The sequence below is a fragment of the Engraulis encrasicolus genome, chromosome 10 (assembly GCF_034702125.1).
Source record: "Engraulis encrasicolus isolate BLACKSEA-1 chromosome 10, IST_EnEncr_1.0, whole genome shotgun sequence".
In the NCBI taxonomy this organism is placed as follows: Eukaryota; Metazoa; Chordata; class Actinopteri; order Clupeiformes; family Engraulidae; genus Engraulis; species Engraulis encrasicolus.
The window spans coordinates 52,766,130-52,831,129 of record NC_085866.1 but is presented as its reverse complement, the minus strand read 5'-3'; the positions used below and the strand labels follow the sequence as shown (position 1 = coordinate 52,831,129).

General features: G+C 45.5%; 3 protein-coding genes and 3 non-coding genes across 9 annotated transcripts; 5 read left to right on the top strand and 1 right to left on the bottom strand.

Annotated features, from left to right (window-relative positions):
* The first annotated feature begins 15,210 nt into the window (after positions 1 to 15,210).
* prim1 (DNA primase subunit 1) lies at positions 15,211 to 21,443 on the top strand. Its single transcript, XM_063207708.1, has 13 exons — positions 15,211 to 15,470; positions 15,785 to 15,942; positions 16,255 to 16,361; positions 16,497 to 16,570; positions 16,741 to 16,877; positions 17,073 to 17,131; positions 17,359 to 17,469; positions 18,442 to 18,532; positions 18,866 to 19,001; positions 19,243 to 19,312; positions 19,831 to 19,937; positions 20,900 to 20,998; positions 21,113 to 21,443. Exons 1-13 carry the CDS (start codon positions 15,362 to 15,364, stop codon positions 21,130 to 21,132), a joined length of 1,278 nt encoding a protein of 425 aa, XP_063063778.1. The 5' UTR covers positions 15,211 to 15,361; the 3' UTR covers positions 21,133 to 21,443.
* A 1,262-nt stretch (positions 21,444 to 22,705) lies between these two features.
* On the bottom strand, positions 22,706 to 34,963 carry tfip11 (tuftelin interacting protein 11). The gene is made up of 15 exons (XM_063209313.1): positions 34,916 to 34,963; positions 33,345 to 33,557; positions 32,858 to 33,017; positions 31,331 to 31,490; positions 30,508 to 30,635; positions 29,741 to 29,896; positions 28,883 to 29,074; positions 28,097 to 28,210; positions 27,438 to 27,647; positions 26,867 to 26,973; positions 26,236 to 26,404; positions 25,645 to 25,888; positions 24,509 to 24,651; positions 23,788 to 23,953; positions 22,706 to 23,441 (listed from the first exon to the last, which is right to left on the bottom strand). The coding sequence occupies exons 2-15, from the start codon at positions 33,551 to 33,553 to the stop codon at positions 23,041 to 23,043; spliced, it is 2,559 nt and encodes an 852-aa protein (XP_063065383.1). The 5' UTR covers positions 33,554 to 33,557; positions 34,916 to 34,963; the 3' UTR covers positions 22,706 to 23,040.
* Positions 34,944 to 46,879, top strand: naca (nascent polypeptide associated complex subunit alpha). 4 transcript variants are annotated; one of them, XM_063209310.1, is made up of 10 exons: positions 34,944 to 35,058; positions 36,190 to 36,265; positions 40,572 to 41,773; positions 41,804 to 42,488; positions 43,335 to 43,420; positions 43,663 to 43,740; positions 44,345 to 44,491; positions 44,827 to 44,955; positions 45,649 to 45,771; positions 46,514 to 46,879. In XM_063209310.1, exons 2-10 carry the CDS (start codon positions 36,196 to 36,198, stop codon positions 46,526 to 46,528), a joined length of 2,535 nt encoding a protein of 844 aa, XP_063065380.1. In that variant the 5' UTR covers positions 34,944 to 35,058; positions 36,190 to 36,195; the 3' UTR covers positions 46,529 to 46,879. The 4 variants fall into 4 exon arrangements, with proteins under 4 accessions (XP_063065380.1, XP_063065379.1, XP_063065381.1 ...); XM_063209309.1 differs by having other exon boundaries at positions 40,572 to 42,488; XM_063209311.1 differs by lacking the exons at positions 40,572 to 41,773; positions 41,804 to 42,488 and adding an exon at positions 38,073 to 39,203 and having other exon boundaries at positions 34,946 to 35,058.
* Positions 44,155 to 44,229, top strand: LOC134457685 (small nucleolar RNA SNORD59). Its single transcript, XR_010036480.1, has one exon. It is a non-coding gene; the product is annotated as a small nucleolar RNA SNORD59 (small nucleolar RNA).
* Positions 44,603 to 44,675, top strand: LOC134457686 (small nucleolar RNA SNORD59). The gene has a single exon (XR_010036481.1). It is a non-coding gene; the product is annotated as a small nucleolar RNA SNORD59 (small nucleolar RNA).
* Positions 46,025 to 46,099, top strand: LOC134457684 (small nucleolar RNA SNORD59). Its single transcript, XR_010036479.1, has one exon. It is a non-coding gene; the product is annotated as a small nucleolar RNA SNORD59 (small nucleolar RNA).
* Positions 46,880 to 65,000: the final 18,121 nt, after the last annotated feature.

The window sequence follows — 65,000 nt, the reverse complement described above, 5'->3', positions numbered from 1 at the left end:
GTGTGAGAGAGACTGTGTGCGTGTATATGTGTGTGTGTCCGTGTGCGTGTGTGTGTGAGTGCACGTGTGTGTGTGTGTGTGTGTGTGTGTGTGTGTGTGTGTGTGTGTGTGTGTGTGTGTGTGTGTGTGTGTGTGTGTGTGTGTGTGTGTGCGTGCGTGCATGTGTGTGTGTGTGTGTGCGTGTGCGTGTGTGCTCTGATGGTGAATGTATGTAGGTACTGTAGATGTATCACTAATGATGTTCTTCAGGTCACCCTGCACCTGCTCATCAAAGGAGAACATGGATGTGTGTAAGTAGGGCAGTATGCAATAAGGAGACAGGATTCAGTCTATGCATCTTCCTCCCATCAAAGTGCCATAGCGGTAAATGACTTGTCCACTGTGACAAAGCAAAAAAATGTGATATAAAGTACAAAAGCTCTTATGCAGTTGCATCGTAACGGATTGTCATAAGACTGTCTGCTAGATGTAATGTAACACAGTGTGATGTAAATGTAAAATAAAAGCTTGGGGTTAATTGAATGCTATATATTCAATCCAGACCTTGCACTCATGTAGGCCTAGGATGTAGGCCTATTGGTTTACATTTGAACAGTTCTCTTTTTTAGGGGTGAAATGCGAAAACCAAATACCTTTCGTCTGAATCTCTAACCGCAGAGATACACCAGCGGCGACGCTATTCAAGCGACAGAGTGTAGCAGCAAGCGATACGAGAGATTGAGGAGACTAGAGTATGTCCGTACAGGCAGAAGGCAAAGCATTCAAGCATTCCCATTGGCTGTGGTCACTGACCTCTATACAGTCATTGGCTGTCGCGGCTTGTCGCCGAACCGCGTCATAGAAAGTTGAAAAGATTTCAACTTCAAATTGTCGCGCTCGTCGCGCAAATCGCTCTAGTCTCCAGAATCGCTTTTGTCTCTCGACTCAATGCAAAGTCAATTACTTCCGTCGCTCGACTCGCTCAGATCGCCGCTGGTGTATCCGCAGAGATACACCAGCGGCGACGCGACTCAAGCGACAGAGTGTAGCAGCAAGCGATACGAGAGATTGAGGAGACTAGAGTATGTCCGTACAGGCAGAAGGCAAAGCATTCAAGCATTCCCATTGGCTGTGGTCACTGACCTCTATACGGTCATTGGCTGTCGCGGCTTGTCGCCGAACCGCGTCATAGAAAGTTGAAAAGATTTCAACTTCAAATTGTCGCGCTCGTCGCGCAAATCGCTCTAGTCTCCAGAATCGCTTTTGTCTATCGACTCAATACAAAGTCAATTACTTCCGTCGCTCGACTCGCTCAGATCGCCGCTGGTGTATCTCTGCGGTAACTCTGCGGTTAGATGTTCCACATAGGACTTGGACTTTGGACATTCAATTACCAATTCGATATTTTGTCTTGCGATACAGAAATGGTTATATTGAGATGTAACTTCCAGCCATCCCATTCACCAAACCCATGCAGAAACTAGAGATGCTTTTCACTCAAAATGGCTTCCCGATTCATATCCACTTTATTCCATCCTCCCCTTTATCCTGACCAATGCTTCATTCTCACCCCTCATTCTCAGGGGGTGTTTATACTGTGGTATTTTGATAAATGAAGATAGACCTTTTCCTTTGTTTGTGCCATTCATTTATACTCAAACTGAGGTTTTTCCTCTAAAAACGTTTTTTTTTTTTTTTTAAATAAAAACTCGGAGCGGAGATTTTTTTTTAAAAAAACCCTTCATTTAGAGTTTGTGCGTACACAGAGAAAAACAGAAACTTAACCCCTTAGCACCGCACTATCAATGGCTCTCTGTAATGTCATAGCAATGTTGTTATGATGTGAAGCATTTTCAGCAAGTGAATAGGGTCGCCGGCAACCCCTGCTGCAGTAAGAGGCTACATGGCATTCTCCTGACCGTGCGCAGGCTTAACGTATTTATGACAGCTCTCAGCAGCATATTTATGTGGATTTTGCCAATGGAGTGAACGAAGACATTTTGGTAGGGAATAAACGTAGGGAAGAATGTGGGGAAGAAAAATGTCTGTTTATCAAAATACCCGGTTATGTATAAAGAGCGCCTCAATCCATGCATCTCAACCCCTCCCTCTCTATCACAGGAGATTTCCCCATAGCTTCCTTTGACCACTCTTGTTCTTCATGGAATGGTAATTGTGTTCCCATGGCGATGGTCTACAAGCCCGCTTTGCTTTCTTCTCCACCACCGGTGGCCACAAGGGGAATAGTCGCTACACACAACACAGTTCAATCTTCACTTCTCTAGGATTTTGAGGATTTTGGTGGAGTCTCTCTCTCTCTCTCTCTCTCTCTCTCTCTCTCTCTCTCCCTCCACCTGAGAGCTGTTTTTTAAGCAGTTTTAGTCCCTATGGGCCCTCCTGCGTCTCTCAGTGAGGAATGGCCACCATACAAGCACTCCTGTAAAGGCCTAATTGGTATCTGTGTGTGTGTGTGTGTGTGTGTGTGTGTGTGTGTGTGTGTGTGTGTGTGTGTGTGTGTGTGTGTGTGTGTGTGTGTGCGTGCATGGGTGTGCGTGCACGTGTGTGTGTGTGTTTGTTGTCCGCGGTCTGAACCCACTATAGAGATGGATGAGAACAGTATGGCACACATATTAAGGTGTGTGTGTGCTTGTGTGAGTGCGTGCGTGCCTGCGTGCGTGTGTGTGTGTGTGCGGCGTGTATTACCTCTCTCCGCCATGGCGTCTGAAACAAGTGTGAAAATAAGGAGAAAGCCGGACACAATTTTAACAGGAGTTGTTCTGACGAATCCTTTAATGATTTCTTTCTTTTTCTTTAACTCATTATCAAGCAGTCTTTCTCCTCAACAGTCCATGTTCAAATACATAGCCTTACAAGGCACAACAATCTTTTTATAATATGCAAATTAGATATTAAACTGAAATCACAAGTTCCTGTGGCTCGTTGTCTGTCTTATTTTCCTTTAACATCTTTCTTCTCTATCTTAGCTTTTACATATGACCAATAGTGTCATCATATCAAACATTAACAAGTAACATTCCACTCATTCAAATAACTGAGCAGTACAAAATACATGAAATACATGAAATAACTCTTCATTAAGAAATGCTTGTGACACTAGGTTTAAGAACACTACAATGGTGTACAAGGCAGCATTTCAACCAGTACACGTAACACGGCACCTCTGAAAGTTCATGGGGAATGCCATTTTAGAACTAAGATGCACTCTTACTTGGCGCCAGAACAGTGCAATAAGAATTTTACCTTTTGACCTTCAGACGCCGATTAAGTTTACAAACTAATCAGTATTCTTACGGATCATAAACACAATGACTCCAACATTTCTCTCTTGGTCAACCTTAGTAAACCTGGTTTTGTACCACGGACTAGCATACAATCGTTTGTGGACATTTGTTAGCATAGTAATAGTCATAAGAATTCAAAATAATGCCTATACAAACGTAATGCTCATTTACTACAGTCTCTACATCTTCCTACATGCTTTAACAGTCACCCTGTATTGTATTTAATGAGATTACCCACCTGAAACAAGTGTGAAAATAAGGAGAAAGCCGGACACAATTTTAACAGGAGTTGTTCTGACGAATCCTTTAATGATTTGATTCTTTCCCCGTCAGAACCAAGGCTTCTCCTCATCATCACTGTTGGCGTAGCGCCCTCTAGTGGTGTGAAAAAGAACTAGCATAGAAAGCTTGAATCTCATTAAAAGGGGTATTTTCTGTTAGTCATATTAGTAAGGAAATAATTCAACATTAAATAATAACAAAAATTGTGTAGGGGTATCTAATAATACCTTGAATTGTTTCTACATGCTGATTTATTACCAGTCCATTACACGTGTCTACAGTCTAGACCATCACGTGGTTTGTGTAGTAGAGCAGACAGTCCAAAACACATACTGTAGTATGTTTACATACTAAATCCTGCCTCCCTGTTTCTAGGGAGAATAGCCCATGTTCAATATTTGGGGTAAAAATAACAAACGCATTATGTGATGTGTGCATTGAAGCCGACGAGGGGAGGAGGGGGACAAACGGATATGTTGTCCCGGGCCCAGTGAGAAAGGAGACCCAGAATTGGGTCCTCATTATATTGTATACATTGCGTTGGGGGCCCTTTCAGATGACTTTGTCCCGGGCCCAGCCAATGCTGTCAGCGGCCCTGGATGTGTGCATTGCCGCTGTGGAGTATGAGTGACGTGTCCTCCCCGTGGTGTTGTTTTAGGGAGGTGAGCGACCTCTTCCTTACGCATGCCTGCCCATGGCATCTGCTGCCTGCCTGCCTACCGGTCTCACCCCCTTTTGTGCCTGACTATAGTACGGCCCCAATGGCACACACACACACACACACGCTCGCACACATGTATGTGTACACACACACTTATACGCTCGCACACATGCACGTGCACACGCATGCACACACACACACTCGCACACATGCATGCACGCACACACATACACGCTCGCACACATGCATGCACACACGCACGCACGCGTCACATACACACACATACACACACTTACACGCTCGCACAGATGCATGCACACACACATTCCTTTGTGGCCCAGTATGTCTCCCCTTGCATGTCAAGCACACACACACGCACGCACACACACAAACACACATACACAAACACACACACACACACCTACACACACACACAAACACACACTCTTGCTTCAGGCAAGCCCCGTCCGTCTCTCAATACATATGGCCCAAGTCCTCCATACTCCCCCTCCTTCACCACACAGCGAACAGCAACTACCCACCCCACCTTATCAAAAAACACAAATACCCCCCTACCCACACACACACACACACACACACACACACACACACACACACACACACACGCACACACACACACACACACCCCCTGGTGTACCATTCTACCCCCCCATGCTCCAAGCGACACCAAGCCCATACATACATACACCTCGCCATCTCCACCTCCACAAGTCACCCTCAACAGATCCGTTTCCTGAATCCCCCTTATCACAGAACATAAACACTCTACCTCCCCGACTACCCACCCCCATAGCATGACAAATAGTCAACCCCCTCCACTGCACAAACATGCACACACACACACACAAACACAAAACACGCACACATCCCACAGTACAGACACACAAACAACACATACCAAACGCCAAGGCAAGGCTGGGCTGTCTGTCTGTCTGTGGTCAGCCCTGGGGGCATGGCCATGATGGATGCCCCTATTTTGCGGTTTAATTAGGCAACCATGGGTACATGCCATGGGGGTGCCCAGACACGGGGACGCGGGCAGGGGGGCACGGTGGAACGGGGTGGTGTGGGGGATGGATAAGGGACTAGGGGTCAGGAGTCTTTTGGGGGCTGTTGGGGGGGCGGGGGGCTGTGTGTATGATCGTGCGTGTGTGTGTGTGTGTGTGTACACGCGTGAGTGTGTTTCAATGTATGTGCCTGACCCGTCCATGTGTGTCTGTATATGATTGCACATGTGTGACCGTGTGTGCATGTGTGTGTCTGCGTGTGTGTGTGTGTGTGTGTGTGTGTGCGCGTGTGTCTATATGTGTGTGTGTGTGTATGTGTGTGTGTGTGTGTGTCTGTGTGTGTGCCTCATTATGCACTGATGTTTTGATTGATGAGGCTGTTTGGTGACAGTTTGTCAAAGCTGTGGCCGCAGTGGTGTTGGTGACAGTGGTGTTGGTGACAATGGCGATGGTGGTGGTGGTGTGATGGTGATGATGGTGGTAGTGGCCGCTGACTGCTTTAGGTGGGCCCAGGACACAACCATCTGAAATGGCCCCCAATACATACAACATGATGGGGACCCAAGTCTGCACTCCTCTCCCTGGGCCCGGGACAACTGATCCCTTTGTACCACCCTGTCAGCTTCCCTGGTGGTGGTGGTGGTGTTTTTGGCTTCATATGTGGTGCTACGCTACGGCGTCATGGTTCCTGGCTGAGCAGGGGACCCCATCAGGAGGGAAGTCATGTGGAGAGCGGTCTGTTCCCTTTGTCTGGCTGTAATGACAACAATTCATACAAGCTTCCCCACCTGACAGTCAAGCATCCATGCAATGCATGAAATGGCGGGCGCGACGATGGATCATGCGGGCAATTGTGTGTTGGTACAATAACACTTTGACTTTGCACAAGTCCGTAAACAGACTTGGAGCACCTGGCCTTGGGAAAATCATATCCGAATACCGCACAAAAATACCACAAAACATACAGGCAAACATGCAGGCAGTTGTATTTTGTTATAATGGCTCAATAGCGCTTGAATTTTGCACCTTATATAAACAGCCCCGGGCTTTGAGAGGACATGCTTTGTGACTCCATTGGATATGTGGCGTATCCAAATATTACTGCCAAACCAAATACATCTCCTCTCCCCTGCGGCTACACACAATCACACACACACACACACACACACACACACACACACACACACACACACACACACACACACACACACACACACACACACACACACACACACACACACACACACACACACACACCACACACACACATACCACACACACAGGAAGACACATTAACAAAGACATCATGCATGCAGACCAACATGAATTCATTGTTTTTTTAAAGGGTATTCTTAATTTACCCTGACCAATTAAAAACCCACTGCACAACAAACACACGGTTCATTTGCAGTGCACAGTACCCAGCACATGTCCCCTCGCATGCATTTACTAACTAGACAATCAAATTGCATTTCCATATTTAAATCTTTTCAGTCTTACAAACATGCAAACATGCACAGAGGCAACAGAGCATGATGTGCCGCACTAGCGATGGTACAGTATAGTGGGCTAGCTACCTTCTCCATCTATCTATCTGTCTCCTAATTGGGTCAGGGTGAGTGCACATACTCCTCTTCAGGTACTCCGGGGGATAACAGAGGGGGCTGCCGCCGGATCACCTTCTGGGAAAGGCATCCGAAATCTATAGCAAAGTGCTAAAAATCTCCCCCTACACACATACTGTACACTTCACTTATCCTACTTTGTCTTACCTCTTGTTTGTCTTTCTTGCTTCTTTCTTTTTTTCTTTCTTTCTTTCTTTCTTTCTTTCTTTCTTTCTTTCTTTCTTTCTTTCTTTCTTTCTTTCTTTCTTTCTTTCTTTCTTTCTTTTCCTTACTGTGGTCTGTCAATGCCTACTCTAGCTTCTCTGCACAAGGAATAAAGCACAATATTACCACACCATCTCTTTCATTTTTTTTACTAACACATTAAAACTTGGTCATTGCCAGTCTTGCAATACGTATATGAAAAACTACACAAAATAGAGGTTGTGTAAGATGCTGAAACACCATTGAAGCTGTCCATGTAGGTACAATTTCACCATACAGTACATGTGAAACAAAACTGGATAGACTCGCTGTAACAGCTTTATAATGGGCGGCGATACAGCAGGCCTTTGGGAGAACATGTTCTGAACACAAGACTTCCTCGACATGTGTTGTGCCAGCGAGATGGAAAATGAGGTAGACAAAGGTAAGCAGATTACACATTAAGAAAACTGTGTGAGTGTTTCTACTCTCGCCCTTCTTACAAGACAAAATAGTTTTTAGGAAAATACATGTAGTCATGGCAACAACGACTCTGTGCACTGTACACGTAGATGGATGAGAACAGTATGGCTGGGACACATAATAAGGTGTTTGTGTGTATGTGTGTGTGTGTGTGTGTGTGTGTGTGTGTGTGTGTGTGTGTGTGTGTGTGTGTGTGTGTGTGTGTGTGTGTGTGTGTGTGTGTGTGTGTGTGTGTGTGTGCGTTTAATGTCTATGTGACGACAAGTGTGTGTTTGTTTGTGCTTATGAATTTGTATACTGTATATTTTTCTTGTAACATTATTTATTTACAATGCTGTGTATGGTGTATGCATGAAAAGGAAAACCATTGATTACCAAGGCCCAAGGATTTTCTCCTTCATTTTTGTTGAACATTTGCACCCTCCAAGAGCACCAGTTGATTTTGAGAGATACTAATAGTGCTCTACCTATGTATGCTTTTTACGAGAATCTTTTAGTTGAGTACGCACAGTGCATAAAATCTCTATTTGCACTACCTGACACCAAAATTACACACACCTTTTAGCACATCTGACCCAAATGCACACATCTTTTAGCAGCACACCCGACTCAAATAATTTATACTAGGTATATTTTAGCACCTCAGACCTTTGCCAATGTTCCCTCTTCCCTTGTATGGGCTCACCGTGATGACCTACTAAAAACACATTTTCCTTTCATGGTTATTTTAACCTTCCTGGCAAGGAAGGGATGTTCGCTATATAGCTCTCTTTTGAAAACACGAATGCATGGAAGAAAAAAAACATGCTCTAAAAATGAGGCCAGCTGAGTTGTTATTGTGGAAATGCAGATGCACGAAAAGGGGCAGGCGGGCACAGGATACGCAGCGCACCAAGGATGGACTGGGGGAGAAATAGGGCCCCGGCACTTTTGGCTTAAAGGGCCCCCTCTCATAATTAGCAATGCAGAACTGACTCACCGGTGAACGGTGGGCCCCGCACCCTCGTGGAACTGTAAAAATGTTTTTAAAAAAATAGGGGCCCGCGAGGGTGCAGGGCCCACCGGGAAATGCCCGCTATGCCAGATGGGCAGTCCAGCCCTGCAGCACACCAAGAGAAGCTAACAACATTGGCACCTATACATCCACAATCCACATCCTGTTACTGAGGAGGTCACAGCCTTCTGATGATCCCCCCAAAGAGCTTTCTAAAAGGCCACAGCGAGTTCAGATCTTCTCTCTCCCACTCAGGCTCTCTCTCTATTAGTCACTCACTCATTCATTCATTTCTGCTTGTTTGAACAAGGTCATTCAATTCAACTTCCGAGCTTGTGCGTGCGTGTGTGTGTGTGCGCGTGTGTCTGCGTGCATGCGTGTGTGTGTGTGTGTGTGTGTGTGTCTTTCAGCCCCTGTTTCTCAAGGAAGGACTTCTTAAACATTAGAAGAGCTCATAAAGAAAGGGACTTGCTTTGAGAGTGTCCAAAAAGGAAGGAAGTTTATTTTCCTCTCGTCTCCTTTCCGCTTTCTTCCTGTCCCTGTCTCTTCCTCTCATCTATTCTACCCCTCCTTCATTCTTCCTCTCCTCTCCCATCTGCTTTTCTCACCTCTCTATCCCTCTCCACTGCCTCCCATCTTCTCTCTATTCCTCTCCCCTTCTCTGCATCCCTTTTTCTTTCCTCTCCTTTTCCCCTTTTCCTTTCCTCTGGCTCTCCCCTCCTTTCCGTCCTACACTATCTCTGCAAAAGTCTGCAAAAGAGCCAGAGGACTCAATCAACACCAGAGCAGGTCTAAATGTGGAACATCAGCTAGTCAGGAGCAGCCCACAGACCAAGAGTCTGGTCAGACGAAGGAGAACTTCAGCCAGGAAGCACCCCACAATGCTGAAGATCTCTCCGCACCTGAGGAGCCTGAACGCCAGAGACCAGTACCGGTGAACTTCCCTCCATCATCCCCATTCCAGGCAGCTAGGAGAGAGAGGATCAAGTGGCCAAAGATGGCAGACAACAACACTTGGGCACAGCTTGACGACGACCTTGAAGGGATCTTGGAAGCAACCTCATCAGGTCCAGTGCACAAGAAGATCGACTCAGCCACAACGATAGTGTACAACCTTGCCAAGGAACGTTTCGGCATAGTGGAGCGGAGAGGCCAGCGCCAACTGAAGCAGCAACCAAACAGGAGGGAGAAGGAGATCCGGCGCCTGAGAGGGGAGATCAAGGCACTCAACAAGAGATTTAAGACCAGCCCACCAGCAGAGAAAGAAGGCATCAAAGACCTAACGAACAAGCTACGAAACCAGCTATGCAAGGTGAGGAGGGCGGAGAACCTCCGGAAGCAGCGGCGGAAGAAAGAGAAGAGGCGAGCCCAATTTGTGAAAGACTCATACCGCTTCACAAAGACACTTCTCGACCAACAGAAGTCTGGTACACTCTCTAGCTCTAAGCCAGAGGTAGAAGAGTTCCAGCCCCCCAACAGGAGTCAGGGTCTAGGCACTAACCGTGACATCTCTAGGCCGGGCACGCCCACAGTTGAACTGAATGCAAAGGAACCTACCTGGCAGGAGGTCCAGGACATTGTACTCAAAGCCAAGTCTTCAGCTGCCCCCGGCCCAAGCGGTATACCCTACAAGGTGTACAAGAAGTGCCCAAAGCTTCTAAAAAGGCTGTGGAAGATCCTTAGGAAGATCTGGGCTAAGGGGACTGTCCCATCAAGCTGGAAACTGGCAGAGGGATGTTTTGTTCCAAAAGAAGAGAAGTCCTCTGCAATCTCCCAGTTCAGGACAATCTCTCTTTTAGGCATGGAATGCAAGATCTTCTTCTCTGTCCTTGCGAAAAGGATAACCTCGTATATGACGCAAAACCATTACATCAACACGTCAATCCAGAAAGGCGGGATCCCAGGATTTTCGGTCTGTCTTGAGCACACCTCAATGATCAGTCAGCTGATCCAAGAAGCGAAGCAGAAAAAGGGTGACCTAACAGTCGTCTGGCTAGACCTCGCTAACACTTACGGGTCAATACCACACGACCTTATTCAGGAGGGACTCGAGCACTACCACATCCCTGCGTCTATACGAGACATGATCACAGGCTACCTTGCTGGATTTAAACTCAGATTCACGTCAGCGCTCTTCACCACCGACTGGCTGGACCTCCAGAAGGGGATACCAACAAGGTGCACCATCTCCCCCATCCTGTTCATCATGGGTATGAACCTGCTGATATCCGCAGCCGAAGGAGTAACCAGGGGCCCGAAACTGGACTCTGGAATTGTCCAACCAGTGCTGCGAGCCTTCATGGACGATATCAAAGTAACAACCGTGACACACATCCAAGCAAGATGGGTCCTGGATAAGTTGGGCTGTGTTGCGTCCTGGGCCGGCATGCTCTTCAAGGCCAGAAAATCAAGGCACATGGTGATCAAGAAGGGTAAAGTTACCAGCAAGTTCACCCTTCAAGTCCAGGGCGAGGTCATTCCATCAATAGAGGACAATCCAATTAAGTGCCTGGGGAAATGGTTTAATTCGTCATTGACAGATGGATCCAGCATCGCAGAAGCCGTGAAGCAGACGGAGGAATGGCTGAGGAAAATTGATCGATCTCTACTCCCGGGCAAGTTCAAAACCTGGCTATACCAACATGGCCTCTTGCCCAGTACTCTGGCTTTTCACCGTCTATGATTTTCCATTGTCCACCGTCGAGATCATAGAAAGGAAAACCAACAAGCATTTGCGGAAGTGGCTTGGCATCCCCCCAAGTTTTTCCTCAGTGGGCCTATATATTAGATCTGGCCAATTACAACTACCCTTGGCATCAGTTGTGGAGGAGTACAAGGTGGCAAGGTGCGATGACCTGGTTAATCAAGCTGCCGTTATCACCAAGTCAGGACGAAAGTGGGCTGCCAACACCGCGGTGGAGCAGGCCGTGAGCTCCCTAAGGCTTGCGATAACCTTCCTGAAGGAAGGAGTGAGGCCCACACTGACCAGAGTGAGGAAGAGACCTAACATCCTTCACACCGCAAGCTCCTGGGAAATGAGGGTGGACCTTGGAAAGAGGCTGCAATTCCCAGACGGCGTCCAAAAAACCCTCCGTCCTGACATAGTGTTGTGGTCGACCAAGGACCAGAAACTAGTGCTGGTTGAGCTCACTGTGCCGTGGGAGGAGGGATGCGAGGAGGCACATGAAAGGAAGGCCACAAAGGACCAGCAGCTAGCCCAAGATTGCAGAGACAAGGGCTGGCAAACGTGGCTGTTCCCCGTGGAAGTCGGGTGTCGGGGCTTTCCATCAAGGTCGGCATGGAAATTCTTGTCAGCTATTGGCCTGGATGAGCGGAGAATGGGGGAAGAGGCAGAACGTGCCTCGTGTTGGTTGTGGAGTAGGAGAGAGGAGGAATGCTGGAGGTCAGGAGCAGATGCGCAGTGAGCTGGCCACTCACTGTTGGGCCCACCAACTGGAGTGGTGTTGCTGTTACGGGCCGAAACACCCAGTGAAGGTTGGACACCACCTGACGATATCTGCTCTTGGTCGAAGGAAACGGCTACCTACTGAGGTAGCTGTGGTAGGCACCCCTAGGTGTATGCAGCAAAAAGCTCTTCTCTTCTCTTCTCTTCTCCTCCCCTCTCTTCTCCTCTCCTCTCCACATCCCTCTCCTCGCCACATCCCTCTCTTCTCCTCCCCTCTCATCTCTTCTCCTCTAGTCCTCCCCACATCCATCTCTTCTCCTCTCCTCTCTTCCCACGTCCCTCTCCTCTCCTCTCCTCTCCTCTCCTCTCCTCTCCTCACCCCTCCTCTCCTCTGCTCTCCTCTCCTCTCCTCCCCACATCCCTCTCCCCTCCTCTACTATCCTCTTCTCCTCTCCTCTCTTCTCCACATCCCTCTCCTCTTCTCTCCTCCCCTCTCCTCTTCTCCTCACTTCTCTTCTCTCCTCCCCTCTCCTCTTCTCCTCACTTCTCTTCTCTCCTCTCCTCCTCCATGCTGCAGTGAGGCCGGAGGAGGATCCATGCAGGATCAGGAAGTAGGTTGAACAATGGGGACACATGCAAAGCTCAGCAAAGAAAAAAAACACACACACACACAACACACACACACTTCCCTCTCCCGTCTCCGTCTCCGTCCTGCCCTCTGAGCTGTGACTATTGTTATTAGCGAAAACAAATCTGGGATATTTTGGGGGCCTCTACTGGGTAAATAGGCTGGTGTGATGGTGTACCCTCTAACCTCACCCTCCATTCATCACACGGCGAGGACGTTACAGAGGGCTGAGGATATTGGAAAAGCTGTGCTGAAAAACATCGTCTTTGTTCCTAAGCAAGTGGCACAGCTGGGACCTGAAAATAGAACCCTCAAAAACACCACATTCTATTCATTCTATTCGAATACTATTCCATTCCACTCTATTCTAACGATGCATTCTACTGTACGTTCTTTCAGCTGTGTGCATGTCACAATATTACAGTAAGTGCGAGTGCACACCTCAGGTTTGACCTCAATTATATCAAGGACACGCTTCATTACACCTGGGTGTTTATTTATTTGCTTATTTTCTGCACTCGCTGCTAGCAGACAGTGAGAGCTTGGCTGAGCTGTGGACTATTCCGTTCCGTCTTGCTTTGAGACTTCACAGCAATGAGATGGGTGTCGATGTACCACAGAGTTGGGTTTTTAAACTTTGAACACTTTTTTCGCTCGACCCTCAGACGCCGTTTTGAGAGTAAAAATACGAAAAGATTGTGAGTTGAAAGCATGTTGAATGTTTATGTTATCCTCTTGAAGTCAATCTCTCAATGAAATTTACACCTTGGTTGGCACACACACACATGCTGCCCATTCTGTCGATCTGAGAGGCACATTTGGAGAGGAACAAGGGGATAGGGGATGAAACTGTGAAGAGGAAGGGGAAGAAGGAAGGAGTGTGTGTGTGTGTGTGTGTGTGTGTGTGTGTGTGTGCGCGCGTGCGCGCGCATGTGTGTGTTAGGGTGTAAGGGGCTGGATGTGTAAATAGGAGGAAGGATATGGCAGATCAGTCGGGGTGATGACAGGGCCAGATGGGCTGGGCTGCCTTGAGGAGCCAACAGATGCCATGAGGTTCACCAGCTCAGTCTGCACCCCACTTTCTCATCACAGCACCCCACGTTCACAGCACCAGAGAGAGTGGATAAGTAAGATATATAATACTCCTAGAATCTCTAATAGCACTATAACCTCTGATAGCATCGATAACTCCCATTGTTATTGTGACACAGCACTCAACAGCACACAGTGCTCAGTGCACATAACAAAATTACATGTATGCCTCACCCGTGCAAGGTGGCAGCCCCAAACTGCACCCCAAGTTAGCATTGCAGTGGCATGGTATCATGCTCAGGGGTACCTCAGTCATGGAGGAGGATGGGGGAGAGCACTGGTTAGTTACTGGCCCCACCACCCTGGTGGGTTGGGAGTTGAAACGGCAACCTTTGAGATACAAGTCTGATGCCTAACCACTTACCGACTGCACACTGTACCCCACTTTCACATCATGGCACCCCACCTCCACAGTTCCGGCAACCTATAACCATCACACTGCACCACACTGTCAACAGAACGACAATCAGTTTTGCGACACATTCACGGCAACAACACTGCACCACACTTACACCAGAGAGCTACACCCTACTCACAGCCCTGCACTTTCAACAGTGAGAATTTACAGATATACTGTAGGCCTATATACATACATCATATAATATAAATAAATGGGTGGCTACAGTCATTTGTTCCAAACACTCACAACTATGCCATGGCTGCCCAACTAAAAGAAATAGCTGTGCAGGACTTCAGACTGGAACCTGTGTCACCTATGAAACTGTTGGACCTCGAGATCAGGCCCTGAGATCCTTTGCTGAGGGAAGAGATGCAGGAAAGGAGCAGTCCTTGGGTTACAGTCCTTGGAGCAGTGTAGGGTTAGATGCCTCATGGTGACCCAGCCCCAAGGGAACAGTGCAGCGAAACGGTACCATGCTCAGGGTACCTCAGTCATGGAGGAAGATGCTATACATGGGAAAATCATTCATTAATCACAAGCCTCTTGGAGTCGTGACTATGACTAAAAAAACAAAAAAAACAAATCTTAGCACGTTTGGCCTACACCACCACCATCAGACCCATTTATAGCCTATTTTCTCAAGCAGGACTTGGCACTGGGAACATTATAAAATCTAAGTGATGTTGGCTGAGAACGAGAGGCTTCTCGGCCTGAATACCAGATGAAGGTGCCTTTGGCACAGTTTAATTCCCTCCCAATGCCGTTTGAGGCCCATGACTCATCTGTGGTGCTGTGTGATAATACATCTCTCTCCTCTCCTCCTCTCACCTCCTCTCCCTTCTTCTCCTCTCCTCTGCGCCATGTGACTGCAGTGCAGGTGGGCATGGGCAGGGGGTGGAGGAGGCAGGGGGAGAGGAGAGGAGTTGGGGTGGAGATGGGTAGTAGTGGAGGCGAGCTGCATGTGCTGCTGAGAGGTTTCATAAGAAAGGGGTGAAGATGCTGAGGTGGATCATGTGCGTTAGTTTGTCACATGGTGACCCCTGGTGGCAGAAAGCTGCAATAAAATAACTAAGAAATTGACTACATCTCCCTTCACTCCTTTCGGTCGGAACTTGACATCATTTCCTATTTACCTTCAGTTTCCCGCGCGCTTTTACTGCGTTTCGGCTGTCATTGAACAGAGTGGGGGAATTACATTGTTATTGACAAGAGATTTCTTTATTTTGTGATCGTTAAGTCATACAGTTAGTGTGTACATATCATTACCACCTAGATTTATTTGTCGTTTAGCTCCAGACATGCCTGCCGCAGATTATGATCCAGCAAGTTTACCAGACTTGTTGCCTCTGTATTATCGCCGACTATTCCCCTTCTCACAATACTATCGGTGGTTAAATTATGGAGGAGGTAAGTCAATTATCAGTTTATCTTCCCCAGAAAACAAACCAGACTGTCTCATGGTCATGGTGAACTCTACATTTTGACAGGTCACCTAGGTGTTAATGAGCTGTACGTATATGGTTAGCCAGCTAACTTGCTCACCCAGCAAGCACTGTCTGTGTCTTGTTGGCGAGCAAGAGCAAGTAAAGCTGGCAGACAAGAATACATTGGTTTACTTTGCAATTCTACTGATAAATCAATGATAACTGATTAAAAGACGATTCAACGAGTAGCTTCTGTGGTGCTGAGTGATTTTCATCTGACCACTCACCTCCTGACAGTGACCAAGGGCTACTTCCAGAACCGCGAGTTCTCCTTCACCCTGAAGGATGACATCTACGTGCGGTACCAGTCATTCAGCACGCAGAGCGAACTGGAGAAGGAGATGCAGAAAATGAACCCCTATAAGATAGACATAGGCGCCGTCTACAGCCACAGGGTAACGTTGTTTTTACTATGTAAAAATATACAAGTATTGTCCTTTTTCTACTGACTGTGAGAGTTGACTTCATAGATAGCCGTGTTGCTGAGCCTGCTGTAGAATTATTTACTCATGTTGCGAGCCTGGGCGCCCCCCCCCCCCCTTATTTCTTTCTCAAATCACCACCCTCTAATCCTTTGTTCTCTATCATTCCTACCTGTCAGACATACTGTATGTAGGCCTATACACCAAATCGCATCAAAACTGCCACCTACACTCTTGTGTGGGACTAAACTCACCTACTTGTCTTGTTTGATACTTCCTCTTCAGCCCAATCAGCACAACACGGTGAAGTCTGGTGCCTTCCAGGCTCTGGAGAAAGAGCTGGTGTTTGATATCGATATGACCGATTATGATGACGTCAGGACCTGCTGCAGGTACAGTATGCCCTCTGTATGCTCCTCTCCTGCCGCTAAACTACAGCCACATTCTGCTGACGAACATTGCAAACGCGCCTCTTTTATACATTAATCAAATGCTTGCTGAATGATGGAAACATTTTACTTTTGCAGTGCTGCTGATATCTGCTCAAAGTGCTGGACCTTGATGACCATTGCCATCAGAATCCTTGATAGAGCTCTGAGAGGTAAATAGATTTGTAAGCATCAACACTACACAGTTTGTTATTGAAGGAAAAATGAGGAGAAGCCCCTCACAAAAACCAATCATTTTTAACTTATTATTTTCAAAACATTTCAGTGGCACCATGTGCCTGCTTATGCCCATTTTGAGCGTTCTTTCCCGTTGTGTTTTCAGAGGACTTTGGCTTCCAGCACCTGTTGTGGGTGTACTCGGGCAGGAGAGGCATCCATTGCTGGGTGTGTGACGAGGCAGCCAGGAAGCTGTCGGTGGCAGCACGCTCAGCTGTGGCAGAGTACCTCAGCCTGGTAAAGGTACGATACAAGCTGCCTTTTATTATAAATAGAAATGTCCACATGCAGAATTTAACAATTGTAATGCATCTTAAAATCCATCCACAGCTGTTATGGTACACAATGTACTCCAGTGTTTGACACTGGCAAAGACTGACTGACTGCATTAGTTCCTTTATGACTGAATATGGTTTTGATTTTGTTTCTGTCTACCAGGGTGGTGAGGAAACCATAAGGAAAGTTCAACTGTCAGACCCTCTTCATCCATTCATCAAGTAGGTTATTGGGTGCTATTGGTGTCCCTTTGTTATTACCTGACATGTTTTGTTTAGCACTTCATGTCAGTTTGAAAGTCTTATGTAGTAATGTAATGCTACATTTTAACATACTGTAACTTGGTTCAGTAGTCAAAATAACTGGCTGTACAGTGATACATTTGCCCTTTTTTGTTAGTTGTTATACAAAAGTGTTAACTGGCCTTACCGGTTCTGATCTTTTCCAGAGAGTCTCTTGTGGTAGTAGAAAAGTACTTCTCTCAGTACGCCATCTCTGACCAGGACATCCTGGGCAACAGCAAGACGTTGGGCAAAGTGCTGGCCCTGGTGCCTGATGATATCCTTTACAACTGGATGAAAATACAGTATATCACTTGTGATTAGATTAACCTTCATCATCTCTTCAGGAGAGAAAACTCTGTGTGGACATGAGACAGCGTGATTCAAAAATAACAACTGAACAACACAACAGACAAGACTTAAAGGTGCACTGTGTAAGATGTGGCCAGAATAGGTATTGCAGCTATGCTTCTCAGTGAAATTGTGCTGCCTATTGCCAAATATTATCTTTTCATGAATATTTACTAAGTAATAAACTACTTAGTTCAAGTAAGTTTTGCTGCTAAAAATGTCTATTTCTGGAAATTCAAAATGGCGTACATGGAGAAGATACCCCTTTTCATGTATGAAAAGTGCAATTTTCCCAGTCATAATGAATACTTAGAATTTGATGGTGGTGGTAAGTATTTGTTAAAAAGGTAACATTTGTGAATGGGCATCACGGATTCTGAAAATTAACTACTAAAAATATTACATGGTGCACCTTTAAGGGCCGCAAAGGAAAAACAAACATAGATATTACTTTGTACCTTGTTTGCATCTGGCCATACTGCCACAAACAGCCTTTGTTGGAACACACCACCTTCCATTTTGTCTCCCTCATCCAAAAGTAATGCAAAACATAGATATTGTACATATTCCTACCTTGAGTTATTGCTCAGAATGTGGGCCCTCTCAAAATGGATTAGAATACTGATGCATGCACTATATTTGCTGTACTGTACCTTATTGAAGCTGGTGAATAGTGAACATCAAAGCTTGGCCTGAGTGGATTGTGGTTTTGGGGGAATTGTGTTCAGGTTGAATGACATTTCTCTCCGTTTCGGATGCACAAATAAGAAGTAAATTTTAATTGGCCCATGTCTCACGCAGCTTGTTTGGGATTGGGATTGGTGCAAAAGGAGATACCGGTACTTCAGGAAGATTCATTCGATGATTGAGTATTTGCTCCTTAACGACATGGTTGTACAGGTGAAAGAGGACTGTCAAACCTTCTTCCAGAGTGAGAAGAACCCTGCTAAGAGGTGGAAACGCCTCACTGCACTGGTTCAGCAGCAGAAGGTGAGAGAGTGAGATACCATTAGAGATGTTTTTCTTTTGTTTCTTTTATTTATCATACTGCCAACTTTCACACTCTTTGTTTTTCCTCCTCCCCTTCTTTCTTCGCCTTAGTTTTGCAGGTTGTTGCATTATATGCTGATGTTGTAAATATATATTTTTTTGCTGTTCCCATATTATGCCCCACACTAGAGCTGCATGTAAAACTGTAGTGTACATTGCATACCATTAACCCCATGCTATGCAACTCTGCATAGCTTTACAGGCACATCTTAATTTCTTCGAGATCAATACAGTATCTCTATTCTCTCCTCACTCCGGTACTCTTTTGTGTAGGTGACCTCTAAGAAAGGTTGCAAGTACATTGACAAGGAGATCATGCTGCAGTACTGCTACCCCAGACTGGACGTCAACGTCAGCAAAGGAGTCAACCATTTACTCAAGAGCCCCTTCAGTGTGCACCCCAAAACAGGTGACAATGACACATGTGACATCACAGTCTCATATCTCACTCATGTTCTCTCTTATGACGTTGTAACGTTTTTCTGATGTTACGGCATAAGGTTTGGTTATTGTGTATTGTGTGTGTTCCATCTAGTAAGGTCACAAACAGTAATTACCGGTAGTCAAAGTTGAGTAAGATTACAAAATAATAATTAGGTGAAATTATCATTTAGTGGTAATGTTTGTTCTTCTTTTGATCATGTATGCAGGACGAATCTCTGTACCAATTAACCTGGAAGAGCTTGATACATTTGATCCGTTTGAAGTTCCAACAATCAGGTAAGCCACTAATACCAATGCTGCGTTTTAGTCTCTTTGATTTGATGCCATTTATTTACAGTTCAGCCACAGAGGGGGCAGGGAGCACTGGTTATTTACTCTCCCCATCCACCTGGTGGCGTTGGAAATCCGAGTAGCCCTGGTGTAATGGTTAAGACCATGGGCTTTTCCAGTATATGAAAGGGTTGTATGTTCAAATCCCATCATTCCGCTCCCTACCGCACGCCATGACTGAGGTACCCTTGAGCAAGGCAGCTAATACCATCCTGCTCCAGGGGGACTGTAACCAATAGCTTGAAAATAACTACCCAGTAAGTCAGTTTGGATAAAAGTGTCAGTGACATGGGCCATTGACTTGAAGAAACGGGTCCCCTACACATGATATTAGGCCCTCTTTTTTCAGGGGCCCATTCTTAGTAGCTTGCAGGGGGACCTGAAGTACTTGTGTTACGCCAGTGTCATGTAGCATAACCATATAAACCAGTAAACATTTGCTGTATTTGTTTGTGGCTGAGCAGCTTGATCTGTGAGGAGCTGGATAAGCCTCTGCAGGGTGAGGAGGAGGAGGAGATGGAGAAGGAGAACGAGAATGAGGTGGACGCGGCTGAACGGCGCAAAATCAGAGGTGAGTCTCAGTCAGATCTTTTGAGATTTCTTAAGCCTTGTGCACACCTAACTGATCCAACCAGACTTTCAACCTTTTTTTGAATGAATGCCCCCCGGACCTCATCATAAGGTGTGGTATTAAGCTCCTGGGGTATTAAGCTCCTGCTCACACTGCACGAGGGAACTCGCGACTCAAGTCCTCACACTAATACGAGCCGACAGTCAGATGCGTGCCCAACGCTCCCACTGTGCGACACGACAGCCATGTTTCCCGGGTCTGCAGAGGTGGGAACATGCGCACCTGAGGTGGAGATGAGGACGTGCTCAACAGCAAATCTCACGGGCCTATTAATTTCTGCATGTGTACTGTCGAATCGGGTCGTAGCACTGCTTTAACTGTGCGATTTACTCACGAGGCACGACCAGGATTTCAAACAGTTTTGATTTTCTTGCGACCCTACGATTGCACGATCGTGAGGTGAAATCGCTTGTCGTTACCCCATGTACACTACACGATGCAAGACTCACGATTGACCTGCGATTGAGCAAGAAATCGTCCCGGCTCCCAAAAACTTGTGCGAGTGCCAAATCGTGGCAAAAGTCGCACAGTGTAAGCCCGGCTTAATGCTTCCCAATGACAATTAAGCACCACCCCCTCTCAGCTGTGTCCTTCCTAATGCCCTCTTGGGGTTGTAGAGCCCCCGTTGAGAAACACTGACCTGTAGCCTACAAAAGGTCACAAGTTCAATTCAAGTGGATGGACTGAGCACTCTTCCCCACCCTCTCCCTATTCTATCTCGTCTTATCATCAGTTAAATGCAGAAGTTGAATTTTGTTGTGTTAACCATACACCACCACCTGTGTGTGCCGCTTGATGACCTGAAAGCTTTCACTTATAACCACGTGTATGGTGTGTTGTCAACTTTAAAGTGTTTACCACAATGACAGATCTGTTCATTTTTTTTACCACCCTCTATCCAGACTACAAGAGGACAAGCCTGGCGAAATATGTGAAGTTGTTGGACAGATTCCTGGATGGCATGGCTCGCTCACGCAAAGGAGAGATGCTGAGGAAAAGTGGTGAGAGATCAGAGTGAAATGTTTCAACTGCTTGTTACAATTTTCAAATATGTATCTCAATGCTGTGCCATGTCTCCTAATTGTTTCTCACCCCTGTGCTTGAATTTGTCATAGATCTCCAGAAGGACTTCTAGACCAGAAGGTCACACTTCAGATTCCATATCAACCCTATGTTGCCTACTGTCTCCCCAACCTCAGACAACCAACATGGACCAATACACACACACACACACACACACTTACCAGAGAGGCAAATGACATTACCTGTACCTTGTACATAGACCAAGACGTATCCTCAGTGTAATTCTTTTCTTTAAAGAGGAGATGCATTTCCTTTTCTTTTACTGAATTGTAAGCAAGATGACATGCTGAATGCCAGCTGTTCCTTTGTAAAGAGCTCTGTTGATCCTTTTATAAAATAAATAAAACTGAATTTAATATCAAATGACCATTTTATTAGAAATCACAATTTTGGTTTCTGATGTGGACCCAGTTACAATCTTCAGTGGTCTACCCCAATCCAAGGAAACCTTTCACACACTTGTACAGTGCGTATTATGGACTTCTCTTTGACAAAATTGTAGTAATATTATTGTAGCCGAATGGGTGGATACGATAAGTGTTTATTCAGTGCAAAATGCACTCATTTCCTTTCAGTAAGTCCAGAATGCTCTGAGCTATCCAGGCTAATGCTAAACAAAGCCACCACACTGGGAGATAGTTCTCATGCTGTCTGGCTGCTACTGTCCTTGGCCAGATGTGTTTTCAAAATGAAAAAAGGGGGGGGGTGGGACCGCAGGATGGGTTCATAAGAGTTCCTCAGCAGTCCTCTCTCCACTCCATGTTGTTATGACTACCACTTGTAGAGTGTTTAGACCTGAGTTTTCTACTTGAACATATCCATAAGACACTTTGATTCAAACAGATATGCTGTACACACACACATTGGGTCCCTCTCATTATTTAAACCTCATCCTCGCCTTGTGCTTGTGGCCTCTATAACGGATGCCAACTAGCAGAGTGTGGCGTGGAACGTTGGTAAACCTCCCTCCCGAAGCCTCAATACAGTGCGGTAGCGTTAGGCTATCGGGCCAGCCCTTTAGCTCAAGCGGTCTCGTTCTGTGCCTCCCATTGCCGAACTGATGCGTTGACGAGGTGGTGAGTTCGCGGACGAATGGCGCGGGAACACCTGTCTCAGTCACACCTATCATACTTTTCTGGCACCCAGCCTCCAAGAAAATTTTCCCACTGTCAGCCTAGGCACAATAAGCTTTGAGTTTTGGTTTTGCGAGATATTGAATAAAACTTCTAGCGCCAATGGCGTCTTGCCTTGCATCGCAAGGCCACCCGCACAGGGAAAGAAAGGGAGGTTAGATATTGAAATGGACCCACAGTCCATTATGTCAGCAGGGCCCTAAATTAACATTTTTCACCACCAGCCAAAATTACTAGTTGATGAAATCTTACCAGGCAAACACCCACTCACTAATGGATCAAAGTGGCTAGTAAGTTGATCTTTTCTACCTGCCAAAATGAAATTTCACTAGCATTTGGCCCGTTGGCTGGTGATAATTTAGAGCCCTAAATGTTTGTAAGATCTTACAAGGAAGGAACCGTTCCTGATGCTCCAGAGTATTTTTTGTATGAACGTTACCATTTTTACTGGCCATATATGCAGGTGAATTATTAAAATAAATTCAAAAGGAGTTTAATATCAAATAGCCATTTTATTAGAAAACCTTGTTATGGTTCTTGAGGGTGGATCCATAAAAATGAATACAAAACTACACCGTGATCTTACCCGAAAACACACAGACAGACAGAACGAATCTCCAGCCTACTTGGCCATATCAAAATAAGACTCTGCAAGGAGGTGGGCACAGAGATCCAAACATACATACACAGACACACGGTTAAGTTGTCCAGTCCAGTCCATTTCGGCATGTCTATGAGGCTCTGGGCTGACATGTACCAGGTCCTCTGCCCCTGCACGAACACCACACACACACTAAGGGTTGAGGTGTAATACTGTCCAGTCCAGTCTACTTGGCCATGTCTATGAGGCTCTGCAGTGACGTGGGCACCCATGTCCTCTCCCCCTGCACGAACACGACCCCGCGGTCGATGTAGATGGTGATGCGGCCGAAGGTGTAGAGCTGCTTTCCCTCGTGCCGCCGGCCCACCACAGGCATGAACACGATGCCCTTCTCTGCCGCCTTAGCCTGCACCAGGTCCTTCAGGTTGGTGGGCACTGATCCTACGCCCGTGCTCCCCGAGGCGCCCCCCGCGCCCGTGCCCGCCACCCCCATGGCCCCGATGCCCCTCTGTGCCACACTCTCCGCCTCCTGACGCTCCTGCGGCGCCCGGTACTGGAAGTCACGCCGGCGCTCCGTGTGCGTCAGGTAGGCGATGTTCTCGCGCGCACCTGGCTGCATGTAGTCACCTGGGGGAAAGGGAGGGAGGGAGGGAAAGAAGAAAGGAGACAATTACATAAGACTCCAAAATTAGAGACATTAAGACATTAAAATGCACTTGAAGCACAGGGATCTTCAGTGTGATTAAGAAATGGTAGTTAATATGCAAGTAATTTCATTTAACAGTTGAAGTAGCATGCTCAAAAGGGCAAATGTAATGGGTGTTGCATTGAATGACTCGATGCCAAATCAACTAAGCAAATAGCTTCAAAAAGGAAAGTGGTGTGTTTTATTGAAAAAAAACTTCAGACCAATTGCAGATGAAGTGAGTGGTATTATTATTATGAATATAGTGCATGATACTGAATGACATACCAACGCCAGATGACACAGCTCTGTTCATGATGTCCAGCGCCTCATTGAACTTCTCCTTGACCAGTGGCTGTGCGAGTAGCGTGTCTGACAGCATGGCCTTCCAGCCCAGGTACCACTTGGTAATCTCCTCATAGTTAGGACTGTTACTCAACCACGAGCACAGCACCTGCGGGTGTACACACACACACACACACACACACACACACACACACACACACACACACACACACACACACACACACACACACACACACACACACACACACACACACACACACACACACACACACACACACTACTTAAAGTACATACAGTATACAGCGATTTTAAGATGTATGGTCTCTTGATGAAGTACATTAATGTAAATATACATTATCTGGTATTGGATTACTATTGATTTCCAAGTAACTGTGCATACAACCATGTGCTATTTTGAGTGAGTGTACTTTGTACAGTCCATGAGTGACAATAAACAGGTGTCCAATTATTTTTCCATTCCATTCTATTCTATGCCAGAGCAGAGCACCTGCCACCTTTTTCAGTGTTGACCTACGCAGGACTCTTCAACCGTTTTCATCACCAGCCAAAACGGATAGTTAGTGTTCCTTTTACAAGCCAAACACATTCACTAATGGGTCAAAGTGACTAGTAGCCTTTCTTTTTCTACCAGGCAATCTGAATTTGGCCAGTTGTGGGTGTAAATTTAGAGCCCTGGACGCACCTGCAGCCACTTGCGGAAGAAGTTCTTGTCTAGCAGGGCCGCCATACTGGATGGGGAGAGCATGCCTTCCCAGTCCATCACCCAGTTAAACGGCTCCATATGCTGCTGATGGGGATTCACTACCAACTCCGACAGACACAACTCTGGAATAAGAAAACACACACACAAACACATTGGAACTAAGGCAGACACAGCTCTAGACAAAATTAAAAACACACACACAAACACATTGGAACTAAGGCAGACACAACTCTGAAAAAAATTAAATACACACACACACACACACACACACACACACACACACACACACACACACACACACACACACACACACACACACTGTAACTAAGGCAGACACAACTCTGGACAAAATGAAATACACACACACACCATCAATACATGCTGCTGATGGGGGTACTAGACAGACACAGCTCTGAAATAACATACACACATACACACTGTACTAAGGCAGACACAACTATGGAACAATACAATGCACTCACACTCAATATACAGACAATTCTGCAACAGTGAAAGACATACACACACAAATCAAACTCAACACTGAAACAATTAAAAAACACATTAATTATACACTCTTAGTAAGTAAAACTCTTCGCAAGTAATTTCTGTATTCATAAATAAAACATTTACACCAATTCCAAATGGATATATCTCTAATATAACACGATTAAATATACAGTCAAATCTGGTAAAAATCCCAAACAAACAAAAGTAACATGATAACGCTCATGGGGGTATCCCAAGAATGTGGCTCAGCAGTAAACCAGTTTAAGTTAACTTTCCAGCAGTGATAAATCATCGAATAGAAGAGCCTGGAGTCCTCATTTTCTAAATTAAATGACATCTGTGGGCCATCTATGAGCAGGTTTACCACTTCCTGTAGGGTTATCTCAGCCAGGTGTTATCACTTAACCTTCTTGGGACACTCCCCAGAGCGTCTAAGGAGTGAGTGCACAAACCTCCATAGCTTGGGAAAGACATTCCGGACCACGTAGGCCTCCCTGGCATTCCCTGCGTGTGTGTGTGGTGTATGTGTGCCCTATACTTACCCAGCTTGGGAATAGGAAGAGATACAGCGAGAGCAGACCGAGAGAAAGAACTAGAGCACTAACCCAGCTTGGGCAGGATGTTCCTGACCATGAATGCCTCCCATGCGCCTGGCGTGAACACCTCCTTCCAGGGCTGGAGGATGAGGCGGGCGGAGGCGTCGCTCGGGTGCCAGCGCTGCAGGGCGTTGGCCAGCTTGCTGCGGATGGGCGGGTACAGCGGCTCCAGGCGGCCCTGCAATAGGGGCAGCCAGGGGTGCAGCCACGCGTGGATGGGCACCGTGTCCGTCAGAGGGTTCCAGTTCTCCACCTGGCCAACCAATCACAAGGGACAGGAAAATAAGTCTTAGCCAATCACAAGCCAGGAAAGACAAACAAGTTTCTTGAGTGAATATGTACTGTGAATGTGTTACTGTTACTGTACCATTTAGAAAGGAGAAGTAGATATAATGGAACTTGTTCAACACCAGACAAAATATTAGTTGCACACCATTAACTGGCTGATAGGACCTTCTGTCTGTATCATTTCAGCATATTGAAAAACAAATAAATATCTACCGATTACTTTTGCCTGCAGACTACAACCAGTTTTGAGTGTGTGATTGTTTTAGCACAATCCCTGTGTGTGTGTGTGTGCATGCGTGCGGTACACATTACCTCCTTCTGTAGCCGGGGGAAGATGAGTTGTTCCAGCAGGTAGTCGAGTATCCAGAGGGGCAGTATGGGGGCCCAGCACTCGATGCAGTCCACCATGGGGCCCACGGTCCTGGGCTGCCACTGGGCTACCGTGCTCCTGATCACCGGCACCCAAACCTCCCACAGCAGCCTGGTAACACATACACACACACAATAGGTACACAAAGCATCAAGGGGCGGTATATGGTGTGTTTGTGTGTGTGTGTGTGTGTGTGTGTGTGTGTGTGTGTGTGTGTGTGTGTGTGTGTGTGTGTTCATGCACACTCCTGGTCTGCCATTGATCTACTGTGCACCTACCATAGCAATCTGATAACACACACACACGCACGCACGCACGCACGCACGCACGCACGCACGCACGCACGCACGCACGCACGCACACACGCACACACACACACACACACACACACACACACACACACACACACACACACACACAAAGACTGAAGTATTCCCTGCTCTCTAGTCTACAGTGCTCTCACAGTCACAGGCTGGCATTTTACTGCTTAAATATTACACAACAATACAGCAGTAGCTGTCATGATCTGCCTTGACATTTGATTGCATTAGTATGTGTAGTTTACTGACTCACCTGTGGTAGGGGTCCATGTTGGCAGCGTCAGGAGCTCCGTGATGCATCTGGTCTGACTCCAGTATGGCTCTCCACTGGCCCACTTCCTCCAGACCATACGCAAAGTCCTGCAGGGAGCAGCAAAACATCCAACATTTTAATCATTTGACTAAATACACAGACTCCCTGGCCCACATCCTCCATGGGCTAAGGTCAAAAAGTGCACTTGTCCTTTAACTGATATTTTTTTGGGGGAACCATGAACCATGGTTGTTTGGAACGTCACGGTTTGGGACACGTAGGAAATGGTACGGCTTCGGTTTGTATTGTACCGTCCCTAGTGCATACAGAAATGAGTGGCCATGAGTTATAATATAACATTTAAAATGCATGTACAACTGGGTATAAAAGTCTGTTGTCCAGTCATATATGATTTTTCATTTAGTTTTCTTAAAATCTCGTCTCGTCTCGTCTCGATCTCGTGAACCCAATCTCGTGTCTCGTCTCTTCTCGTGAGCTGAGCGTCTCGTCACACCCCTAGTGGCCAAAGCAGTAAAACAGTGACGTTCTTTTGAAGGTTTTGGTGACTCACGTCGAGGGGGTTCCAGTGGCTGAGTTTGTTCTTTAGCAGCGGGTGCACCACAGACACTGCCAGGTCAGAGAGTCCCAGAGTCTTGTACTCCTGGTAGAAACCACTCTGGAGCTTCTCAAAGACCTGCGCACACTCCTGCAGCGAGACAGGGGGCTCACCATCGCCCATGCCCCCACTTGAGGCCTCGAACCGCTCCACCAGCTCCAGCACCTGTGCAACACACACCCACACTTTCTTTAGGACACTTTTAAAAGACTAAAGGGAACACCATATTGCAAGAATCTATGAATAGGCTGCTCCAGCACCTGCTAAACACAGACACACACGCACGCGCACACACACACTTTCTTTAGGATACTTTTAAAAGACTATAGAGAACACCATATTGCAAGAATATCTAATAGGCTTCTCTAGCACCTGCTACACGCAGACATGCACGCACGCACGCACGCATGCACACGCACACGCACACGCATACACACACGCACACACACACACTTTCTTTATGAAGACTATAGAAAACACCATAGTGCAAGAATCTAAATAGGCTGCTCTAGCACCTGCTCCACATATGCACAGGCATCATTTTAAGGGTGGGTCCTTTTGAAAGATAATATAAAACTCCACATAACATCAAACAAACTAGCCATCTTTAGCACCTGCTCCAGCCGAGTCAGGGCCTCATCCTCCTCCTTCAGTCTCTCCTCTAGGGCGGCGCTCTCGTGTGTCAGGGTCACTACTGTGTCGCGCTCATGCTGCAGCTGACGAGCACTCTATGAGGAGAAATGGAGAGATTACATGAGAGAGAGAGAGAGAGAGAGAGAGAGAGAGAGAGAGAGAGAGAGAGAGAGAGAGAGAGAGAGAGAGAGACACACACACACATATATATATACTGCAAAGACAGTCCTGTCTAAAATCACTCAGCACAAGATTTACAGCGTGGAGAAACAATGCAATGAAAACAAAACAATGAAATGAGCGCAATGAGTTTCTTCTTGTTGTGTTGTCGCACAAGTTGTCTGTTCGTGCAAAACTTCGTGCTGGAACAGGTGATTAGGTTAATCGCATGATTCGCTGTTCCGAGGCTGTTTTATGCGTTGTATGAAGTGACGGTTTCTGAGGAAAAGAGTGGGCGCACAAGCGCTATGGAGCTCGAGGGTGACAGCTCGTATTTTCAAGGAACTTAAATTCTTGATGGCATCTGGCATACAATCTTCTGGCAGGTAGCTTGAATGCTTGATAAGCAAGACCCTCTGAGAGGGTGTGTGGCTCGTCGGACAGGGCCGTGGGTATAATAAAGCTTCTGGACCGACGGTGTTTTTTGATAATGTGAAAAATCCGGGATATTTTCAGGAAAAATGTCAAATCGGGAAGAAATCGGGAAAGGATTCAAAATTAGGGAGTTTCTCGGGAAATTAGAGATGGTTGACAGGTATGCTCCTTACCTGTAAAATGTCATGTTCTGTGAGCTCTATGAGCAGCTTAAGGTTGTGCTCCAGCTCGGGCAGGGCGAAACCAGCCGGCTTCTGCTCCCGCACCACCTCGCTCAGAGTGGGCTCCTCGGGAACACTGTGCTTATGGGACATCTGGGTGTAGCTGTAGTACACACGCTGCTCCCTACCCGTCATGTCTATCACCTGCGAGAGAGAGAGAGAGAGAGAGAGAGAGAGAGAGAGAGAGAGAGAGAGAGAGAGAGAGAGAGAGAGAGAGGATGTGAGGATAGATAGAAGTCAAACATCATTGATCAAACATGACTATTGATTCAACCAGGAAGATACTGTAAGTTGAACTACAGGCCAACAGCCCTACAGTATGTTGAGAGCAAACACTCCACAAGCCGCTTTCTGACTGACTGACAGACAGATGGACCAACCGACAACGTGGTGTATAGACCAGCATAAACACAAGTAAAATGCATAGCAAAATGTAATGTATGGAACACATGGGCAATGCACTATACATGTACATTCATCTGGTCCTTTGCAGTGTCATCGGTATTTATCCAAGGATATCTCACCTTCAGGGTAGTATTAAGGTGGCTGGGGGGCCCTATGCTACAGGTTGCTGTAGGACCCCTAAAAAGGCAAATTTTGAGACAATATTACATAGACGGTGTCATAATTCCAAGATAGGAAATAAGGACGACATGTCTGCCAACTGTGGGGAGGAATTTTTCAATATGGAATCTTCTCACAATTATGCAACTATTGAACCCCCTTTGGCCAAGTGGGGGCCCTCTGGCAGGTGGGGGGGCCCTAGGCTACAGCCATATCTAGCCTGTACGTTAATCTGGCCCTGCTCACCTTGACCTTGGCCAGTTCTCCAGCAGGAGTGACCATGCTCTTGTTGGACAGTTTCCCATGAGCCTTCAGCTCGTCCACCGTCCTGTAGGAGTACTTGGGCTTCTTCTTGCCGGCGCCCGGCTCTCTACGCCATTGGCCAAGCTCCTTCTGGAACTCCTGAAATAAGCAAACAAAACACACACACACACACACACACACACACACACACACACACACACACACACACACACACACACACACACACACACACACACACACACACACACACACACACAGGCTCAGTGACGTTTTGTTGGGCTCAGACGTCTGATTGTACAACCTCAGCTAATGCACATAAATTAATTACTAATTGTTAAGTAATGTACTGTAAGGGATATGCTTCTTAGATAGTCCACCAAAAAAAAAACATTTAATCCATACAGTAGTGACATCAGCCAGTACACACAAACCAATTTTAAAGAGGTGAGTTTCACATCATGTAAAACAATGAGATATGGTATATACTGCTTGTTCATTTGCATTTTCCGTCCGTTCCATCCGTGCAAATTATTTTGTATGTGACCATGGGTGTCTAAACTGTGCATTACAATGGCTATTATCACTGCTATTACCATGATTGTTGTTATTAATTAATAATAGTATAGCAATAGTACTATTGCAATAGGAGTGGCATTAGAAGCAGTATCAAACAAAGCAGCAATAGCTGAGCTGAAGCTATGAGTACACAGGAGGAAAATATTGTTTGTTTTACAACCAAACCACATTACCTTCTCTTCCTCCTCCTCCGAGTCGACTACGGGGAAGTCCTGTAGCGACTGCTTGGTCCTCTCGTTACCGTAGGCCCCCACTGCTCCTTTGCCCTTTCTCACCTTGGCCTCGATAGGATTCACAATACCTGTTTAAAATACGGAAAACAGTGAGTGGACGTCACTTCACAGTCACTTCATATAAAGAAGACAGAAAAGAGGGACCCTGGGCCTAATAAGATTCACAAGACTCGAGGTACATATTCATTCATTCATAACATTCACTTCACATTTGGGGTACAGAACAAAGCAACCTTGGCCTGAATAGGATTCACAATACCTGGACACATCACAATGAGCAGAACAGCCACTTCACATTTGGGAGGCAGAAACAGCAGGGACCTTGGCCTCAATACCATTCACAATATCCCAACACAGAAGGAGGATACAACTCTCCACTCAACTCACTTCACAACTGGCAGACAGAGAAAAATACTGCTATTCATTTAAAAGTCTAATAAGAACTCTAGACTGAGCCCGCTTATACTGCCTGTAATGCTGCACTTGACATTCATTTCGGTTGTGCAAACCTACCAATTCCCTGATCGTTATTTCCCAAAAGGTTAGAACTTAATCAATAGCAAGCAAACAAACTGCTACTTCTTCATTGCATCCCTTGGTTTGGTTGCTTATTATCTCTGTCCAGTAGTACACAAAACCATTTTCAAGACTCCATTGCAACCTTTCCATCAGTGAGATGGTTTGACCGACCAAGCTCGGTCTACATGGTACAACAGCCAAGCTACTAAAAACAACTATTGTGAAAAGATTTGTGTTTGTTCACCTTGAGCGTTCTTTCCCAGGCCTTTGCCTGGCTGATAACCCATCTTCTGCAGCAGTTTCTGCCCGATGCCTCGTGTGTGCTTCTCCCAGTTGCCGAGGTTGTCCTGGCCGGGCCTCACACCTGCAGCAAATGACCTCTGGTGGCTCTTGAAGTTGCCACCCTGAAGGATCCAAACATTTAAAAAAAGCAAAATACTTACACGTAAAAATCTGCAATTATGTCATTTTGCATGTAGGTAAGGTTTAGGGATCACAAAATAAAGCAATCCCAATGCATAGCTCATGTGTAACTTTCATGTGCACAAAGTAGTTTTTTCCATGTTCTGCAACCCTACAGGTTACAACACAGGAAGGATGTTTCCTACAGCTGATGATCCACTGAGACAATAGTTTAACCCTTTAGCTAACAGAATTTTTTATGAATAGGCCGGAATTCTACCAAGAATTCTAAGAAAAAAGCTGCATTTTGATCATATTTTAAATAATGTCAAATAACTTGAAAAGAAATGAAAAGTGTCAATTACAAGTTACTTTCATATTAAAGTAGAGAAAACACACTTTCAAATGGTATATCATTTATGGATAATTAATTGTTCAGTATTCCCATATAGTGCCTTTGATGTGGATTAAATGATAAAAATTTGATAAAATTCGATATTATCTAGGCCTATCTATCTATATATCTCTATATTTAGGCCTATCTATCTATCTATCTATCTATCTATCTATCTATCTATCTATCTATCTATCTATCTATCTATCTATCTATCTATCTATCTATCCGTCCATCCATCCAGGGTCAAAGTTGAACAATGAACATGTGACGACAACAAATGTCGTTCACCCAGAAGTCCTGTTTTCAAGCCGTAGGCCTATGGATTATATGCGATAACTGTAATGGACTACACAAGCTAATAATGTTTGAACTAAACCATGCCAAAGAAGTGTCCGTGATAGCAGAGACACCCAGTTGAACACCATCTCAAAAGCCTAATAAAACAACATGATCTAAAAATAGCCTAAATAGTCATAAACATGTGCTGTTGACCATGAAAATAGATCGAAGAGGGTTGGAAGTTTTCATATTTAGTGTATATTGGTTGTAGAAACAGAATGGTTGTGTTTGTAGCCATTCAATCTCGGACGGCCGTCATTTGAATTGACGGCAGATTGCCAAGTCGCATAAAGCGGCGCATCTCGTAATAAAATCTAAAATACTGAAAAATAAAATAATATAAACATATAGTTTTTATACTGAAAGTATATCGAGGAGGGTCTGTAATATTGAACTAAAGTGTTTGAAAGCTGGAAAAACTGCATGATGACGGCCGTTCAGCCGTATTTTCATATGAAAATATTCCGTCCGGCCGCGGCCGTTATGGTACAGATCCAGCCGGACGTTCACGGCAGTCATGGTAGCTAAAGGGTTAATCAAAAATATTGATTGAAAATAAAGTCGGACAACTTGTGTTTCATGTACGTATACTGCAGATGTGCTTGAATTGAAAGAATGGAAAGAGTTGCTCACAGTCTGTAGTGTCTTCTTGGGCGCAGGGGCACGGGTGGGCTGGGGAGCCGGCTCTCCGTCCCCATCAGAGTCATCTGAAGCCCTCTCTTGCTTCTCTTCCGCAGCAGTCTTCCGCAGACCAGCACTCACAAAGCTCACCGGCGCAGAGTAGTCCTTAGTCCTGAACAGGAGAGAAGGAGGAATGAGGAAGGTGAGGAGGATGAGGATGGGTAGGAGGAACATAATGAGAAGGGGGAGGAAGAGGAGAATGATGGGAAGAGGAGGAGAAGTGGATGAAGAAGGAGGGAGAAGGAGAGGAGGAAGATAAAGAGGATGAGAATGAAGCGGAAAAGGGGAAGAAAAACACGTTTATGTTCAGTCTCATCGTACAGAGTTTAGACTAATGCTAGACTATAATTTAGACTTCAACTCAACTGCCCATGCTTTTGGAGAGCACTTCATCCCTTATTTTTACTGCTTGTCGCAGATCACTCACTACTCCAAGTACCTTTTCCCGGCTCCAAAGCTGGGCCTCTCCTCATCCGAGTCGCGGTCTGCCCAGATGCCGTAGGTGGCCTCCTCTTTAGTCTGCCTGTGGCGGCGGCGCTCGGGGTTGAACTCGTTCGCCAAGTCCCACTCCGTCACCTCAAACTTCTCAATCTCCACGCCATCCTCCTCCTCCTCGTCCCTTTTCCCATACAGGTGGGACATAGACATGTTTCTGTCGGGGAGAGTTATAAAGAAAAAAGTCAAAGCAAGATTGCATTTAAGTGCTGGGGGGATTCCAGACAGCAAGTCAATCTGAAATGTTCATTACACTAGGGCAGTCATGGGTAAACGCTTAGGGTGTCAGTCAGACTTGTATCCCAAAGGTTGCCGGTTCGACTCCCAACCCGCCAGGTTGGTGGCGGGAGTAATTAACCAGTGCTCTCCCCCATCCTCCTCCATGACTGAGGTACCCTGAGCACGGTACCATCCCGCCGCACTGCTCCCTTGGGGCACCTTTGGGCGGCTGCCCCCTTGCACAGGTGAAGCATAAATGCAATTTCGTTGTGTGCAGTGAACACTTGTCTGCTGTGGAGTGCTGTGTCACAATGACAATGGGAGTTGGAGTTTCCCAGTTGGGCTTTCAAGGCTTTTCACTTCACACTGCAATCACTTCCCCCAGTTAGCAACAGGCACTCTTTTCGTGGACGGACCAATGCTAGTGTAACCGTTTGGGATTTCACTCTGCGTTGTGTTAGTTGAAATAAAGATGACTCCAGACAAGATTGCAGATCCAAAGCTTTAGTGATGGTTCTCTGTAATTTGTAACAGACAGTACACAATCACCACGGGGCTTGGGGCTGCACTCCCACTCCTCTTCCCACAGCATACAGAGACAGGGAAGAGGATATGGAAAGCATAGAAATATGAATCAGACAAACGGAAATATTAGAGGGGGATAGAAGGAGGGGGGCAGGAAGCTCCATAGACACCCATGACAGGGAAGAAGTCTACTGTAACCAAGGTGTGTCAAAATAAAAACCCATCTTTGTGTAATTATACTAAATAAAGAAAGGGGCTAAAAGCACACTGTTACACTTTGTGTTGTCAAGTGTCAACTGTCACAGATATTGACAACGTAAACAAGACATATCAGTCATTTCACGTCACCTACAAGATTATCCACTCCATTAGCGACTAGTGTCTACAATTCAGCATCAGCACCATTGTGCCTGTCATGAGTGACAACAACATTGACTGACATATTGATGTAGCAATAATTTAGTAACCTTAACCAGCAGGCTTTTAGCTCTGTGTTTCAGTTAACCCTGTTTATATTGCTTGAAGGTGGATGTTGCACGTCTAGTAGTTTCTTCACACAAGCAGCCAACTCAAAGCACTCGCATAATCCTCAGCTATCATACACAGTTCATGCTAGCTAGTAGCCACAACGAATGTATTAAACAATGCTCCACTAACTACAGAGGCTAGTGACATTTGTTATACTTTTAATTACTCTGTCTGCAGATTTGAATTGTGTAGGGAAAGCCATATCATTGTAATTCACAAAAATATAAGCAAACAGTTGTTTACCTAGCTTGTTAGCTGGACGTTTCGCAGGCTGTTTCATACGCAGTGTCGACCCGGAACAAGAAGTACTGTTTTTGTGATATCACAGACGGGCTCAGGTCAGGCTCTCTCTCTTACAGCCATCTTGGATCCCGAATCCTAACCTAGTAAGTCGCCGCTGTTAATCTACTCCCATCTGCTGTTTTAATCGCGTGTTAAATTGCCTACTTTTTGACTCAGAAGTGGCGGAGTTGTTGATCAATCGTTTGATATAAGTATTGAGGTGAACAACATTTTCAGTAAAAAGATATGTGAACCGAAGTGATCCGACTGACTGGACAAAATGGGGGAGAGGCACACAGATACTAGCTGGCTGTCGTGCGCTGAGTTGGTTTGACGTGCCTTTTTTAGTGTTTTTCAAGGAAAGACGATTTATTGGATTGGAGAAGAATTGTGTTTCTTGTTGTTATATCTTATCCAGTGACTTTGTTATGGGATCATTCCAGTACTGATGCCCATACAATGGTGTGGTGGCTAAATGTGAAATGCTAATCACACTCGAGCTATGAAAGAAACAATTAGCCTGTCATGTAACGCGTTCTGACTTCTAGAAGCCGTCAGTGTTATGATAACCCTTTAAACTGTATTACTGCTGTTAATGTGTTGTGAATGCTTCGTTGTGGTGTGATGTGTTTACACCATACCAGTGTTGACACCGGTACATGTTTCATACGAGCTAGAGAGCTAGTGTGAATTAAGCATTGTATTGTAGAAGCAGGCTAGCCAGCAACACGTGAAAACATGTTGGAGCGGTTCAGTGGGTAGTCGTTTGTGTTAAGTGACATTCAGAAAAGGCACTGTCCCTGCGGCAAGGCACCCAAAATGTCATAGTATCCATCTCTAAGTTTGCCTCTTTCTCGTGTCACCTCTTACCTCTTAAGTGTGACCTCAACCTAGGCAGTTTTAACACTACTGTGTGAAATTTGGTTTCTGCGAGGCTGTTTGTCAGCCAAGCGACATGACTGGTCAAGAATGACATGGCTATGAAGTAGTTGTAATGTTATGTTCACGTTGAAATTCTTTTGCTTTGGAATGAAACCATAAATGGAATACTATTGGAAATGTGATCTGGCCACTGATACTAGGCATGGTTGGCGTGTGTCATGCATTTTGATGTTGTGGTTTTACTGACTGATTGAGGATGAGTGTTAATAACCGAATATGACATTTATAACCAAATGTTATGATTTTGTATTTGATGTTAAACACGTCTGTCTCTGTGTGTGTGTGTGTTACAGGCAAACATGCCCGGCGAAGCCACAGAAACTGTCCCAGTGACAGAGCAGGAGCTGCAGCAGCCTCAAGTGGAGACGGGTTCGTACTACACTACCATGCATGCATATACTAAGACACCCTCTGGCACTCACACTTTCAAATGTGGTCCTGGAACTCAGAATCTATCTGGTAAACATGCTTAAGACACACTTCAGCGAGTCGCAACACAAAAACATGTCGAGACAGGTGATGGCTTACTTTGACTTGCACCTGTTTCTTGGACTAGGTTTGTTTTACAGCTCTGCCAGTTTGTCTACTCAGCTGGCAAGCTAGCAAAGATAAAGTAGTTCATACACACACACACACACACACACACACACACACACACACACACACACAGTGTTATACTGGGGTATCCAGGGCCACTTGACCCCTCTGAAGAACAATAACATTGCCTGCACTGCACTGAGATCACATTTGCACTGGGGTGGTTTGAAGTTAAGGATTTTTGCATGCATGAAACATGATGCATATTGTTGCATGACAAACTGGTAATGGATTGACTGACGGTTACTTAACTCTAACTTGCCCAAACCTTCTATGTTCCTCGAGACTCTTTTAATAATGACTTTTGTTTTATGGATATTCTCCATATTTATGGGTTTTATCTTGTTTGAACGGGTCGGTATATCTGGTATTACTTAAATAATGTTAAAAGTTAAGAGGTTAAGTTTTACAGGTTTTTTTTTTTTTTTTTTAAGGTTCATTTTAACATTAGTGTTTTTGTTTACATGTATGCTGTTAATTCAAACGTCTAAGTAAAGGCCTCATTGTTATGGGTTGTCTGGATAAGGTTAATGGTTACATTTGTTGCGCGACTGGGTAAATATCTTTTTTTCCATCAAATTCTTGTGTGTATAAAAGTCCTTGCCAAGTAAGGTAATGCGATTATGGCTTCCCAGTGATGAGACAAAGGCACAGCTTCTGAAGAATACAGCTCTTGAAGATATCAGTTCCAAGCTTTTGTCCTCGGAGGATTTCTTTTGAGGATTTGCCCCTTTTTCGTTGAGGTCAAACAAGCCATGTATGCTTTGATTGCAATGTTACATGTACTGCTAATTCTGCTATGGGACTCAACGGATTAAATACTGAATCTTTTGGATTCTTTTTTTTCCCTTGAAGTTGGAAGGAGTAGTATGAATGTACGGATAAGCTGTTCCTATAGCATATTGCGGAAATACTGTTACGGGTACTTGATATTGTGTGGGCTGCATAGAAAAATGGTTTCATGCATTTAGTAAGTTGAACTATAATTCTCCCCACCCCTCATCCCTTCAACTCATCATGACTCCTCCTCCTTCACTCTTCATTTCCCACTTCATTAGATCAACTGTAGTTCTTAAACCCACTTCACACACCACGAGGTGTTCTTTTCAGGCTCTTTGGGTATGATACTGGGACAACCTCACACGCGCGCACACACACATTCTGAATGAGAGCACTGCATGGAAATAATTGGGTAAAGGGTACACTTTTGAAAGATTGCCATTTTACAGTACACAATAACCCACTCTTGAGTCACTATTCAACACTATTCAACACAACACCGTCGATTATTTCTTTGAAAAGATGTCTGTACAGTTGGATTCCAAGCTGGTTGCCATTTTGTGTCAAAGTGATCAAAGTGAGAAGGCGTCAGTTCCTCACCTTGGTAGACATGAGTCTGTGTATGTCTGTCTATTAGCTACTCAAAGGGGAATCTGTGTCCTTAACACTTCCTGATCACATGGCACGAAATCCTCCCTTACAAATTGCAAATTTGTCAGCTGTTGCTGATGCTCTCGCTGTGACTGCCCTTCCCCCCTACTATTCCTGCTCTTCCTCCTCCTCCTCTCCTTCCTCTTAGCTTCGGGGGTGCTAGGCGCCGCCACCACCACCTCCTCCCCTGAGGTGGTCGAAGCTGAAATCGCGAAGCCAGTGCTGCTGGAAGCCACAGAGATGGCTGGCGAACCAGTGGCAGTCGCCACCGCTCCTGTCGAGATAGCACAAGCCCACGAGAATGGCGACGGGCTGCCCGAAGTGCAAGAGGCTGAGCAAGTGCCTGTAGAAGCTGCCGTGACTACTGAAGAACCGAAGCCCACAGAAGCTGCAGAAGAACCAGTCGTACCAGCTGCTGTTACAGAAGATGCTTCCACCCCTGACGAAGTGCCTGTTCCTCAAGATTCAGAAGAGGTTGTCAAGACTGAGACTGTCTCTGAAGCTCCCGTTGCCGTGGAAGAAGCCCCCGTCGCCGTGGAAGAAGCCCCCGTCGCCGTGGAAGAGTCCCCCGTCGCCGTGGAAGAAGCCCCCGTCGCCGTGGAAGAGGCCCCCGTCGCCGTGGAAGAAGCCCCCGCAGCCGTGGAAGAAGCCCCCGTCGCCGTGGAAGAGGCCCCCGTCGCCGTGGAAGAGGCCCCCGTCGCCGTGGAAGAGGCCCCCGTCGCCGTGGAAGAGGCCCCCGTCGCCGTGGAAGAGGCCCCCGTCGCCGTGGAAGAGGCCCCCGTCGCCGTGGAAGAGGCCCCCGTCGCCGTGGAAGAGGCCCCCGTCGCCGTGGAAGAAGCCCCAGTCGCCGTGGAAGTGGTGTCTGTTACAGAAGAACTAAAGGAGGCGGCAGCAGAAGAACCAGCCACCCAAGTGCCAGAAGAGCCGGCTCAAGAACCAGAGCCTGTGGCTGAAACTCCCGTGCCAGAACCCGCAGCGTGTGAACCCGAGGCTGAAGAACCCATTGCCGAGGTACCCGACCAAATTGATGGACCCGTTCCAGTACCCGCCGCAGTAACTGAAACTTTGTCTGAGAACTTAAAAACTATTAGTCTAGATTCCACTGCTGATGCAGACAAACCAATGGAAGTGGACGGGCCGGAACCCGTAGCCATCAATATCTCGACTCAAACTGGAACCGCGCTGAAGGCGGAACCAGTTACCATCTTCTCTCAGGCTGCCCAGACGAAGGCGGGGCCTAATTGTTCTGGCCCCTCCCTCACTTCCAGACACCTGTCAGGTGGGTGATTATATGTGAAGTCTGAAAGCGCAGCTCTATTTGAAAAGCAACTGCGTCTCTTGCGCGTCCTGTCCTACATTCGTGAAAATATTTGTCAAACATTCTTACAACACTTGAGGGTTTTTTTTACACTTCACATAGAAACGGTACAGGTTTTCTTTTTGTCTCAAATGTGATGGAAATGTTAAAAGAAGCAGGATTGGACATCAATAGGTTTTGTTGGGCTGTTAAGGCTATTGTTTAAAAAAAAAGCGAAACTCCTAATTGTGATGAAGCAAGCCAGTTGTAATAATGCTCAAGTTTATTTTTCTTTCTTTCTTTCTTTTTTTGCTCTTAATTCTCAAGGCTTTGTAGAAGTTCTTGGCTGGAGTATTAGAAATTGTACTAATGAACGGGTGCCTAACCTTGTGTGTGGGTGCATATAACCACCGCTTTGACACTTTGCTCCCCAGCGCTTTTTAGATATGTTAAAAGTAATGTACTGTATGTTTATAGAAGTGCCAGACTGGCACCGTGAAGGTACCAGTAGTCTGCTTTTTGTATTTGTAAGTCTCTCCTCACTTTTTTGTTCTTGATTATCGTATAGCGTGCTAGATACTGTTATAGTCCTTGTGGACATGGTGCTTTTATATATATATATATATTTTTAAAACCAATACTGTTCTATTTTGGGAAATAAGCTCATTTTGCACCTCTCTCTCAGTTGAATGTTTTAACTTACCCTTCGGTTCTTTCAACCACTCTAAGTCTGGTGATGCCATTTCTAGTTACAAGCTAGCAATTATCATTTAATCTTGTGCGTCCAGCCAGCTGCTAGCAGGACCTGTAAGATTCAATGATGCGTGTTAGCATGGAGGTAAAATTTGCATTGCCAGACTGAAAACACCTAAAAGTAAAGGAGAATGTTGAAACTCAATTATTTAGTGCGAAGGTGTAAATGAGCTTATTTCTAGAAACGGTACAGTATTCGCTTCAACATATAATGGTTAAGCAAAAGCACAAGATTGCGCCTGGTTTTGGTTGCATGCGTTTGTGTGTTCACTCACAGGGTTAAAATGGCTTTGCTTAAGCCAATGTGTGGTTTTGTAGTGCTCCTAACAGGTTTTGGTCTTCAAATAACAATAGACTGGAAATGAGTTTGGTATGGATGTTGACTTGCGTCTGATACGAGTGAGCAAGCAGGTTTGACAAAAAGTTTTGCACTTTTTTTCCCCTAACACGTTTGAATATGGTTTCCCTCGTGGCCCCCTATCCCCAATCATCCTCCCCTCCATCCCGCCTGAACATCCGTCCCAGCATGGTTTGGAGTGGAGCACCATGCAGTTAAGAACAAAAACAAAAAAAATAAATTATTATTATTTTCTTCAGCCACACCCTCCGCTCCTGCCGCAGCTGCCGCTGCTGCTCCTGCTCACCCCCATGTGAAGCCCAAAGAGGGCAAATCGGGACACACTGCCCCCAAGAACGTCCCCTCCGGCAGAAGGAAGCGCTCCTCCTTGTCTGCCTCCTCCTCCTCGCCTACCTCCCCCAAGTCCTCCTCTGGTCCCCGCGCCACCCCTACCCGCTCCCCCATGGCTGCCTCCCCTCTGGCCTCTCCTCCCGCTGGCTCTCCTGGTGCTGGTTCCCTCCGCAAGGAAGAGATGGTTGCACCCAAAGTGGTGAAGTGTAAGCAGGGGAAGCATAAGAAGAGTGTAGAGCCCTTCAAGGTTGCTGAGACAATAGAAACTCAAGAAGCTGTCGCAGTACCCGCAGCGCCAGAAATTGCCGTCACTCCTCCTCCACCACCTCCCCCCGCCCCTCTGGTGGCTGTGTGCGTGCCTGGCCCAGCACCAGTTATTGTTGAGCCAGTACCATGCCTCTTCGGTGAGGATAAACCAGTAGACGTTAAACCAGTAGAAGTAAAACCTGAAGTTGCTCCAGTCGTAGAAGGTAGCCCAGAGGTTCATGTTGCTGAAACAGTAGTGGTTGAGGCTAAACCCTCAGTTATTGAGGTTGCACCTGAAGTTATCGTAGCTAAACCCAAAGTTATTGAGGAGACAAAGCCAGCAGTGCAAGAGCCAGAGCCAGTTGATGTAAAACTCAAAGTCGCTGATTTCCCTGAGCTGCCTTCCTCTCCCAAACTTGCCACTCCTGTGTCCTTCACAATCACTTCCACGGCCGCTGCTCCTGCTCCCAAGTCCTTCGCTGAATCTATGGCCTGCAGCCCCCCAAGGTCGTTTGCAGAAGCTGTGGCGTGCAGCCCACCTAGTGTGCCCATGGCTGAATCCCCAGGCTCCTCGTCAGATGGATCCTCATTGAGTTTGTCCCCATTGTGTGGATCCCCTGTTCGATCCCCCAAGGACGCCCCAGAGCATCCCAAGGTCGAGCCAGTGGTGCCGGTGGTGGTTGCCCCGCCAGCTGAGGCCAAGCCCAAGCCTGTTGAGTTCCCAGTAGCCCTTGAAGATGAGGATGATCTGCCCCCTTTGATTCCCCCAGAGAAGCCTGTCACCATGCCAACTTTTGCGCCTCCCGTGGTTACGGCTGAGGCTGCAGCAGCCCCTGAAAAGCATGCCCCTGAACCAGTCAAAGAGGCGGCCCCTGCCTCTGTGCCAATCAAAGAGGCTTCCCCTGTGCCAATCAAAGAGGCTTCCCCTGTGCCAGTCAAAGAGGCTTCCCCTGCCCCTGAGCCAGTCAAAGAGGCTTCCCTTGCGCCGATCAAAGAGCCTTCCCCTGCCCCTGAGCCGGTCAAAGAGGCTTCCCCTGCCCCTGAGCCGGTCAAGGAGGCGTCCCCCGCCCCTGAGCCGGTCAAGGAGGCGTCCCCCGCCCCTGAGCCGGTCAAGGAGGCGTCCCCCGCCCCTGAGCCGGTCAAGGAGGCGTCCCCCGCCCCTGAGCCGGTCAAGGAGGCTTCCCCTGAGCCGGTCAAGGAGGCTTCCCCCGCCCCTGAGCCGGTCAAGGAGGCGTCCCCCGAGCCGGTCAAGGAGGCGTCCCCGGCCCCTGAGCCGGTCAAGGAGGCGTCCCCGGCCCCTGAGCCAGTCAAAGAGCTTTCCCCCGCCCCTGAGCCAGTCAAAGAGCTTTCCCCCGCCCCTGAGCCAGTCAAAGAGCTTTCCCCCGCCCCTGAGCCAGTCAAAGAGCTTTCACCCGCCCCTGAGCCAGTCAAAGAGCTGTCACCCGCCCCAGCGCCAGTCAAAGAGGCTTCCCCAGCCCCTGAACCAGTCAAAAAGCCTGCTCCCGCCCCAGAGCCAATCAAAAAACCTGCCCCTGCTAAAGCCCCATCCAAACCGGAGCCTGTGATCAAGAACGACAAGGGTATTTTTTTCTCTGTGTTTCTGTCGCGTTCTATCACTCTTGTGTGTGTACAACAGTCTCACCACAACGCTCAGTAGTGCTATACATCACAGCGCTTTGCTCAGAGTATAGTTCACAAAACTAATACGTGGTGTCATTTTTGTTTTGTGTTTACCAGAGTTTTTTTTTTCAACTTCACTCATTTGAGTAAATGTTTTTTTTTTTTGTTTCTTCCTAAAACTGGCCTGTTTCTAATGGGGGAATCTGGGAGGTGTTAGGATGTTAAGAGTGGGTGGCGTTACTTGTTAAGGGTGGTTTGGGAAACCTTGTATTTTGTTTTCATTATTCATATACATTGCTTCATCCTGAACCTGTAGTGGCACCTATTCCATCCACAAACGCATCCATAATCCACACACATTGCTACCATTACCTACATACACATCGGCTGTTACTGTACCGGAATCACAACCTCAAGCTTACATCCTCATGTTCTGAAGTGTTACTGCATCTCTCATTGCTCTTGCTTATTGGAAATGAGTAAAAAAAAAAAAAGAGAGAGAGAAGGCTGCCCTGTGTATGCGTAGAAGGCTTATTTATGTTCGCATAAAGTGGAATATGCACAGTGCAGCATTTGTTCTGTTTTTTTTTTAACTACTTCCTTTTGGTCAGCATTCTTAGAAAAAAAAAAAATAAGAATAAAAACCTTTTGGGTGAAGCTTGTTCCAATCCTAATGAATTTATGAAGAAATAATTGAAATTCTATGTCTAGACAAAATGTTCAAATGCAGCTGTTTTTGGAGAGCCAATGGAATATCTAGTGTTGGTTTCTGTGCACTAATACCGGTCTATCTGGGTGATCAACAGGGTCCGGCACAGAGTCCGACAGCGACGAGTCTGTACCCGAGCTGGAGGAACAGGACTCTGCACAGACACAGACGCAGCAGGCACAGGTGAGCACTTACCCTCATCACCACATGCCTTGACTGATGTGTGTTTTTATTGTACTTATTTTGAAGGTTAATGATTTGCCATTTGACGAAGGGTACATAAGTCATTAGAAGTGTAATGCATCAACTGACAATATTCATGTTTGAAATTGTACATGGTCCTTAGTAATTGGTGTGCAAAACGTCATTATCTGGGCGTTATTTTATCTAAGCTCCTAATGTGTGCCTTAACTTTCTTTCCTCAGCTTGCTGCTGCTGCCGAGATCGATGAGGAGCCAGTCAGCAAAGCAAAACAGAGCAGGAGCGAGAAGAAGGCCAGAAAGGTACGCGGTGCCTCTACTGGTGTTGTGACAGTCATCGTATTACTGTATGTGCAGAGAAAGATTTATAGTAGCAATCAAATGACTTGAGTGACCACATATAATGACTAGACGTAACCTGCCACATTCTGGTCAGCAGCATTCACTCATTCGGCAGGAAGTGAGCAAATGACTTTGTATTCAAAGTCTGGCTGTCGGTACAGTCCTGTGTGACTTTAGCCTCTTGATGCTTTGGTGCAGTTGGTGTGCGTGTTCAGTTAGACTTTTGTTAAATGTCATTGTCCTGCAAAGTGAGGCACCCTTCAAATTACAGGTCTTTTCATTCCATTTATATGCCAAATTTGTGGGTACTTGTACGCAATAATCTTCGGATACGAGTGCTGTATGTTTGATGTAGATGTCAATCTTGCCCCTGACTCTTCTGTGATGATGTAACAGTATGACTTTCGTTCTTCTGAGTCTGCTGAAGCCAATCTTTCTGTCCTGAGAAGAGCTTCCATATTTTTGGCTTATAAGGTTGTCAGCCAACTCCAATGAAACCATTGAACAAGTTGTTATATTCTCTCTCGCCCCTTCCCTCGTTCTCTCCTGAACTCCCCTTTCTCAGGCTATGTCCAAGCTGGGTCTCCGCCAGGTGACCGGCGTTACCAGGGTAACCATCCGCAAGTCCAAGAACATCCTGTTTGTCATCACCAAACCAGACGTCTACAAAAGCCCCGCGTCAGACACTTACATCGTCTTCGGAGAGGCTAAGGTAAGGCATCGCTTTCATGTTTTTTTGTTGATGCGTAATGCTTATATCAACAGTAAAGGCAATCAGAACACTGCCATCTCCATTCATAATAGCTACTCGCATAGAAAATGTTCCTCGATGATTGAATAGCTTGACTTTCGTTCTTCTGACTCTGCTGAAGCCTACTTGTGTGCTGCTGAGAGGGCGTAGTAAGATTAAATCCTACTTGTTTGATCTTGGTCCAACTTGGTGAATTCCTAATACCGGTTTGGTAATGGTGCAACTTTTTATATGCTCACAGAAAATGGGGTGCCACAGAGGGTAATGTTTATCTCTTCTCTCTCTGTTAACTTCAGATCGAGGATCTGTCACAGCAAGCTCAGCTGGCCGCCGCCGAGAAGTTCAAGGTGCAGGGAGAAGCCGTCTCAAACGTCCAGGAAAACACACAGACGCCCACCGTACAGGAGGAGAGCGAAGAGGAGGAGGTGAGTCTCTCAATCTTTCACTGGGTGCCTGCCAAGGCTGAGGTCCTCATTCTACACTTGGCTTTTGCATTGCTCCAAGTGGATTTTTAGATGTGTAACAGAAGTTGTGCGAAGAAGAGGTGGCGATGGTCACAGTACTGGAATGTGCTTCTTACTCTTTCCCTGGCTGTTGCGGTATTCCCTTTGGAGTAATAGTTTACCTTATTCAACATAACTGTTACACACGTATACAGTAAATACAGGTAATGAAATGCGTATGGAATGATGACCCAATAGGTTTTGCATTGAATTGAAGCAGTAAAGTAACATGCCTGGACAAACTGGCATGGAATAACTTAGAATGTGGGGGGGTGGGAGCGCAGTTATAACCCATGGCCAAAACACAATGCCGAAAGTTATGTAAGGTAGACGGGGAGGAAAGGGGTTTTGACAAAGTAATTTCTGTAATGCGACTTTGCTTTACAGCCTAACAAGGCTAATGACTTCAGTATTCTTGCACAATTGATACGTTTACATGAGAAATTTAATTCAAAATATAGCTGAATTCCGCTTTGAAAACGTCAACGTTTCACAATTAAAAGATCAAAGTAAACGGAACTATTGAATTCTGAATTATTCATTCGAAATTAAAAACATCGTCAATGGCTACGTTTACACAATCTTGTGACCTAATTGATGTGTTCATGTTTTCAGGTTGACGAGACCGGAGTCGAGGTGAAGGACATCGAACTCGTGATGTCACAAGCCAACGTATCGCGGGCCAAGGCAGTACGGGCCCTTAAGAACAATAACAACGATATCGTCAACGCCATTATGGTAAACTTCCATTTTCATACAATAATTGGTCATTTTGGTGAACTCTATTTGCTTGTATCTGTAGAGTATTGTTCATCCAGACCATGTCTGTGTAAGAGTTTATTTGTATGAGACTGGAATTCATTCTCAGCTGGACTTAATCCCTTAAAAAGAAGTCCTGTAGTGTACAGATAAAACTATACCTCATATCCATACACTGAGATCACACACCGTCTCTGTATGGTTTAGTAGTGAAGAAATTAAAATGTTTGTCTCTTCTGTGATGATGTAACAGTATGACTTTCGTTCTTCTGAGTCTGCTGAAGCCAATCTTTCTGTCCTGAGAAGAGCTTCCATATGTGTTTTGTGTTTTTTTGAGAGTGGAAATAATTTTCCCTAATCTGCCATCCTTTCCTGAGACCTTGGGCCTTGATTTACGTCGACTGTAACGTCGGTTTTTTTGTATTGGGCATTCAAAATGTAAACATTCAAAATTCAAATGTGATTTATCTGAAAAACAATTTGCCGTTAAGACAACTTTGAAACAGACGTACGTACAAGTTAATTTTTTATGTTTGAATATTAAATTAACGTCCAATATACAGCTGATTATACGTCGGCGAGGCGTGAGGTCTGAGACAGAGATGGAGGTAGTTAAGTGATATGATTTTACACTTTGTCTCTCGATGGTCAGTGAGCAAGAATCCCTGCTGTTATTCATTTCGTCATGTTTGTTTTTCCCTCTCTCTCTCTCCCTCTGCAGGAGCTGACGATGTAGGTCAGGAGGGGACGGCGTGGAGTCGGGATTGATATGAGATGTTGCTGATTTAATCTGCTCTATTATTTGTACACTTTATACCCAAGCAAATAAAGGTGTGGCTTGATGAAAAGTGAACACCCCCCTTCCCTTTCACATGATTTCTTTTTGGGTGTGCAGTGCAGTAAGCAGGTCCTCTTCACAAAGCATTATTATATAAGACGCATTTAAACTTGATGGACTTGCGCATGCTAGACTACCGTACCTACCGTATACAGTATGAACAGTTAAAGAGAAAATCAAAGTTATTTTTGCTCCCAGGAACCACTGTTCTCTTAATGCAATAAAGTGTGAGTGTTGTGCTGGATGATATCTAGCTGTATTAGTGGGTGTGTTCTTCTCAAAAGTGATTTTACTGGAGCGTGTCTTATGAAAGGGGGTTAACAACTCAATAAGGGTGGCTCAGGAAGGCGGGAAGTTTCTTCCGAAATGCTGCAGCTAAAGCTGAGTGTGCTTCACCACGCTTTGGTGTGACCGTTTGTGTTGCCAACAAATGTTTCTCCTGCGATCGTAGCGGCTTACTGCAGATGAGCCCATCGACGGGCCTATATTCTCTCTGCTGAAAACACTTAACTACTTCATTGCTAATACAATGCGGAGTCTTGCATAGCAGTTTAAAGGTGCACTGTGTAAGATGGTGGCCAGAGTAGGTATTGCAACTATGCTGCTCGGTGAGGTACTGAGTACTGCCAAATTTAATCTTTTCATGAATTATTACTAATTGATGAACTAACATTTACAGGTATGACCAAAATAAGTATTTCAGCTAAAAAAAAGGCCCATTTCTGGAAGTTCAAAATAGTGGACCATGGAGAAGATCTCGCTTTTCAAAATGTGCAACTTTACCAGTCCAGTCATAATGAATACTTAGAATTTGATGGTATTCATGAAAAAGGAAATATTAGTGAATGGGCAGCATGAATGGAGATAAAATACTAAAAATGTTACACAGTGCACCTTTAATACTCTGTCATTACCATTTTGGTAAAAATTAGGTTGTTACAGGGCCTAAGATGTTAAGAGACCTAGTTTATGCATAGGCTATTGGTGGAACATCCCAGTAGATGTTTGGTTCCCATGATCTAAGAGTATTGCTGAAAAATATCCATTGGAAATGAAGATGGTATAGGGCCAGGCAATTGTGATTTAACTCAACAGACAGGGCACATGCCTCCTTGACCATTGCAATTTTTCAGTAGCTATCCACGCGCACATGGTCATAAGTATGTCAAGGTATCTGGGGGGCTGTAAAAAAATATTTTTTTCTAATTGGGAATAGAAAGTGATTGACCTAAACAATGATTGTGTTTCTGGTATTTAAAAAAAATAATGGAGCTTAATGAGCAGTTTGGATTTGCACATTCATCAGGCACTGTGGAGATGGGCAGTGAATATTGCGTTCATTACTGATTGTTCTCTAACTTGTAGGATTAGTTCTTGTATGAGCTTAGTTGGCACTAAATTTAAATTGGGGGCTCGGAAGCATTCAGACCCTCTGAAGGGGGGAATGATGGGAAAAGTTTGAGAACCTCTGTGTTACAGTATGAGATTGCTGAGGCAGCTACAGCAGGGGTTCCCAACCTTAATGGCTCCGAGGGCTAATTGGTCAAAATCCTCTAGGCCTACCTCGCGTATGTCTTGACATCATGGTCAAATCTCACTGATAATATAGAATAATCTCATTTAAATTAAGAAAAACATTAACTCTGACTAAAATTTTGTAGTCGTCTTTTTTTTTTTTTTAGTTTTTGCCTACTGCTTGCACACAATTTGCAAAATTGGCTCATAGAGTCAAAACTCTACACACAAGTCAATAACTCTCAACACAAGATAAACCCTTCACGTATATGCCAACATGAAACTGCTATCAAAACCTAAACATTGCCATAAAAACTTAATATTTTGTCAAAATCTCACTTTCGTGGCAAAAGACACACATTAGCACCAAATGAGAAAACAAAGTAGATCAACATTAAAACAGTTGTCTGCTTTATACAAAACACAGCAGTCTTTCTTTTTGTAGCAGTCTATTCAGTCTCACAGAATACATCTTCACAAGACCCCAAAATTCAATACTGTGCATTACATAACTGCACCTTACAGTACAGGACATTAAACTGAAGCAAAATATATCTCAAACACACTCTAAACACAACAGTATGTAGGTGAGCTTATGGAGAAGGATCAGTGTAGAATGGCACAGAGGCAGGTATCATTTCAGAAGTTTTATTAACTAAGTCCACAACATTACAGACATGCAGTTTACGTCCGTGTCCGTAGGCTGACTGACTTGCGTGACGTAACCACGTGATTACGACATCATTCTACATCCCTCTTCTTTAGTATAGAACCATGGTAGGCAAAAACATGACATTCCTGCAAGAGGGATTCTGCCCTGATGAATTAAACCATTGGCAAAATAGCTTTCAATAACCCCATGTAAGAGATGTGATTTCAAATTAACTAAAGTTTGGTTTACAAAATATAAGCTATCCAAAACAACACAAACTAGTATGAATACACCAGTGTAATCAAATAACACCAAACAGAACCTGTAAAGGGAGAACAGAATAGCATTAGTATACAAACATAAATGTCATTGACTAACACAAAACAGAATCTGTGTAGGGACACAACAGAATTGCTTTTTTTTTTTCATTCACTGCATTTCTTCTTTTGTCTTTGTTTTTAGTCATTGTACTTGGGGTTAGGCTTTAGGAGCCTGCCAAACCTGGAACGGGCCGGGGAGGGTTGAGTAGCCGTTGGGAGAGATGACTCCCCGACATGGTCAGGTGTGTGCTCAGTGTGCACAACAGGCTGTCTGGGAGGAGATGCGGGGAGACTGGGCACAGTCTCACCACTGGTCCCCTCTAGTGGTGGGTCTGTTGGTGGCTCTTGTTCTGTTGGTGGTGGCTCTGTGACTGGCAGTAGGTGTCGCCGGTTCCTGCGGTATTCCTTGCCTCCTGATTCCACCAGGTATGACCGTGGTTCGGCTGTGACTCTTTTGATGATGCCAATTTTGTCATGTCCTTTCTCTGTTTGTAGGCGTACTACTTGGGAGCTTTGGAGTGGGGGGAGTGGCCGGCTGCCACGGTTATAGAATCTTTTTTGTGCTTCTCTCTTCTTTGACAGGTGGGTGTGGATCAACTCGGCATTCTTTGACTTTGGCTTAAGCAGGTGCTTGCTGATTGGCATATTTGTGCGTGTTTCTCTGGACATGAGTCTTTGTGCAGGTGAGCCCAGCGTGCCATCTCGTGGGATGTTTCTGATGCTCAGAAGATTGAGGAACAGGTCGGTGCCGTCCCTCTTTGATGTTTCCAGCAGACGTTTTGCACTTCGTACGGCCCTTTCTGCCAGTCCGTTTGATTGGTGATACTCGGGACTGCTGGTTACATGATCGAAATCCCAGTGTTTGGCAAAGTCTTTGAATGTTTGGCTTGTGTACTGCGTTCCGCAGTCTGACAACAACTTGTGGGGAACTCCATGGACAGAGAAGTGGCGTTTCAGCTTGTTAATCACGCACTGTGATGTGATCTTCTTGATAGGATCCAGTTCAAACCATCCTGAATAGGAGTCTACCAGCACAAGGTAGTGCTGGCTGTTCCATTCGAACAGGTCTGTCGCCACTGTTGACCACGGGAGCTCTGGAACAGTGTGTAGCTGCATCGGCTCTTTTTGCTGATGTGGTTTTTAGGCAGTGCAAATGCGGCATGACTGTGCAGATTCGTCAATGTCTCTCACCATTGTAGTCCAGAAAACGATGTTTGCGTGCTCGCCTTTTGATCGCCTCAGCACCGGGGGTGTCCTTTGTGAAGCAGCGTGAGATATTCCTTGTGCAGTGTTTGTGGAATCACTGTTCTTGTGCCTTTCATTTATTATTCCATCTTCTATACATAGCTCATCTCGGAATGGGAAGAAATCTTTCACTGTGTCTGGTACCTGGTGCAACCTATCTGGCCATCCATACTTGATGATGTTGCTCAGAGCCTGCAGGGAGCTGTCTGTTGCTGTGTGTGTGCGTAGTTCTTCCAGACGGCTGGATGAGATGTGCTGCACAGTCATTACCTCAAAATCCTCCAGTTCGGTGGCATGTGAGGCTGTGGTGTTCCTCGGTGCACGTGATAGCGTGTCTGCTACGTGCAGTTCCTTTCCCTTCTTGTAAACCAGCGTGAGGTTGAACTTGTGTAGTTTCAGCATCATGCGTTGTAGACGCGCAGGCGCCGTGTGAAGGGGTTTTTTCAGTATAGAGACCAGGGGCTGGTGATCTGTCTCCACAGTCACTGGCTTTCCGTATATGTAGTCGTAAAACTTGAAACAGGTAAAGACGACAGCGAGCAGCTCTTTTTCAATTTGTGCATATTTTTTTTCTGTTTCAGTGAGCGTGCGAGAGGCATAGGCAACAGGACTGCCGTTCTGGAGGCACGCACCACCAAGGCCATACTGCGAAGCGTCACATGTGAGAGTGACTGGTGCTTGCACATCATAGTAACGCAGCACTGGAGGTGATGTCACAAGCTGTTTCAGAGTGTCGAATGCTTTTTGTTGTTGTTCAGTCCAGGTCCACGCTATGTCCTTATGCAGGAGCTGGTGGAGGGGTGCTGCGATGTTGCTGTGGTTTGGAATGAATTTGGCAAGATAATTTATCATACCCAGGAAGCGTTGCAGAGCAGCTTTATCCTGGGGTGGCGGGATGTCGTGGGATGTCTGTGATCGCCTGGATTTTTGTTGGATCAGGTTTCAGCCCCTGCTCAGTGAAGATATGGCCAACGTAGCTGACTTCCTTCAGTTGGAAATTGCATTTTTGGGGGTTCAGCCTCAGTCTCACTTTGCGTGCCCTGTCAAGCACTTTTTTTAGGTTCTCGTCATGTTCTTGGAGGTCTCGCCCTCCCACGATGATGTCATCAACTATTATTGCACATGGGAGGCCAGCAAATATTTGCTCCATGGATCTCTGAAAGACCTCTGACGCCGCGTTGAGACCATACGGCATTCTCAGGTAGCGATATCTCCCGAATGGAGTGGCAAAAGTGGTGAGGAATGACGATGCTTGGTCCAGTTTGACTTGCCAAAAGGAGCTCTTGGCATCAAGCACTGAAAACACGGACGCGCCAGACATTTGGGCGGCAACTTCCTCAACCGTGCGCATGGGATGGTGGGGGCGCATTAAGGCTTCATTTAGGTCTCTTGGGTCAATGCATACGCGGATCTTGTCAGTGTCTTTTTTGTGTGTGGCCACCATTGAGGAAACCCATTCGGTAGGTTCTGAGATGGGTGTGATGACTCCTTGTTTCACCATGTTTTTCCAGCTCTGCTTTCACTTTGTCCATCATTGCAACTGGAACGCGGCGAGGTGGGCGAATGACAGGTGTGACTTCCTGGTCCAGTTTCATGTGGTAGGTCACTGGGAGTGAGCCGAGTTCGTCGTTGAACAGCTCAGCATAGTCGTCGAACCACTTTTGAGAAGAGCTCTGCCCGGCTACATTCACCTGGAAAACTTGGTCTCCCAGGTCATGAGGTCCATCTTCAGGCAGTCCGGCAGCCCTAGCAGAGGCTGCACTTTACCATTTACCACGTGGAAACGCAGGTCAGTTAGAACCTTTGGTCGCTTGTCTGGCACTTCAACAACACAGTCCCCTCAGTGTGTATCACTGTGCCTCCATAGGCCACGAGCCTCGCCTTGTTGTCTTTGTTTATTTTTTCAGTGTTTTTCAAGTACAGCAATGTATCCAGGGAGAGAACATTACACTTTGCACCAGTGTCTACTTTCAGTTTGAGTGTCTTACCATTGACCTTTATGTTGCAGTGTATTTCGTCCTTAACACCATCATCAGACAACGTGTTTACTTCATTTCCGCCTGGTGAGAGCCCATCGATGTCGAACGATTCACAGTCCTCGCCGCTGCTGTCTGAGTCTGCATGTGCTATTTGGTTGACTGCCTTGTACTGCTTGTTTCTAGCTGCTGACCTGCAGTGACTCTTGAAGTGGTTTAGCTTTTTGCAGTAATTGCATTGCTTCCCATATGCCAAACAAAGTTCCTTTTTCGCTGGGTGTTCATGGCCACAGTTGGTGCAGTTTATGTTTTGCACTCTGGCATGGTCTTTGTATTGCTTGCTACTACTAGCTGTCTTTTGCATTCTGCGGTCCTGACGTATTGCATCCACATTTGTTGAGCTGCGTGGCGTTGTTGCAAGCAGTTTAGTATGCTGTTCAGTTTGTTCATTGATTTGGCATATCTTGATAGCTTTCAGCATTGTAAGATCGGACTCTCTCAGCAGTATCTTCCTCACGCTATCTGAGCTAATGCCACAAACAAGCCGGTCACGAATTAAATCATCATGCAAAGTTCCAAAGTCACACGTTTTAGCCTTGTTTCGGAGTGCGCTTACATAAGCCTCTATGGTCTCACCGGTTTTTTGGTTCCTTGTGTTGAATGCGTGTCTCTCCATTGTGATATTTGCCTGTGGACTGCAGAGGCATCTGAATTTCCGCTTCAAACACTCTGGATCCTCCCGCGACTCGGCTGGGCGGATCTCGACTCCCTCTCCATCTACTTGAGCAGGTGCATAAGTGAACGTGCGTTCCCTTTCGATAGCCTCGCTTCCTGCCAGATTGAGGAGTATGTAGGCTTTCGTTCGGTCGGGCTTGTCACTGTGGGCAGCCGCAATGAAGATATCATATTCTTGTTCAAATATTCTCCAGTTATCCGCAATTTTGTCGTCGAATACGAGCGGGTCCGGACGACGGAAGCCATCAGCCATGTTTGCTAATGTTCGCTGTGTCGCACACACTAACAAAGATATGAACGCATCTAACTTAATCAACACTTTACCTGACTATGTAGAGCACTATTTCCCAACCAGGGGTACGTGTACCACTAGGGGTACGCGAGCACACTGCAGGGGGTACTTGGAAAAATGTAATTTTAACAAATGTATGGTTACATTGGGAAAGAGAACTTGACTTGGGGGGTACTCATGGCACAACGAAAAAGGGCAGTCATGGGTGAGCGGTTAGGGCGTCAGACTTGCATCCCAGAGGTTGCCGGTTCGACTCCCGACCCGCTAGGTTGGTGGGGGGAGTAATCAACCAGTGCTCTCCCCCATCCTCCTCCATGACTGAGGTACCCTGAGCATGGTACCGTCCCACCGCACTGCTCCCCATGGGGCGGCACTGAGGGCTGCCCCCTTGCACGGCTGAGGCATAAATGCAATTTCGTTGTGTGCAGTGTGCAGTGTTCACTTGTGTGCTGTGGAGTGCTGTGTCACAATGACAATGGGAGTTGGAGTTTCCCAATGGGCTTTCACTTTCACTTTCACAAAATGCTTAGGGGTACACAAGACAAAAAAGGTTGGGAAACACTGATGTAGAGTACGAAACGGACGGTCGTTAAGTCGTTTCACTTCTGACACCATGTAGAATGGCACAGAGGCAGGTATCATTTCAGAAGTTTTATTAACTAAGTCCACAACATTACAGACATGCAGTTTACGTCCGTGTCCGTAGGCTGACTGACTTGCGTGACGTAACCACGTGATTACGACATCATTCTACAATCAGGAAGCGCGCTCAACACCTTGTCGTCTAATACTTTACACTGGGTGCTTAGGGTACTGTAACTTCGTCAATGAATGAACTCAAAACTCAAAAAAGTGAATAAAGAAGTACTCATCAGATTTCTTTTTTCTTTTTTAATCGCCTCACATCACAGACGTTTTGGGCTTAAATCGCCATTTCACACTGAAGAAGGGTGTAAGTCGGAAACTTCTGTGACAAATATGTGGTTGATGTCAACATGCTGTAATGAAAATCAAGTCAAAGTCAATATAGGCCTACTTTGTTTGTTTGGGTATGAACTATGAAGTATGAGGTAGGCCTATTCTTCATGAAATACAATAGGCCTACATTTCCACAAACACAATATGCAGCTGACATCTACATGACGTCATCAAAATTATATCATGTTCACTCAGTTTGCTCAAGTGCTTGGTTGTGTTCTGAAAATGACACTATTTCTACAAACTATCATGTTGACATTACCTAACATGTGATGATGAAGACAAAAGGCTATTCTTGGTGGCATGTATCAGACTAAGTTTTACAGTACGTGAGTCAGTCAATGCCATAGGCTACTCCATATTCTACTCTTCCGAACCGTTGTGCTATTTGTCGTTTTGTCTTGAGTGTAGGAAGGTGTGAATTTAGCATAGAAGCAATCAAAGTAAAACAATAAAATAAGTGGAACGTAATATAAAGAATGCAACTTTATAACTGGCAGAATAGTGGTTAATTTTGAAAGCATGTGTTTTATTGTCTGTGTCTTCGTCTGGTCATACATCCAGTGTGTTTTGATTTTTTAACAGATGTGTTTTCACAAGGACACCATTACTCAAAGGAATAACTTGTCACTAGTAGTACACAGAGGTCCAGACACACCTGTGTGGCCTTATCCTAATCCATCATCTTATTTGCAGTCTACACACAAGGTGACAAAATCATCAGCCAGGACCGCATCTTCTTTAGTGCCACCTATCCACTCACTTATTTACAACCATTCAAAGTGGAGTGGGGCTGAGGCCCAAATTGGCCTACAAAGATCTGATGTATCTTTTCATTACTTTGTACTTAGTAATAAACTAATATTTACTAGTATGACCGAAGTACAGTAAGTTTTGCAGCTAAAAATGTTTATTTCTGGAAATTCAAGATGAAGGACATGGAAAAGATTAATCTTTTCATGCAATTTTCATAGCCGTCATGAATACTTAGAATTTGATGGTGGTGGTAAGTACAGTGCCTCTTAAACGTCTGCACACCCCTGTTCAAATTCGATGTTTTTGTTACATAAAAATGACAGACAAATCATTTCACAACTTTTCCCACTTAAATCTAAACCATTATCCTGCACAATGCAACTGAAAAACAAACTCAAAGCTTTAAAGGGAAAGAATGGACAAAAGAATGACTTCACCAGAATAAGAAGAAGAGGTTTTGGAATGGCGCAGATAGAGTTCAGGCCAGTATCCCATCGAACATCAGTTGGGTGATCTGAGGAGGACTGCACAGGAGATGCACTCGCAATCTGTATGATTTGGAGGGCTTTTTCAAAGAGGGGTGAACGGATATTGCCATATTAAAGTGTGCCATGCTGATAGGCTGTTAGTTACCCACAAAAGACTGCTGTAATGAAAGCCAAAGGTGCTGCAACAAAGTATTAGTTTAAATCTGTGTGTTTATTTATGCAACCGTGTTTATTAAAGTTTTCTTTGATTTTCTTAAAGCTTTAAGTTTGTTTCTCAATTACATTGGGGTTAATAGTTTACATTGGTGGAAAAAGCTGTGAATTTATTTGTCTTTCTGTCATTTTTTACGTCACTGTATTTGTGAAAAAGATAACATTTGTGTATGGACAGCATGACATCTGGAAAAAAGCTACTAAAATATTGCACAGTACACCTTTAAAATCAATTAAATGAGATACATGCCAAATAATGACTATATTGGATGAGGAGATGGAGGGTCCGGACCCTTGGCAAAATCCAGCTCTTGCCAAATTGTCACCCCTCCAAAAATGGGGACATGTGACAGCTGGGCTCCAGAGCGTTTTTTTTTAATTTACCTTCTTAATATGCAACCTTGTTAAGAGCTCCACCACAGTAAGAGTGAGATGAACACTCAAATTATTAAATTATTATTAGTAGTGGTGGTGTTGTCATCATTACCACAGTTATCATACTCCCATAAGTGAAAGATGTGAAAGCGTGAGAGTGAAAGCCCATTGGGAAACTCCAACTCCCATTGTCATTGTGACACAGCACACAAGTGAACACTACACTGCACACTGCACACAACGAAATTGCATTTATGCCTCACCCGTGCAAGGGGGCAGCCCTCAGTGGCGCCCCATGGGGAGCAGTGCGGTGGGACGGTACCATGCTCAGGGTACCTCAGTCATGGAGGAGGATGGGGGAGAGCACTCGTTGATTACTTGCCTAAATGAAATTAGTAATTGGATGACCCAAAATTTTCTTAAACTTAATCAAAACAAAACCGAAGCCATCATCATCGCCACTCCATCATTACTTAAAAAGATAAACCTTTCTCAGTTCTCTATCCCTGACTATTTTACCTCCACTTCCTCTGAAGTAAGAAATCTGGGCGTCATCATCGACTCTTCGCTCTCCTTTGAATCCCATATCAAACACCTCACCAAAACTGCATTTTTCCACCTTAAAACCATCTCCAGACTCCGCCCTTCTCTTACCCCTACCTCTGCTGAGACCCTCATCCACGCTTTCGTAACCTCCAGATTAGATTATTGCAATGCCCTACTCACTGGTCTCCCTACTAAATTGATTAACCGTCTACAATACATTCAGAACTCAGCAGCTAGATTACTCTCACACACCAGACCCTGGCATCACATTACCCCTATCCTCTATCAATTACACTGGCTTCCTATCCATTCACGTATCCATTTCAAAATTCTCCTCCTTGTATACAAGGCCCAGCACAACCTTGCACCCTCCTACATCACAAGTCTCCTCACCCCATACAATCCCACCCGCACACTACGCTCCACTGACTCACTCCTCCTTACAGTTCCCTCCACACACCTGCGCACCATGGGCGACAGGGCATTTAGTGTTGTTGGCCCCAAACTTTGGAATTCACTCCCACTGTCTCTTCGTCAGTGTTCCACACTATCTACTTTTAAATCCAGGCTGAAGACACACCTTTTCATTTCTGCTTTTCCACTTCAGTGACAGGCACTTCCACTTTATTTTAATCATCAGTTTATTTTTAATTTTACATATTATTATTTCTTTTCCCCTCATTTTATTTTATTTTCAAATGCATTCTACTTCTTTTTCTTACTTGAAAACATTTATCTTTATTGTACTTTTATTTCTATTTTATTTTTGCATTTTTAATTACTCTCCTATTGTTAATTCACTGAAGCTTTGTTTTACTTTCCCTACTGTTATGTATTTGTTTTGATTGTAAAGTGTCCTTGGGTATCTTGAAAGGCGCTCAAAAATAAAATGTATTATTATTATTATTACTCCCCCCACCAACCTGGCGGGACGTGAGTCGAACCGGCAACCTCTGGGATGCAAGTCTGACAGCCTAACCGCTCACCCATGACTGCCCTGCATAAAGGACCTATACAGCAGAACAATGTATAAAATTGTAATGAACATACACCTGGTCTGCTGTGACCTACTGGTTAGAGTTGACCTTTGATTCAGATAGTTGTAGGTTCAAATCCCACCCTTACCATAGGATGTGTGTTCCTACAGCCATGGGTGCTGCTAGGGGGGAACGGTGTTACAGATTCTAAGGGCCCAAGCACTGACAGCATTGACAGGGGCCCTTAAAGGCCCCCAAATTTTGAATCTTTCATGGGGCCCAAAATTTCTGGCGATGCCCCTACAACGTTCATTCATGAAAGATGAGGTGCCCTTGAGCGAGGGGCCAAGCCCCACATTGCTCCAGGGACTGTAAATCAATATGCTGTAATAACTGTAAATTGCTTTGGACAAAAGGATCAGATGAATGCAAGGTGCATAAAAATTCAATTGATGAATGGGTTGCAATCAGTGACATGCCACAGTCTTTTTTTTGTCTCACTCAGCCGGTCTTTGACTACCAAACTTACTCTCCAGTCTGCCTCTACCAGACCCATATCCAGTTTCCAGACTGGTATTGATGCTGCTATTCCTGGACAAAAGGTTAAAAGGAGAGAGAAGACTAGTTATGGCAATACAGCACAACAATATTGCACCTTATATACGGTGGTCTCTGTCTGTCTGTGGCTGACTGCATGTCTTTATTTCCTTCTTTCTTTCTTGCTTTCCTTCCTTCTTTCTTTCTTTCTTTCTTTCTTTCTTTCTTTCTACCCCTATTTGTCTGTGTTTTTCTTGTTCTCTATAGCTGTAAATTAAGCTACTGGGGTGTACATTGTTTGTAGGACATCCCATTATGTTATGTTGATGCCAACATACAACAGATCTTCAAATAGAAGTAGGCCTAGGCCTAATGTTCTGGTTGGCTGTGGCTTTGTTTACAAGGTTTTGGAGGCATAATCTCAATTGAAGACTAGCGAGTAGGCCTATACATAAGAGATAGGCCTAGTTGTAATGCGCAGAAGGTAAGACAAGACACCAATAAAATGGAGATGATTCTGAATGGTTTTCACTTCACATAAAAGCAGCATACCTCTTTAAGGCAGCTTCAACGTAACACTACGCATCTGGCTTCAGTGCTGACGTCTGTCATCCCTCACGCGGCTCTAAAACAAATCTCCACGCGCATCGCATCCTGCGCCCGCGCCACCATCCCCATTCCATTCACTCGTCCTCGTGCGCAGAGGCGAGGCGCACCGCTCTGGCGGAGTCCTTGCCGGGGACGAGTGTATCTCGCGTGGTGTAAACAAGAGCCTGTAGGCGGCTCTATGAAGACATCCTCAGCGGAGTGGGGTGGGGACATTCAGGTAATACCAAGTATATAACACCTCTTTAACTAATTTTAGTTTTGTTAACTACTGCTGCCATGTGTCATGCATATAGATGTGCCGTGTGCTATTTGCCGAACTGCAAAGAACCAAAAGGTACCGCTCACTGCTGCACTTGGTTGTATTGAGGTGCTACTGAAGGTGTTTAAGTCCGTGAGGAATACGGTTTTCAAGGACGCGAAGTCATGGTTTCTCGTTCCTTATTAGCAGGTCACAGCTACATTTAGCGCTTTGCTGGTGTCGTTTTCTGCGACCACTTTTCTAATTCGTGCACCTGTAGTTTGCGTGCAATGATCTGCAAGGAACAGATGTTGCAGTTCAGTTGGAGGTGATGATGATGATGCAGCCTTCGCTTTGGGTGCGCGCGTGTGCATAAGTGTTCCATGTGGTTCTTAGAATCTTTCCATGTGAACTTAGAAACATTCCACTTATGCCTTTGATGTCTTAGAAGTCTACTCATCGTCGTCATGTTTTAGCACTGTGTGTGTCTTAAATGAAGGACATCTGTACGTAGTCCTTTTCAATAGCTGAGCACCATGTGAAAAGCACCGGTGTTCTACCTATTTGACCTTGTATGATAAATGTGTTTCAAATGGATGATTTGCCAGTCACGACTTTTGGGGAAGCTGCACCGTGCGGAGCCAATAGCACGCACACATGCTATAATATCCAATAGTGTTCAATAATTTTGGATCATGTGACCATATTGCCGACATTATGGAGACATTGTTGTGTCTCCCAGTCTACTGTCGCCAAGAGTAGTAGTGGACAAATGGTTGGGCGTGAGTCGACGGTCACACACACCATTGCGTTCAATGCGTAATTAGCGTTAAAGTAAAGGAAAGTAATGATCTCCACCACACTGTGTCACTGCACATGTGGAAAAAAGCCAATCGCAACTCCTTATTTTGGTGTGTGTAAAGTGGTTAAATGACCCATCACCATGGCAACATGCTCCATCCTCTCAGCATGGCATTTGGCAACAGCCTGCATCTTGCCGCCCAAGGCTTGCATCCTCTCTCGCCACAGCTCTGCCCTTTATCTTTCTCCTGGGGGTACATGACGTCTTGCTCAATAGCACACAGGTAAATGGGTGTGTAGGGGATTTGGACACGTCCAAGTACTGGCGGGACTGTTGTAGTTTAAGTCTAATCATGATGAATGATGTTGAAGCCTTATGCACATTAATTCCGCATTTGTGGTCGTGTGGTTTGGTGTGTGTGTGTGTGCGTGTGTGTGCGTGTGTGTGTGTGTGTGTGTGTGTGTGTGTGTGTGTGTGTGTGTGTGTGTGTGTGTGTGTGTGTGTGACTGACATGGTTCAACAATCAACATATATGGCTTCAACCGTATCAGTCTTGCTGTACAAAAATGCACCAATTTGCTTGTAACGTGTGATGATGTTAATGTGGTCAGATGTCTTTGAGTGGAAGGGATTCCAATTCACTCTGCAATGCCCTGTTGCACTTTGGTCCTTGTTTTCCTGTTTGCCACAAACTCGCTACTCAGATTACTAATTGTTGATGGTGTTATAGTGCTACTATGTGCCATCCTCCTCCTCACTTCACAGCAGGCAAGCCACTTTAAGCAGGATGGGAACGGATAAGTGCCTTAATTAAATAGTCACCGAGCTCCCTTTCTGTTATTTCCTCAGGGTTGTGCGGGGTCATTGCCTGTCTCTCTCTCTCTCTCTCTCTCTGACAGAGGGAGAGAATGTGTGTGTTTGTAAAAGGCTTATGCAAGAACATAGACACTGTATAGGAAATACAGATTATACACAACGTACACAGACACACAGATTTCTCCCTGGGGGAGTCTCAGCTGTGGTCAGTCGGAGAGAGAGAGAGAGAGAGAGAGAGAGAGAGAGAGAGAGAGAGAGAGAGAGAGAGAGAGAGAGAGAGAGAGAGAGAGAGAGAGAGAGAGGACCAACACTTAAGTGTTATATTTGTCTCTGCAAGTATTGAATTAACACTGCAAATTGTAGGCTACTTTGAAAACACCATTCAGCCAGCCACAAAGTACAGAGAGGGGTGGCCCTGGTGATGGTGATGTCACCACATCAGCACCGCTGATCCGAGCAGAGCAGAGCAGAGCAGAGCAGAGCAGAATGATACAGCAATTTTAGAGTGTCAGACGGCACACTAGCTCAGGTTGCAGTTGATGAGATTAAATCTGTCCAGTAGGTGCTGATTAAGGTTGATTAAAGCTGATTAGGATTTTTTAAACACTGCATTTGTTTTGCTTTGCCTCTGTATAGTCTATCATGTGCTTTTCTGCATGTGAGCCCTGTTTAAGAGTGAGGACAGTACGGTGTCCCCAGTTGCATTTGATTACTGTGTGCAGCTACTGGAACATTAATTAGGGTAGGGCAGTTTGTAAGTAGAGAGAGAGAGAGAGATGGGGGGATATTCAAATGGAGGCCCTGGGGCCAGATTCGACCCTTGGGTTGCAAGGCCCCCCTAATAAGGTCAGAGCAAAATGAAAACAAATGTGTGTGCTATCTGTGGCCGAAGCCGTGCATAATATGCGATCACTAACACTTCAGGTTGGGGATATCTCTACTATGCATTCACATAAAAGTGAAATCTTATCTAAAACAGTGTCATAAATAGACCATCTAAGAAATAGAGAAGTGAATATCTGTTCTGCCTTGAAAGCTATCCGCTTGTTTCACACCCTAACTTCAGATACTGTGCTGCTCGCAGTTAAACAGATTCTATGTTCGGCCCCTGCACTAAAGGGAATTTTAAAAACTGGCCCTCTATGACTATTAATTGAATACTCCTGGGTTAAGAAATGACCCAGGCTGGATTTGAACCTGGGTCCCTGTGGGCAATGTTACCCACATCTGGTACGAATTACCAGATTACCCCTTCCCTAAGATTTAAGATTTTTGCTTCGCTACTGCTCACGGCACGGTGTTTTCTTACACACAATCCCAGTTTTAGAGTGCCGGACAGGAAAGCAGCTAAGGTTGCTGTTAATGAGCTTAAACTGCACATTGCGGATTAAGGTTATCAAGATTTTTACCATGTTTTTTTCCGCTTTGCTACTGTGCTACTGTGGTCAGTAACATGGATTTTTATTTTTGGATTTTAAGTTTTGTGTTTGAGTGTTGGACAGTTAACCTGACTCTCGCCAGCTGGGATGTGTCGCCTTTGTCATCACAATACCATCTGAGAATCCCCCACAACTGGCTCCTCATCAGAAATCTGTGCATGTGATTGGATAAACAATTTCTCCATCATCTTAACTGAAGTGCCTCTTCAGCTACTCACATTGAACTTGACCTGTGACGCAGCTGACAATGACAGGTGGAAGAGGAGCCATAACGCCGCCCATCTATGGAAAATCCCATCCTGCAATCCTGATTGGCTCATTCGCGCAGAAATAGTTCTGACTTTCACCAGACTCAGACCCTTGTGTGAAGTTTGGCGTACATGTTGTATTGTTAATTCATTATGCTCAGTCACAGAGAATCACATTTAACACTCTTCTGGTTGATGTTACTTGTGTGTTGTGATGCATGTGATATTACATGTGCGATGTTACAAAGTGTTGAATTGATACTTCAACATTTACTGTCAGACATGCACCCACGCACGCACGGACGCACACACACACACACACACACACACACACGCACGCACACACACACACACACACACACACACACACACACACACACACACACACACACACGCACACACACACACACACACACACACACATTTTACAGCCACAACCTCATCCACACAGGCACACAAGGACAGAGTTCTGCATGCCAGCCCTATTTTAGTGTACACAGAAACGCATGTAAATGATAACACTTAAAAACACTTATAAACACTTAACACACAAAATACCTAAAAAACACTCCTTTTGTTGATCTCACTCTCCAAATGTTGAACTGATGCTGCAACATTTACTGTGTGGATGCTAACTAAGGCCATGTCCACATTGAGCCGGATGAATGTAAATACTCATATTCACAGTTAAAACAATCTGCGTCCACACTATCATCTTTATATTGTCTTCAGAATGTTCTGCCACTAAGGAGGCCAGCATTATCAGATGTCTCCACTTCATTGGCCATTTTCATAGGTTCAGATTCGCTGTATTAGTGTGGACAGGAGGCGTAAACAGATACATTATTATGCGTTTTCATATGTATCTGCATAAATGTGGAAGGGGTATATGTGTCTTTTTTATTACAGCACTGTGGTCACTGCTGTGCTCTACCTGGATGTGAGCCCTGTTTTAGACCTCAGGAAATTAGCTGTAGATATTTTTATACACTCCTGACACACATGTGGTTATTTTTATGCACACCTGACCCGATGTGTGAATGAAGGTAATGGACTTAATGGAGTTAATGCACCCTGACACACACACATTACCCATACATAGACACACACACCACAGCAGGTAGGAAATTCATAGCCATGATGGTGTTTGCAAGTTGAAATAGTAGCGCACACACACACACACACACACACACACACACACACACACACACACACACACACACACACACACACACACACACACACACACACACACACACACACACACACACACGGCCTGGTTTGGAAGCTGCACACAACAACAACAGAAGGACCTACAGAGAGTGGTGCGCTCTGCAGAGCGCACTATTAAAGCCAACCTTCCAGGACTCTTGGGCCTTTACACTAAGAGAGTGGGAGCCAGGGCTAGGAAGATTATGCAGGATGTCTCACACCCCAACTCTTACATGTTCACCCTATTTAAATCCTGCAGACGACTCAGAACCATTCAGGCCAGAACAGAGAGAATGAGGAAAAGTTTTTACGCCCAGGCAGTGCGACTGCTGAACAGAGACTTTTTTAAATAATAATTTTCTTTAACTTATTTCTCACCTTTTATTTCTTTTTTTACTTTACTTCTTTAATTTTTAATTTTTAATTTTTAAGATGCAGAGCTGATGACCCCATCATCATTTCACTACACTTACCATGTATGTGACAAATAAAAGTACTTGTACTTGTTGTACTTGTACACACACACACACACAGGAACCTCTTAAGTGCATCGCCCTTATGAGACCTCAGAGGGGGGAGACCTCTCTCTGGACCGGCACATGCCGTGTGTGTGTGTGTGTGTGTGTGTGTGTGTGTGTGTGTGTGTGTGTGTGTGTGTGTGTGTGTGTGTGTGTGTGTGTGTGTGTGTGTGTGTGTGTGTGTGTGTGCATGTGCGTGCGTATGCGTGTGTGAGTATGAGTGTATGTATGTGTGTGTGTGTGTGTGTGTGTGTGTGTGCATATGAGTATGTGTTTGTGTCATGACCTTTTGTTGTCTCTGCATGTGCACCACATACCAGCTGCCACCTTGCTCGGCCTTGCAATGTCAGTAAACCGCCCTGTGTGTGTGTGTGTGTGTGTGTGTGAGAGAGAGAGAGAGAGCGAGAGAGCGAGAGAGAGAGAGAGAGAGAGCGAGAGAGAGAGAGAGAGAGAGAGAGAGAGAGAGAGAGAGAGAGAGAGAGAGAGAGAGAGAGTCTGGTGTGGCTCAGCGATAGCTTTGGGATGGGGGCCAGGTTGAAGGCCTCCAGTTTGTGTGTGTGTGCGTGTGTATGCAGGGAAGCTGACAAGGGGGGGCAAAGGGGTCAGTTGTCCCGGGTCCAGGGAGAGAGGGGGCCCAGAAATGGGTTTTTATTACACTGTATGTATTGGGCGGGTACATTGTATTTAAAAGCTGTCAGCGGCCCTGTACACATGCATGTGTTCATGTATTCATGTGCGTGTAAACTTCCTGGTGCATCAAGAAGGAAAGGAAACACTACTTATTGATTGTACAGTGCAGCCTAGCTTTGCCCACTGCGTAGTAGCATGTCTATTATGCTCCCTGCCAGGGTATGAGTTTCATATTGGGTCTTGACCACACAGG

What these genes read in the sequence shown, in the direction of transcription:
- prim1 (XM_063207708.1), top strand. Translation starts at nt 15,362, where the DNA reads ATGCCTGCCGCAGATTATGATCCAGCAAGTTTACCAGACTTGTTGCCT. An exon ending in GACGTCAGGACCTGCTGCAG is followed by an intron (nt 16,362 to 16,496) that starts GTACAGTATGCC and finishes TTACTTTTGCAG; the next exon opens with TGCTGCTGATATCTGCTCAA. An exon ending in CCTCTTCATCCATTCATCAA is followed by an intron (nt 17,132 to 17,358) that starts GTAGGTTATTGG and finishes GATCTTTTCCAG; the next exon opens with AGAGTCTCTTGTGGTAGTAG.
- tfip11 (XM_063209313.1), bottom strand. Translation starts at nt 33,553, where the DNA reads ATGTCTATGTCCCACCTGTATGGGAAAAGGGACGAGGAGGAGGAGGAT. An exon ending in CCCTGACTCGGCTGGAGCAG is followed by an intron (nt 27,648 to 28,096) that starts GTGCTAAAGATG and finishes TGTGTTGCACAG; the next exon opens with GTGCTGGAGCTGGTGGAGCG. An exon ending in AACATGGACCCCTACCACAG is followed by an intron (nt 26,405 to 26,866) that starts GTGAGTCAGTAA and finishes ATGTGTTACCAG; the next exon opens with GCTGCTGTGGGAGGTTTGGG.
- naca (XM_063209309.1), top strand. Translation starts at nt 36,196, where the DNA reads ATGCCCGGCGAAGCCACAGAAACTGTCCCAGTGACAGAGCAGGAGCTG. An exon ending in TCGTCTTCGGAGAGGCTAAG is followed by an intron (nt 44,492 to 44,826) that starts GTAAGGCATCGC and finishes TGTTAACTTCAG; the next exon opens with ATCGAGGATCTGTCACAGCA. An exon ending in AGGAGAGCGAAGAGGAGGAG is followed by an intron (nt 44,956 to 45,648) that starts GTGAGTCTCTCA and finishes TCATGTTTTCAG; the next exon opens with GTTGACGAGACCGGAGTCGA.